This window comes from Betta splendens, chromosome 1, assembly GCF_900634795.4.
Source record: "Betta splendens chromosome 1, fBetSpl5.4, whole genome shotgun sequence".
In the NCBI taxonomy this organism is placed as follows: domain Eukaryota; kingdom Metazoa; phylum Chordata; class Actinopteri; order Anabantiformes; family Osphronemidae; genus Betta; species Betta splendens.
In genome coordinates, this window is record NC_040881.3 from 230,397 (window position 1) to 301,672 (window position 71,276).

Sequence of the window (71,276 nt, forward strand, 5' to 3'; positions counted from 1 at the left end):
GAACTGTCTGGAACCTTGAGGACTCAGATCAGAAACTTGTTTTCCCTCACGTTGAGACATTTTACCTTTCAGGCCTCATAAGCCTTACCTACGGAACGATGCAGCACATGAGAAAGATGATGATGATGATGATGCAACCTGCACAAGTGCTGTACAGCTGAGTCCATGTCGATTTCAGAGAAATGATTGTCTTCTGTCTCTTCCAGAGTAAATGACCCGACACTGCAGCCAGCACCTGTTCTTGAAGCTCCTCACCTTTAGGTGGATCTGTCACCTGTCCAGGATCAGCCTGTCCATCAATATCTGGATCATAAAGGACTGACCTCTCATATGTCTGCCCCTCATTAGGAGGGACCTCCACATTCCAAAGCCCAGGACCAAGGTTCTGTCAAAAAGCATTAGCCAGAAACCTCCACCACTGCACACACCTGGCACCCTGGGTGAGCTCTGTTCAGAACCTGGCAGGTTTATTTAGAATGTCTGGCCTTTCTTCTAAAGGGATTTATCATGATCCATAAGCTTCTGTATGTCAGTAAACAGATTCAGTTTCGAAAAAGCCCTTTAAAATGTCCACTCTCTTAGACCTTCAGTCTAACAGTCAGATCTGTATGTACAGTAAGCTTTGTGCAGTTACAGTAACTGTTATAAGTCTGTCAGATTGTTTGAACTGATTTGTTTTGACTTCAGTTGTTACTTACTCTTCTGGCCTCCTTCTGTCTCTTCTGCAGAGTACTGCTGGTCCTCTGATGGCCACGCAGCAGCAACACCTACTGTCCACAGCAGGAACGACGCCATACATCCTCATGTAAGACAGATGTAATGTATCACTTCTAAATTTGAATGGTTAATAAGTCAAAGCAAAATTCAATTAGACCTAAAGGTCATGATTTCAGTTCTATTTAGAATATTTGCATGACAATAATTCACAACACAATCCTCCCAAAGCAACAGAACTCAAAAATATAAAACAGGACAGGTTCTTTTATTGATGTTGCAATTTGTTGTTTGCTTGTTTGTCAAAAACTGGTCGGTAATACCCCCACCCCATCCCCAACATTCCACGTAAGTCCTCCCCACATCGCAGACAACATCCAGATGTTTTGTTTCAGGGATATCAAGTTGGACCTTTGAGTACTGAACCCACCAACTCGTTTACAGGCCAGAACAGTTCCCCCATCTCTTCAGTCTGGATTAATGTTGTCAGTTATCGCGGTTGGGGTTCTGCACCGGCAGGAACCGGTGTTAATTCATTGTCATAACAGCTAATTCTTAAATGTAAATAACTTTGATGCCCAACAATTGCAATTAACAGACAGGAACCAACATGTGTGTGTGTCTAAGGTAACTCCTTTCAACTTTATCCTATCAGGGGTCTCCACTGCAAATTAATCGTATGATAGATTTGGCAAGTTTTTATGCCGAATGCTCTTCCTGACGCAACCCCTCTCTGAGGGGATTCCACTGCACCATGGCTGGGGCCTTTATGTGTTATGTATGTATTAATGGTTAAAGCTAAACATTTGAATAAAGGTGACAACAGAAGCACCATGGTGCAGGCATCTTTCTCTGGGTCCTGTAGAATATCTGATCTAAACCTCCTGGTGGTTGTGTCTCTGTCAGATGGAACCTTGTTTCTCCAAAGTGTTTAACGGCTGTCCTCTCGAGACTCACTTCCCTGCCTCCTGGATCAACCCTCACACCAGAGGTAACCTTCTCTGGCCCTGACCCCACTGACCTTCCACAAGATACCTAAGCTGATTTGTTCCTTTCACACTGATGGTATTTCCAGTGTTTCCAAGTGTTCACTGTAATTTCATATTTTAGATTAAAAATGTAATATATAATTTAATAATATGTTGTTGTTGTAATAATATGTTTGTAGGCAATTATGACTTCCTTTAAAACAATATTATATAAACACAATGTTTGTGTCACACTACTTTTTCAAAGAAATACGTTTCTGAACAAAAAGTACTTAAAGTGAATGGTGTGAATGAGTTACTGTACACTGACTTGAAATGACTAAAAATTACATATTTGCATCAAATGCAGTGTTGCAGTTATTTATTAATCATGTAAGAATGATAGTTGGAGAAACAGATCAATGTGAAATCAATGTAGTGGCCTGGTAGCTCAGTAGATAGAGCATTAGCCTGGGATGTAGAAGACTGTAGGTTGCAGAATGCAGAGTCCACAAACAGGATCCTGGCATACAATGTGCAAGGAAGATGCCAGGTGCCTCAGAATGTAGTGCAGTCCCAGGTTTACTGCATCGTCAGCCGACCTGTTTTTCCATGTTTGTAGGCAATTATGACTTCCTTTAAAACAATATTATATGAACACATAAACAATGAAATTGTTTATGAACAAAAAGTGCTTAAAGTGAATGGTGTGAATGAGTGACACTAACTTGAAATTACTAAAAGTACATATTTGCATTAAATTTAATTGTTTTACTAAATAAATTGTTTATTATAATGCAGATAGTGTTTTGTAGCTTTGAGCTGTATCTGTGTTCAGGAAACACACAGCTATTAATACCGAGACTTTTAATCTGGGTAAATTGTTTTGAATGAGGGACCACACCTGATTGGTTAACTACTGAGTTTCAATTATTGTCAGTTACATTACTAATAAATGCCATATAAAAACAGAATGTTCATGTCATGATCCCGTCGGCCCTGAAGAGCTTGTGCTAGTTCCCATCGGCCCTGCAGAGGTCGTGCTAGTTCGCCTCGGCCCTGAAGGGGTCGTTCCAGTTCCCGTTGGCCCTGAAGAGGTCGTTCCAGTTCCCATTGGCTCCACGGAGGACGCCGTTCGAGTTCCTGTCGGCTCCATGGAGGACGCCAATCCTGTTCCTGTCGGCTCCACGGAGGACGCCGTTCCTGTTCCTGTCGACCTCCAGGAGGAGGTTGTTCCTGTTCTTGCCGACCTCCAAGAGGAGGTTGCGCCTGCCGCAGTTGCCTGCCGACCTCCAGGAGGAGGGTCCGCGCTTTGGTTACTGTCTGCCTCCAGGAGGAGGTTCCGGGCTTCAGGAACACGAGCCAAGGGACCCTCCTGGTGGTCCGGCCACGTCCGCCTCTACACCTGGTGGTCTGGCACAGGTCACGTCCGCAGATGCAGCTCCTGGTGGTTCGGCCACATCCGCCTCTACACCTTGTGGTCTGGCACGGGTCACGTCTGCATCGGCTCCTGGTGGCCCGGCACTGGCCACGTCTGCATCGGTTCCTGGTGGCCCGGCACCGGCCACGTTCATCTCAACTCCTGGTGGCCCGGCACCACGCCCACGCCGGCATCCGTTCCTGGTGGTCCCGTCCAGACCACGTTCATCTCTGCTCCTGGTGGTCCGGCACTGGCCACGCTCATCTCTGCTCCTGGTGGTCCGGCTCCGGCCACACTCATCTCTGCTTCTGGTGGTCCGACGTCGATCACGCCTGCATCGGTTCATGGTGGTCCAGCCACGTTCGTCTCAGCTCCTGTTGGTCCAGCGTCAGCTGCGTCCATCCCGGCTCCTCGTATGGTTCCACGTCCGTTCCGGTCTCGTCTTCCGGTCAGGTGGCCTCGCCCTCGGTTCTCCCTGCCGCTTGGGTGGCGCTTCCTTCTTTCGGCGCCGCCCACCTCGGCTCTGCCGTCGTCACGGCCGCTCACCTGAGGAACGCCCCCTCCTGCCGCAGCGATGGCTTGGTCTCTGTCGTCGCCGTCCGCCTCGACCCTGGGATCCCCGGAGCATCTTCGTCGGGAGGAGGCTGGACTCGGCTCCGTCCTACCGGACTCGCCAGCCGTCGTGGAGAACTCCCTGCTACCCCACCCCCCCCAGAGGAGGGGGTTTCTGAGTCTCGTAGAGACCAAGCCTAGGAAAGTACTTTGTTGGACTCTCTGCTTCCTGGGGTACCATGGATTCATATGGACTTTGTTTCTGTGTCGACCCTCCTCGGGTCCTCCCTCCGCCCATCCTGCTTGTGTGCCCAGGTGGGGAGGGATTCGGTCCCTCCTCCTGAGACCACCCTCCCGCCCGCCCTGGCTGGGGGGGGCCTCCGTGGGCGCCATGGTAGAACGCCCTAGGAGGAGGGGTACTGTCATGATCTAGGTTTTCGTTTCAGTTTATTTTGAAAGGACTGTCAGGACTTGTCATCCATGTTGTCATGTTTTGGTTCTAGTGCCTGTTTATAACTTTTGTGGACTTCCTGTTTTCACCCAGAGCGCACTTCAGTTCAGCTCCGGTTCATTAAGCACACCTGCCAGTTGTTAGCAATCAAACCCGGTATTTAAGCACCACCTCTCACCCCAGCACCTTGCCAGATCGTTGTTCACTCACCTGCTCAGCTTTCCAGCATTCTTACCCCGTTACCTTGCCGTGCCTTTGATCCTGTTTTGTCCAATCCAACTGGACCTGAACCAGGAACCTGTCCTGACCTTTACTTTAAAGGGACAGAGTACTGAAAGCTTCCTAATGTTCAGAGCCGTTAGCTTAGCTGGTGCTTCAGCTGGTGTTTGAGCGCTACACTCTGAACCTGAATGAGCTGCATGAGAACTGCATGGAGCAGGTGAGTTCTGGTTCTGGTTCAGTTTAGCCTCTGGGTCAGTTGTCGAAATCTGCAAATGCCTTTTCTCTTTCGAACCTGGGCTAAACCCAGAAGGTGTCAGCCCCCACAGCCCCAGACAAGCTCTAGAAACTTTCAGTGATTTTTACTATCTGTTTCTCGTTTCCTGAAGCTGATCTGTGATTTTAGACTTTAGCATCATCAGCCACTAATGTTAAGTAATGTTTGAGCCTCACGGCAGTTATCAGCCTGCCTCTGACTTCACTGTGTGTGTTTAGCTGTTTCATTGCCGGTATACCTGGCGTCTATGTGATCAACAACACTCTGATCTCCATCTCAGATCAGTCTCCCCTCAACTTATTGTACCTTCAACCACCTGTCGTCCTTTCTTCTTCGCCTGTCATAGTTTTCTTACCTGTCCCACCTGCTGTAGAGCCCTTGTGTAAACTCTCAAACAGCAAATAAATAATTTTATATAATACTAATTAGCTCTGGTTTGAACTTCCAGACAAAACTAATCATTACAGGAACCGACAGCATCTGTGTTGCTGTTATAGAAACAACTGGATTCCATCAAAACATAAGCTCTCAATGCATCACCTGCCTGAGTGCATCCTGCCTCAGTGAGTTCAACACACAAATCTGGTAATACATGGAACACACTAAACACACGTAAGGCCCTGTAGTGTAAAAGCTGGGCTTTGTGTGTAGGCATTGAAGAGAAACAAACCTACACCACCTACATTTATCTCACAGTTGTATTTAAATGTGTGTCACAACAAGCTAACTATAAACATTAGTAATGATTGTTATTATTCATCACCTAATGATCTCTAACTGCATGTGTACACATCCTTGTGCAGCGTCTCCACATAGGCTGGGATAGAATAGAATGAACTTTATTGATCCCACAATGGGGAAATTCAATCCGCAGCTACTCTGGCAGCGCCGTCCGTCAGGAGAAGCAATCTGTACCAGGTCACATTTGTGTTGTGTGTTCCAGAAGGTTTTCCTTTTCCAATAGGATTCCTGACACGAAGAGCTGCTTAAAAAGCTGTGTGGTTGAGTCATCATGGCTGATTCTCCTCATACTTGAATTGAATTGAATTCCTGTTGTTTTAAGTTATGTTTCGCCTTCGTCGGGTGTTAGTCAGTTGTAAGCAGGTGGGGAAACATTTATATTACTAACATTACTGAGCTGCTGGACTAAGTGGTTGACTGAAGGGTGGGTCCAGAGGCCTCAAACCCCTCTCTCTCCCTGCCCATAGTCAGAAACCCCTACACAGGACATAAGGACATTGGTTCATGCTGGTGAGGGTTAGACAAACTTTACCACAATGTAAAGAACTCTGAGAACCCACCCAGTGAAATCTTATGTTCCCCTGCTTTCGGCAGAATGTGAACTTCCAACCTCAATGTCCTTTGGAGGTTTTGGAGCTGCTGGTTGTCCCAGACTAGCCCTACCCTTTAATCTGTGTCGGCCTTAGCAGAGGAACTGACCCACACCAGCCTGTCATTTTCCAGACGCTGGATCCTAACTCCTCCTGCTCTGCCCCACCTGACTCAGGTACACATCCCTCCTACACAGGTGGTCTGTTGTACCTTTAGCAGCTGACAGAAACCCTTTAGAGCTGTGTGATCCACATCACCCAGGTGGAGAGAGACACCATCCTGGTTTTCCTGGACCATAAGTAAAACTAGATGATTTGTCTGTTTGATCTAAACCATATATGAAAACTGAGCTGAACCTTATTTGTGCAGGTTGTATAAAGATTGTAAAACCTTAGGGGAAACTGAAGTCCAGCAAGAAGCAATTAGCTGAGCTCAGCCTTCAACTTTCAGATTGAGTCTATTGGTAAAATGCCTTAAATGCATTTAAAGCACAATAAATGTCCTTTGAACCCATTAAAATGCCCTGTTCAGACTGATTCTAAACCAACAACCTTGAACCATGTTATGTGTGTTAATGTGTGTACTTATCTCTGAGCTGACTCTGTTTTGGACCCTGTTTGGACTTTAGTTTGTCTGCAGGACAGTGTTTCGGCCTTCTGGAGACACAGCATGCAGGGGCGAAGCTTCAGATCTAATGAGGTAACTGTTAGAAAGGCTGTCTGAGGCTCCTTCTAAACCCTAACCCTACACACTTTGGTTTACTTTTGCAACAGACTTATTCCTTAGCTAATCACCAGGAATTATTATCAGGTCAGTTGCTCAAAAACAGAGATACCCAGAAAAGAACATCTAAGCACAATTCATAATAAACAGGAAACCTACATTATTAGTGGAGGTGGAGGATCATTATCTTCTGTATATAAAAAAACAATGGGATCTCTGAATAAGAAGAAGTTTCCAGTCAAGGTGTTGATGGACAAAGTTCAGAAAAGCTCACACAAACGAAGCAAACAGACACGGGAAACCACATCACCCTGGCCATCAGAGGTAATGTTTCATCTGAGGCAGTGTGCTGAGATGGGAGTTTTAATAAGAAACTATAAGATAAATGACAAATCTGCAGCGGGGGCCTTAAGTGGGAACAAGAAAATATAGTGTTGCAGTTATTTATAAATCATGCAAGAATGATGGTTGGAGAAACAGATCAATGTGAAATCAATGTTGTGGCCTGGTAGCTCAGTAGGAAGAGCATCAGCCCGGGATGTAGAAGACCCTAGGTTGCAGAATGCAGAGTCCACAAACAGGATCCTGGCATATGTGCCAGGGAGATGCCAGGTGCCTCAGGATGTAGTGCAGTCCCAGGTTTACTGCATCGTCAGCCGACCTTTTTTTTGTTGTAGGTGAACTGCAGGGAGTCTAGCAGGGGGTCTGTGATATCCTTCAGATGCTTCAGCACCAGCCTCTCAAACGTCTTCATGACTCAAACGTTAGGGCGACAGGCCTGTAGTTATTCAGGCTGGTGATAGTGGGGTTCTTTGGCAGGGGCACGATGGGTGGACTGGTCTGAAGCAATTGGACACTGTAAAACACCTGCAGAGAATGGTTGAAGATCTGGATGAAGATCTTTGCCAGCTGGTCAGCACAGACTCTGAGGCACATTGGGGAAACACCATCAGGTCCGGGGGTCTATTTGGCTTCCTGCCTCTGAAGGAGTCGGGAGGGTGTGAGTGATGGGGGGTGTGGGTGAGCCTATTATATGTCCGGTAGGTTTGAGGGGGTTCCTTTCAAAAACGGTCTGCCAGACGTTTGCTAGCCTCAGGGTGTGGGGATGGTTTCTTGTAGTTAGTGATGTGCTGCAGGCCTCTCCAGACTACAGACGCAGGGTTCTTTGCGTAGCTAGGTTGTAGGCTGTTCTGCAGCTTCTTACCATATATCTCTTTTTGGCTGCCTTCACCTCCTTTGTTAGCTTGTTTCTGGCCTGCCTGTAGAGGGACCGGTCACCACTTTCATTTCATTTAGTTTCGATTCGATTCAATTTGATTCGATTTTATTTTATTTATATGGCGCAAAATGACAACAAGGTTTGTCAGGTTCTGGCTCTGTTTTTAGTTTTATTTTGAAGGCACTTTTTTGTTCTGTCTTATCATCATGTTTTGGGGTTCCAGTTTCCACTTCCTGTCTTTATTTTGGTAGTCTCCTCGGTTTTCTGTTTTGGTTCCAGCTTTACTTCCGGTCCTCATTAGTCACACCTGCTCCGTATTAGTAATCACCCACAGTATACTTAAGCACCATCAGTCCCAGAACAACTTGCCAGATCGTTGATTACTGATTCTCACGTTCCAGCATTTCCTAGCTCTGTGTATCCTGTTATTGACCTAGTTCCGTACTTCTGACCATCGTTCTCGCCTAATCCTTACCGACCTTGTAAGTCTTCGCTCCGTTATTGAACACTGCCTGTTTTAAGACCTGTCTAAGCCTGCCGATTTGGATTCTGAGATCTGAGCCTTTCCCGTATTGACACCTGCCTGTTTACCGGACCCGAGTAGGCTACTTCCCTTGTGTGCGGAAAGACTGTTAACCTGTGTATGACCCGGACTGCCTTGTGACTGTCGTTTCTGGAATAAACCCACCTTTTCCACCATCCGCATCGTGTCCTGGCGCTGTGCATTTGGGTCCTTATATGCCGTTCGCTGACAAGGTTATCTCAAGGCACTTTACAAGGTAGGCTTTAAGACCTTACACAACTAAATCCAACAAATCCCACATACAGCAAAGCCTTTAATTACAATTTGACAGCAACAGTGGAGAGGAAAAAAATCGATCTCTAATGAGGTAGAAACCTCCAGCAGAAACCATCTGGTGTGAACCATGCCTTGTTGTTGTTGAATGTGCATACAGTTTTTCAGTTTAAATCAAAATTTTAGCTTATGAGTCCACTAATGTCACCTGGATGAAATCTGCAGTAATCGGAGTAGTACAAGAAGATGACTGAGAGACTGGCGGCGTTGGATGTCTCTTGCTGTGGCCTCAAAAACCCCCCAGTCAGTAGAGTCCAAGCAGCCCTGCAGCTTCAGTTTGGACTCCTTTGTCCACCTTTTCACCAACCTGACCACAAGTGTACAGGTTTTAGATTTAGATTAGGGCGTCTGGATGTTTCCTTTCCTCGTCCATTATATGGTCAGGGCAGCTGATCTGTTAAAGTCCTTGTTTTTTGTGTTGAGGAGCAGAAGCTCATCCATCTTATTTACCAGGGAGTGCACGTTAGCCAGGTGTATTGACAGGAGTGGTGTGCGCGAGCCCCGCTGTCTTAGTCTGACGAGCACACCCGCACGCTTCCCTCATCTGTGCTTCCTGAAGATCCGATGCTGCTGCGCCTCCGAGAAGACCACAGTGAAACTTTCCGAGTCTGTAAAAGTCGTGGGAAAAGGTTCCAGGAGATGAATGTTCTGTGCTGAGGAGTGCCTCTCTTAAATAGGTTATCCATTAGGAGGCCGTGAGTGGCTACATAAAATAAATTAAAAACACCAAAAAAGTAGAGGGTCCTGAACAGCAGAGAGTCGTGCCTGCCATGTGCGGCGCCATCTTGATTCATACATAATTATTTGTATTAATTATCTGACCACCTGAGTGGGAATAACCTGTACGAAGATTTTCAGTCAGGATTTAGAAAATATCATAGCACAGAAACAGCTCTGGTTAGTCACAAATGACCTTCTATTAGCTTCGGACAATGGTCTAGTTTTCTGTCTTTGTCCTGTTAGATCTTAGTGCTGCATTTGATACAATTGATCATAACATTCTATTACAGACAATAGAACATAGAATCGGGAATAAAGGAACAGCATTGGGATAGTTTAAATCATATTTTTTGAACAGATTCCAGTTTGTTCATGTTAATGACGAATTCTCCACGTGCACAGGATTAGCTATGGAGTACCACAGGGTTCTGTGCTTCGTCCAATTCTGTTTAGCCTATACATGTCTCCTCTAGCTGAGATTATCAGAAGCATTCTATTATTTTCACTGTTACGCAGATGATACTCAGCTATATATGTCCCTTGGAACCAAATGAAACAGATCAACTAGTCAAAATTCAGGGTGGTTTAAAAGACATCAAATCCTGGATGTCCCAAAACTTCCTTCAACTAAATTCAGATAAAACTGAAATTCTTATTGTTGGGCCTAAAAATCTGAGAGAGACACTATTGAGTCAGATAGCCACCCTGGATGGCATAAAATTAGCTTCAGATTCTACTGTGAGGAACCTTGGTGTCATGTTTGACCAGGATCTCTCTTTTACATCATACATTAAACAAATCTCCAGAACCACCTACTTCCATCTTAGAAATATAGTTAAAATCAGAAGCATCCTCTCTTAGAGCGATGCAGAGAAACTGATCCATGCATTTGTTACCTCTAGGCTGGACTACTGTAACTCCTTACTCATAGGATGTCCTAACAGCTCCTTAAAAAGCCTACAGCTTATTCAAAATGCTGCAGCCAGAGTTCTGACAGGACTTAGAAAGAGAGATCACATTTCTCCTACATTAGCTTCTCTGCACTGGCTGCCTGTAAAATGTAGAATAGAATTTAAAATTCTCCTACTCATCTACAAAGTACTCAATGATAAAGCTCGTTCTTATCTTAAAGACCTCATACAGGTAGTTCCTTATGCTCCCAGCAGAACGCTTCGTTCTCAGAGTGCTGGGCCACTTGTGGTTCCTAGAGTGTTTAAATGTAGAACGGGGGGCAGAGCTTTAGCTACCAAGCTCCTCTCCTTTGGAACCAGCTCCATCTTTAGGTTCGAGAAGCTGACACACTCTCCACCTTTAAGATTAGGCTTAAAACTTTCCTTTTTGATAAAGCTTATAGTTAGAGACGGTTACAGGTCACTGGCAATGATTGTTTGTCACAGGAACTATCTCTTAGTTAAGCTGCAAAGACTTAGACTGCTGGGGACTTAATCATACACTGAGATCCTCTGTTTCCCTTCTACCTCTTCTGTCCAAATAACCTCCCACCATTGGTCCCATGTTTGACTAACCTTGTCTCTTTTCTCCAGTAGTTGTGCTTCTCTCCCACGCGCTCTCTCTCTCTCCTCTCTCTCTCTTCTCTCTCTCTCTCTCTCTTCTCTCTCTCTCTCTCTCTCTTCTTTCTCTCTCTCTCTCTCTCTCTCTCTCTCTCTCTCTCTCTCTCTCTCTCTCTTCCACTCTGTCCTCACCTACAGGCATCATTGGACTCAAAGTTTGGTGTCTTTGATGGGCAGCTGCGGATCCAACCATCCTACCTGTATCCAGTCCCTGGTCCAACCGTCCTGCCTGTGCTCTGTTGTTGCTTGTTGTTGCTTGTTTTTGTTGCTGTGCTGTTCTCTCTCTCTATCCTCTCACCCCAACCGGTCGAGGCAGATGGCTGCCCACATCCAGCCTGGTTTCGGATGGAGGTTTCTTTTCCTCTCCACTGTTGCTGTCAAATTAAATGCTTGCTGTATGTGGGATTTGTTGGGTTTAGTTGTGTGAGGTCTTAAACCTTACTTTGTAAAGTCCCTTGAGATAACTTTGTTGTGATTTGGCGCTAATATAAATAAAACTGAATTGAATTGAATACATAATGGCAATAGCGTAGTTGGTGGGGAGTTAGTCCGTCTACCTCGGGCCCCTGCCATGGTCAATAAGTGTCCTTGGATAAGACACTGAACCCCAAGTTGCTCCTAATGTTTCAAGCTAGCGCTTTGCATGGCAGCTGCTGGCATCAGTGTGTGAATGGGCATGGGTGAATGAGAGGCTACTGTAAAGCGCTTTGATCCCGGAATCAATGTATAAATGCGCTATAATAAATGTGGACCATTTACCACAACATTATATAATGCTGTGGTAGAAATTTTCCATAAAGAAGCAGATGAGAGAGTTGTCCTTTTGTGCGATTTATTGAAATAATAAAGAACCCTGAACCGCCGCCTTACCGTGGTGGAGGAGTTTGTGTGATCGAATGACCCCGGAGGTATGTTGTCGGGGGCTTAAAGCCCCTGGTAGGGTCTCCCAAGGCAAACAGGTCCTGGCAACGGGCCAGACTAAGAGCGGTTCACAACCCCACCTATGAAAGGGAAACCAGCAAGGCCAGAGACGTCGCCCGGTATGGCGCAGCCGGGCCCCACCCTGGAGCCAGGCCCAGGGTTGGGGCTCGTATGCGAGCGCCTGGTGGCCCACGGGGCACGGCGGGCACAGCCCGAAAGAGCGACATGGGGCCGTCCTCAAGTGGACCCACCATCCGCAGGAGGAACCGTAGGGGGCCGGTGCAGAGTGGATTGGGCAGCAGTCGAAGGCGGGAGCCTAGGCGACCCAATCCCTGGATAACTAATCTGGCTATTGGGACAGGGAATGTCACGTCACTGGGGGGAAAGTAGCCTGAGCTTGTGCAGGAGGTCGAGCGGTACCCGGCTAGAAATAGTCGGGCTCACCTCCACACACAGCCTGGGCTCTGGAACCCAACTCCTGGAGAGGGACTGGACCCTTTTCTACTCTGGAGTTGCCTGCGGTGAGAGGCGGCGGGCTGGTGTGGGCTTGCTCATAGCTCCCCAGGTTAGTCGCCATGTGTTGGAGTTTTCCCCAGTGGACGAGAGGGTTGCTTCCCTGCGCCTTCGGGTGGGGGATAGGTCACTCACCGTCATTTGTGCTTACGGGCCAAATGGCCCATAAGCTAAACGGGCCAAGAGACAGACGTCTCTTCCTACAACTATCAGCCTCATAGATGAATTCTCAGGACTTTCAGAGTACTCTATTAACTGGACCAAATCTATAGTGCTACCACTTAACCTTAAGGTGACTAACATCTCCTCCACCACACTCCATTCAGGAAACATTAAATACTTGGGCATTGAATTGTCGTCTAGGCTATCAGAGCTTATTGATCTAAACTACAATCCATTATTAAAACAAATAGAAGCCAACCTCAAAAGATGGCAGTCCTTACCCATTTCACTTATGGGAAGAATTGCCACCATAAAAATGATGATCCTGCCAAAAATTAATTACATATTTTCAATGATTCCAACTCAGCCAGCCCAGGCGTGGTTTAAGACATTAGACTCCTACATCTCACAGTTTTTGTGGAAAAACCAAGCCACCACGAATTAGTTTTAAAAACTCTTCAAAAATCCAGACGCTGCGGCGGCCTAGAACTACCTAACTTCCACCACTATTTTCTTGCCAATAGACTGAACCATGTCCACAAATGGATAAACCCATGCCAGCAGACTCCTCCTGGATAGACATTGAACAAACATTTTGTGGAAATATTAAAGTTGCAGATCTGCCCTTTATCAGCACCAAAATCAAACATCATAGTTGTTACCAGAACATTAGCATAAAAGCATCTCTGCAAGCCTGGTGGGAGTTTCTTAAAATGAATGGGTCTTCGCTTACTCTTTGCCAAAACACACCTCTCTGGAACAATCCAGACATCATACAAAACAAAAAGGCAATACACTTTCCAACTTGGCATATCAAAGGGATAACACATCTGAAACATGTTTTCACAAGAGACAAGTTTACCTCTTTTGAAGAACTAGTGTCTCACTATGAAATCACTAGTGCCAATTTCTTAGAATACCAACAACTAAAGTCAATACTTAATGCAAAAAGTAAGAATACTGCCATCCACATGCAACCACCACCAGTAATAGAGCGATTTATTGATATATCAGGGAAAAGGACAGTATCCAAAATCTATATCTTAATTTCCAATGTAGACCAGACAGTGAGCCTTCCGATCTCTAAATGGGAAGCTGATCTCAATATCACCACTAATTACACGTTCTGGAATAACATATGTTCTAATTTATTCAGAATGACAAAAAATACAAATTTACAACTAATACAATACAAAATTCTTCATAGAACTCACTATACAGGACAAAGGATGTTCCAAATGGGTCTCACAAACTCAAATATTTGCCCTCACTGTACAGATAACACAGCAGATAGATTCCTACATGCATTCTGGTCATGCTCACCTGTGCAGCAATTTTGGCAAAGAGTATGTGAACACCTGTCAACCCAGTTAAGCTGTCCAATCCCAGCAGCCCCTGCACTTTGTCTTCTAGGAGATCTAAGTGGGCTTGATCTAGAGACAAACTCATCACACACACTTCTTTCTGCCCTCTGTGTCGCAAAGAAAATCATCCTCATGAACTGGAAAACTAAAAAAAAATTAAGCATTACTCAATACCTGAACAGCTTGTTAGATCATACCACCTTAGACACATTGTCTGCTTCATCAAATCAATGACCAAAAACTATACTCTGATTGATTCCATTTCCAGGTAAGGATGCGTGGGGCTCGGGTGCTGCGTCATGTCTGGCACAGTGGTGGGGGGGGTGACTGGTGGTTGGTGGTTGCCTGCCTGCCTAAGGAACCGGGACGGGTTGGTGGACTCAGGGCTGGCCGCATGGGTCCCCTGCGGTGGGGGTGTGGTGGCTGCTGGGACCGGCGGCCCTGTGCCGGGATGGGACCATTTTGAGGGTTGGCGTGTGCCTGTCTCCGGGGAGCTGGAGGCGGGCCTCCCTGCCGGTGTGCGGGGGCGGACCTGGGGGTGGAGACCTGGGTAACCTGCGTCCAGGGGACTCCCTCTGGGGGTGCCTGCCTGTGCCCGGAGGGGTGTCTCTCCCCTGGGGCGCTGCCCCTGCTCGGGTGGGGCGCTGCCTGCCCTAGCGGTCCGACGCCCTCTGGTAACTGCTCGGGCCTGTTGCAGGGGGGGTTGGCGGACTACTCAGGCTAGAACCTTCATTGGGCCCTGGGCGGAGGCTGGCCCTCAATGCAACAACCGCAGAGTATGTGTGTGGGTTTGAGTGTCACACTACACGGGGCGAGCATGGGCATACTTGAGCGAGAGAATGGGTAAGTGTGAAAGAAGGGTGAGGATGGCTCTGGCTGTGCTGCGTAGTGGCGCCTGGGCAGTAGTACTGCGGTCCCTGGGTCTCGGCTGTCCCTTCCTGGCTGGGGGTTGTGGGGGGTGGTGGGATAGGTAGCAGAGCCAGTCGGGAACCTGGCTCTGCGGACCCTGGTGCTCTGCTTCCCAACTACATTTCTCCGCATTCATCCACTTAGGTCTGCAAGGGGCGTACTGCTGATGGAGGGACCAGGGCTACTGGGAAGTGGTTCCGTCCCTTCCAAGTGGGATGCTCTGCAGTTTTAATTGCATTAGTCATACACACTTGTCCAGGAATCTGGGGGCTCCTTCCGGGGGGGCCAGTAGACTTCCCATTGATGGCTCTGTCTGCTGGACCCCCGGAGAATTGGGTATCTCCCAAAGTTCCTCATACTTAGCTACATACACATACATTTAGGGCCGGGGGTGGGCTCTTTCACTGGGGCCTGGGGCTCAGGCCAGTTGTGGCCTCGGCCACTGGCCCTGATGGAGAGATCACCACCCAGTTTTAACTGCAAAAAGACATTAGGGCGAGGGGGGGCACTGTCCGGGGGACACACCGTCAGCCAGCGGTTGTGCTCCTGGAGGTGTCACCCACCTTCAGTGCACTTTAGTTCCACACACTCACGTCCAAGCTGGGTTGCAGGGTTCTGGGGTACCTATTTCTACTGCCCTCTGCCTCCCCCGGGTTAGGGGGGTTGGTCGGGGCTCGGGAGGAGCTGCGGTCCCTGCCTGGGGCCACATGGACGGCAGGCCGGAGACCTACCCTCCCCACGAATGTGATCAAGCGAATGGTGTGGGTGGGAGAATGTATCTGAGAGTGCATTGGTTCACGTATGATTGACTAGTTTGTTGTGAGAGAGTCTATGGTGTGTGTGTGTGTTGATGTGATGATGTGTGTTGCACATGTGGATGGGTGTATGCGTCTGTGTTTGTGTGAGTTGGTATGCCTGTGGTGCGGTTGAAGTGTGGGGGGTCCGGTTTTTCGCCCGGGGTACGATGATCGTCTGCCTGGGTGGTCTCTTTTCTGCTGACCCCACCAATTGCTGGCCTTGTGCTGCAGGCCGCTGTAGCGCCAGGGGATGAGGTCGGGCCGATGGGGTAGGCCCCGCTCCGCCCGTGTGGGGGTGGTGGGCTGGGGGCGGGCCCCACTCTGGGCGCGGGGGGCATCTTCTGGCGGGCTCCCTACGGACCGTGGGTCCTCGGGCTCTACTCTTTCAGGCCGACCCTCCCGCCGGGGGGAGTGTTTGCCCCTGGTTCTCATGGGGCGGACAGCGTTGACCCCCGGTGGCCCACTCTGGCCTCGGGTGCTGTCTCTGTGGCTGCTGCAGCTCTGCCTGGGGGGCTCTGTGTGGGCGGCTTGGGTCGCAACACCTGCCCTCCTGGAACTGAAGGTGTGTGGGCTCCCTGGCTGCTAGGATTCCTTCCTCCGCTTGCTGGATGGGCGTAGTGGCGGAGCCCCTCACATCACCCTGGCCTCCACAAGTGGCATTGTTCATGCACCAACGTCTGCCTCACCCTTTGGGTGAATAATGATAAGCTACAGCCTTACTAACCTTGTAGTGGGACACTTTCCAAATCCAACTGTAAGTATTATTGATACTTATCACTACCGATATGAATAATGTGTGAATATGGAATTTGTGGTGTTGTATGTCATGACTTTTATTAAGTAGTATGGGATATGTTTAATAATGCACATATGTATGTATATTGTATGTATATGTTTGTATTAGTATGTGCACATACCTTAGCACTATTATTGGTATTAGTATTAATCTCCAAGGTAAACCACAGTACAAAAATTGTTTAGTTATGAATGTGTTAGCCTAAGGTACATCCATGCTTCTTATTTATTATTTTTTTGCTCCGATTGTTTACTTAACAGATTTGCTTGGTTTCAGCAGCTGGTTGCACCCCTTATCCCCCCTCCCCCCCACCCTCCCGCATACACACCCTAAGCAGAAACCTAACCTGTCCACCAACACAGCAACATCACACACATTTTGGATTAGCTAAATAAACCATTAAATAAACCATAAATCAGGAAGAGTATATATATTCTATATATACTCTTCTTGTTAAAGCAAAGCTGTCCATCACAATATGGCATTCAGCGTAATATATGCTGCTTGCTTAACTGCTGGACAGAACAAAAAAAAAAAAAAAAAAAAAAAAAAACATGGGACAATGATGGGAGGTTATGGGACAGAGGAGGTAGAAGGAAACAGAGGAGCTCAGTGTATAAATTAAGTTCCCCAGCAGTCTATGTCTATTGCAGCTTAACTAAGAGATGGTTCCTGTGACTAACAATAATTGCCAGTGACATGAACCATCTCTAACTATAAGCTTTATCAAAGAGGAAGGTTTTAAGCCTAATCTTAAAGGTGGAGAGTGTGTCAGCTTCTCGAACCGGAAGAGGGAGCTGGTTCCAGAGGAGAGGAGCTTGGTAGCTAAAAGCTCTGCCCCCTGTTCTACATTTAAACACTCTAGGAACCACAAGTAGCCCAGCGCTCTGAGAACGAAGTGTTCTGCTGGGAGCATAAGGAACTATCAGGTCTTTAAGATAAGAAGGAGCTTTATCATTGAGTACTTTGTGAGTAAGAGTATGTCCTACATTTTACAGGCAGCCAGTGCAGAGAAGCTAATGTAGGAGAAATGTGATCTCTCTTTCTAAGTCCTGTCAGAACTCTGGCTGCAGCATTTTGAATGAGCTGTAGGCTTTTTAAGGAGCTGTTAGGACATCCTATGAGTAAGGAGTTACAGTAGTCCAGCCTAGAGGTAACAAATGCATGGATCAGTTTCTCTGCATCGCTCTGAGAGAGGATGCTTCTGATTTTAACTATATTTCTAAGGTGGAAGTTGGCGGTTCTGGAGATTTGTTTAATGTATGATGTAAAAGAGAGATCCTGGTCAAACATGACACCAAGGTTCCTCACAGTAGAATCTGAAGCTAATGTTATGCCATCCAGGGTGGCTATCTGACTCAATAGTGTCTCTCTCAGATTTTTAGGCCCAACAATAAGAATCTCGGTTTTATCTGAGTTTAGTTGAAGGAAGTTTTGGGACATCCAGGATTTGATGTCTTTTAAACAACCCTGAATTTTGACTAGTTGATCTGTTTCATTTGGTTCCAAGGACATATATAGCTGAGTATCATCTGCGTAAAAATTAAAATTAATAGAATGCTTTCTAATAATCTCACCTAGAGGAGACATGTATAGGCTAAACAGAATTGGACCCAGCACAGAACCCTGTGGAACTCCATAGCTAATCCTTGTGCGTGTGGAGAATTTATCATTAACATGAACAAACTGGAATCTGTTCAACAAATAGGATTTAAACCATCCCAATGCTGTTCCATTAATCCCGATTCTATGTTCTAGTGTCTGTAATAGAATGTTATGATCAATTGTATCAAATGCAGCACTAAGATCTAACAGGACAAGGACAGAAACTAGACCATTGTCCGAAGCTAATAGAAGATCATTAGTGACTCTAACCAGAGCTGTTTCTGTGCTATGATGTTTTCTAAATCCTGACTGAAAATCTTCATACAGGTTATTCCCATTAAGGTGGTCAGATAATTGTTTAGCCACGATTTTTTCCAGAATCTTGGAAATAAAGGGTAAATTTGAAATGGGCCTATAGTTGGCTAGTTGTCCAGGGTCAAGGGTTGGTTTTTTCAATAGAGGTTTGACCACAGCCACCTTAAAAGCCTGTGGTACATAGCCTAGTTGTAAAGATTGGTTGATTTGATTTAATATGGATGAGCTGATTAAAGGTAGAACTTCTTTGAGTAATCTGGTTGGGATTGGATCTAAAAGACAAGTGGACGACTTGGAAGAGTTAATTATTGAGGTTAACTCCATCTGAGTTATGGGGAGGAAGCTGTCCAGGTAAGACAGAGGATTTGGTATATTTAAAGTTGATGGATCTAGACAGTGCTTTCTGTCATTTGGAAGAAGTCGCTGCTGAATGTTTTTTCTAATGATGATAATTTTATTAGTAAAGTAGTTCATAAAGTCATTGCTGCTGAGATTTAAGGGGATAGTAGACTCAACACAGCTATGACTCTTGTCAGCCTGGCTACAGTGCTGAAAAGAAACCTGGGGTTGTTTTTGTTTTCCTCAATTAGGGAGGAATAATATGTTTTTCTAGCAGCACAAAGTGCTTTTTTATATTTCATTAGACTGTCCTTCCATGCAATGCAGTTTACATTTATTTTGTTGGAACGCCACTGTCTTTCTAGTTGTCTAGTCCTTTGCTTTAGGCTGCGGATGTCTGAGTTATACCACGGAGCTAGCCTCTTCTGATTTACTGTCTTCTTCTTCAGAGGAGCCACTGTCTCTAACATTGTACGTAGAGAAGCTGCAGCATCATCTACAAGACAGTCAACCTGTTCATAAGGATTAAGGTGACTGTTCTCTGTGTATCTACAAGACATTGAGGCAAAAGATGATGGAATCATCTGCTTGAATCTGGCAACAGCGTTGTCAGATAAACATCTGCTATAGTAACATTTCTTTCCAGCTGTTATAGGGTCAGTTGTGCTAAATTCAAAAGTTAATAAGAAATGGTCAGATAACAGAGGGTTTTGGGGAAGAACTATTAAATTATCAATTTCAACCCCATATGTCAGGACAAGATCTAGGGTGTGGTTAAAACGATGAGTGGGTTCATTTACCGGCTGTGTAAAACCAATAGTGTCTATTAAGGAGTTAAAAGCAGTGCTGAGACAGTTGCTGTCAACATCTACATGAATGTTAAAGTCTCCCACTACAATGACTTTATCTGTGCTAAGAACTAAGTCAGATAAGAATTCAGAGAATTCAGTTAAGAACTCTGAATATGGAGCTGGAGGACGGTAAACAATACAAAACACAACTGGTTTCTGAGTTTTAGAGTCTGGGTGAGAAAGGCTCAGAGTGAGGCTCTCAAATGAGATAACTATGTTTAGGTTTAGGAGTAATTAATAAATCTGATTTATAAACTGCTGCTACTCCTCCACCTCTACCTGTACATGTTGGAACATGATAGTTGATGTGACTCATTGGAGTCGACTCATTTAAAGTAACATATTCATCCTGCTGCAGCCAGGTTTCAGTGAGACAGAACAGATCTATGTGATGGTCACTTATCAAGTCATTTATTAAAAAGGATTTAGATGAGAGAGATCTGATATTTAATAAACCACACTTTATTAGCTTACTGTTACTTTGTTCTGTAAGAGGAACTGTTTTGATGTTTATTAAATTCTGGTAAGTCACTCCTCTTTGATTTGTGTGTGACTTGTATAGTTTAGGTGGTCGAGAAGCAGACACAGTCTCTATGCGATAATTAAGACTAAGAGTGGGTGGCGGCTGTAGAGAACATGCAGAGAGGCGTGTAAGACTGCGACTCTGCGTCCTGGGCTCCACTCTGAGTTGTCACGGAGTGGGGAGGCTAAGCAACATGGCCATGTTACTAGAGAGCAGAGAGGCTCCGTTCAACGTGGGATGGACGCCGTCTCTTCTAATCAGCCCAGGTTTTCCCCAAAAAGTGCTCCAATTAGCCACAAAGCCCACATCGTTTGCAGGACACCACCTAGACAACCAGCGGTGGAGCGATGACAGCCGGCTTGTCATCGCTGGTCACATTGGGGAGGAGTCCAGAGAAAACTACGGAGTCCGACATTGTTTTGGCGAACAAACACACCGACTCAATGTTAGTTTTAGTGACTTCCGATTGGCGTAACCGGGCGTCATTAGCTCCTGCGTGTATTACGATCTTAGCGTACTTACGCTTATCCTTAGACAGGAGCTTAAGATAAGACTCAATGTCGCCCGCTCTGGCCCCAGGCAAACACCTAACTATGATCGCTGGATTCTCTAACTTCACGTTTCGGACTATGGAGTCTACAAAGTCTATCATCATTGGATGATAGACTTTGTAGCCGTTTCACCTGACCTTCGGCCATATGTTTTGGACACTCGGGTGAAGAGAGGGGCTGAGCTGTCAACTGATCACCACCTGGTGGTGAGTAGGATCCGCTGGCAGAGAAGGAGGCTGGAACGATTTGGCAGGCCCAAACGTATTGTGAGGGTCTGTTGGGAACGCCTGGCTGAACCCTCTGTCAGACGGACCTTTAACTCACACCTCCGGGAGAGCTTCGACCAGATTCCGAGGGAGGTGAGAGACATAGAGTCCGAGTGGACCATGTTCTCCGTCTCCATCGTCAACGCGGCCGTTCGGAGCTGTGGACGCAGGGTCTCCGGTGCCTGTCGTGGTGGTAATCCCCGAACCCGGTGGTGGACGCCGGATCTCCTCAACCCCTCCGTCATGCCTTCTGCTGAGGAAGCAGAGGCAGGGGACTCAGAGGCGGACTCGCCCATCACCCAGGCTGAGGTCACCGAAGTAGTTAGTAAGCTCCTCGGTGGCAGAGCAGCGGGGGTGGATGAGATCCGTCCTGAGTACCTCAAGTCTCTGGAGGTTGTGGGGCTGTCTTGGGTGACACGCCTCTGCAACATCGCGTGGAGGAGGGGGACAGTTCCTCTGGACTGGACAACCGGGGTGGTTGTCCCTCTTTACAAAAAGTGGGACAGGAGAGTGTGTTCCAACTATAGGGGGATCACACTTCTCAGCCTCCCTGGCAAAGTCTATGCCAGGGTACTGGAGAGGAGAATTCGGCCGATAGTCGAACCTCGGATACAGGAGGAACAATGTGGTTTTCGGCCTGGTGGTGGAACGCTGGACCAGCTTTATACCCTCAGCAGGGTGCTTGAGGGTTTGTGGGAGTTTGCCCAACCAGTCTAAATGTGCTTTGTGGATCTGGAGAAGGCATTCGACCGCGTCCCTCATGACATCCTGTGGGGGGTGCTCCGGGAGTATGGAGTCCAGGGCCCTTTGCTAAGGGCTGTTCGGTCTCTGTACAACCGGAGCCGGAGCTTGGTTCGCATTGCCAGCAATAAGTCAGACCTGTTCCCGGTGCATGTTGGACTTCGGGAGGGCTGCCCTTTGTCCCCGGTTCTGTTCATTATTTTTATGGACAGAATTTCTAGGCGCAGCCAGGGGCCGGAGGGGGTCTGGTTTGGGGACCACAGGATAGCATCTCTGCTTTTTGCAGATGATGTTGTCCTGTTGGCTTCATCAGGCCAGGACCTCCAGCGTGCGCTGGTGCGGTTTGCAGCTGAGTGTGAAGCGGCTGGGATGAGAATCAGTTCCTCCAAATCTGAGGCCATGGTTCTCGACCGGAAAAAGGTGGTTTGCTCTCTCCAGGTTGGAGAAGAGTTCCTGCCCCAAGTGGAGGAGTTTAAGTATCTTGGGGTCTTGTTCACTAGTGAGGGAATGAAGGAGCGTGAGTTTGACAGACGGATCGGTGCGGCTGCTGCAGCAATGCGGTCGGTGTATCGGTCCGTCATGGTGAAGAGGGAGCTGAGCCGAAAGGCAAAGCTCTCAATTTACCGGTCAATCTATGTTCCTACCCTCACCTATGGTCATGAGCTTTGAGTCATGACCGAAAGGGCAAGGTCACGGATACAAGCGGCTGGCTGGGCGCTCCCTTAGAGATAAGGTGAGGAGCTCTGTCACCCGGAAGGAGCTTGGAGTAGAGTCGCTGCTCCTCCACATCGAGAGGAGCCAGTTGAGGTGGCTCGGGCATCTGGTTCGGATGCCTCCTGGACGCCTCCCTGGGGAGGTGTTCCGGGCATGTACCACCGGTAGGAGGCCCCGAGGAAGACCCAGGACTTGCTGGAGAGACTACGTCTCTCGGCTGGCCTGGGAACGTCTTGGGGTCCTACCGGAAGAGCTGGAGGAAGTGTCCGGGGAGAGGGAAGTCTGAAACTCTCTGCTTAGACTGCTGCTCCCGAGACCCGGCCCCGGATAGGCGGATGAAAATGGATGGATGGATAAAGAAACTAAAAATAATGGGGAAAGCAAATAAAAAGCATGGATGTTGATCGTGCACATCAACAAACCAAAAACCAGCTGGGGACATCAGTGCACACACCATGATGTATTAATATGAGAAAACATCATACAAACATCATCTCTCGCCACATGGCAGCAGCTGCATAACCCTTATGCATACAATTCAATTCAATTTTATTTATATAGCGCCAAATCAGTTATTTCAAGGCACTTTACAAAGTAAGGTTTAAAACCTCACACAACTCCATCCATTTTCTAAACCGCTTACTCCCTAATGCGGGGTCACGGGGGTGCTGGAGCCTAACCCAGCCGGCTATGGGCGAGAGGCAGGGTACACCCTGGACGGGTCGCCAATCCATCGTAGGGCAAAACATAGACAGACAACCATTCACACACACACCTACGGGCAATGGAGAGAGTCCAATCAACCTAATGCACGTCTTTGGACTGTGGGAGGAAGCCGGAGAACCCGGAGAGAACCTACGCAAACACGGGGAGAACGTGCAAACTCCACACAGAAAGGCACCAGGGCCGCCTCCGGGAATCGAACCCAGAATCTTCTTGCTGTGAGGCGACAGTGCTACCCACGGCACTGCCCTAACCTCACACAACTAAACCCAAAAAATCCCACATACAGCAAGCATTTAATTGACAGCAACAGTGGAGAGGAAATACTCCCTCTCTAACGAGGAAGAAACCTCCAGCAGAACCAGACTGGATGTGGGCGGCCATCTGCCTCGACCGGTTGGGGTGAGAGGATAGAGAGAGAGAAAAGCACAGCAACAGCAACAAGAAACAACAAGCAACAACAGAGCACAGGCAGGATGGTAGGACCGGGGACTGGATGCAGGCAGGATGGTTGGATCTGCAGCTGCACATCACAGACACCAAACTTTGAGTCCAATGATACCTATAGGTGAGGACAGAGAGAGAGAGAGAGAGAGAGAGAGAGAGAGAGAGAGGAGAGAAGCACAACTACTGGAGAGAAAGAGACAAGGTTAGTTAAACATGGGACAATGATGGGAGGTTATTGGACAGAGGAGGTAGAAGGAAACAGAGGAGCTCAGTGTATAAATTAAGTCCCCCAGCAGTCTATGTCTATTGCAGCTTAACTAAGAGATGGTTCCTGTGACTAACAATAATTGCCAGTGACCTGAACCATCTCTAACTATAAGCTTTATCAAAAAGGAAGGTTTTAAGCCTAATCTTAAAGGTGGAGAGTGTGTCAGCTTCTCGAACCTGAAGATGGACCTGGTTCCAGAGGAGAGGAGCTTGGTAGCTAAAAGCTCTGCCCCCTGTTCTACATTTAAACACTCTAGGAACCACAAGTAGCCCAGTGCTCTGAGAACGAAGTGTTCTGCTGGGAGCATAAGGAACTATGAGGTCTTTAAAATAAGAAGGAGCTTTATCATTGAGTACTTTGTAGGTGAGTAGGAGAATTTTAAATTCTATCCTACATTTTACAGGCAGCCAGTGCAGAGAAGCTAATGTAGGAGAAATGTGATCTCTCTTTCTAAGTCCTGTCAGAACTTTGGCTGCAGCATTTTGAATAAGCTGTAGGCTTTTTAAGGAGCTGTTAGGACATCCTTTGAGTAAGGAGTTACATTAGTCCAGCCTAGAGGTAACAAATGCATGGATCAGTTTCTCTGCATCGCTCTGAGAGAGGATGCTTCTGATTTTAACTATATTTCTAAGGTGGAAGTAGGTGGTTCTGGAGATTTTTTTAATGTATGATGTAAAAGAGAGATCCTGCATGTGGAGAATTCATCATTAACATGAATAAACTGGAATCTGTTCAACAAATAGGATTTAAACCATCCCAATGCTGTTCCTTTAATCCCGATTCTATGTTCTAGTGTCTGTAATAGAATGTTAAGATCAATTGTATCAAATGCAGCACTAAGATCTAACAGCACAAGGACAGAAACTAGACCATTGTCCGAAGCTAATAGAAGATCATTAGTGACTCTAACCAGAGCTGTTTCTGTGCTATGATGTTTTCTAAATCCTGACTGAAAATCTTCGTACAGGTTATTCCCACTCAGGTGGTCATATAATTGTTTAGCCACGATTTTTTCCAGAATCTTGGAAATAAAGGGTAAATTTGAAATGGGCCTATAGTTGGCTAGTTGTCCAGGGTCAAGGGTTGGTTTTTTCAATAGAGGTTTGACCACAGCCACCTTAAAAGCCTGTGGTACATAGCCTAGTTGTAAAGATTGGTTGATTTGATTTGATATGGACGAGCTGATTAAAGGTAGAACTTCTTTGAGTAATCTGGTTGGGATTGGATCTAAAAGACACGTGGACGACTTGGAAGAGTTAATTATTGAGGTTAACGCCATATGAGTTATGGGGAAGAAGCTGTCTAGGTAAGACAGAGGATTTAATACATTTAAAGTTGATGGATCTAGACAGTGCTTTCTGTCATTTGGAAGAAGTCGCTGCTGAATGTTTTTTCTAATGATGATAATTTTATTAGTAAAGTAGTTCATAAAGTCATTGCTGCTGAGATTTAAGGGGATAGTAGACTCAATACAGCTATGACTCTTTGTCAGCCTGGCTACAGTGCTGAAAAGAAACCTGGGGTTGTTTTTGTTTTCCTCATGTAGGGAGGAATAATGTTTTTCTAGCAGCACAAAGTGCTTTTTTATATTTCATTAGACTGTCCTTCCATGCAATGCAGTTTACATTTATTTTGTTGGAACGCCACTGTCTTTCTAGTTGTCTAGTCCTTTGCTTTAGGCTGCGGATCTCTGAGTTATACCACGGAACTATGTTTAGGTTTAGGAGTAATTAATAAATCTGATTTATAAATTGCTGCTACTCCTCCACCTCTACCTGTACTTCTTGGAACATGATAGTTTATGTGACTCATTGGAGTCGACTCATTTAAAGTAACATATTGTAGCGATCCGGGGGGGGGGGGGGGGGTGGGGTGTACATAGTTTGGTTGACTGTTCCAACCAAACTATGTACACCCCCCTGTGGCTGTGGCTCTTTTATTTTGAAGCGCAGATTGTTGCGTGACATCAGGTGTGCTTCCGGGAAAAAAGGGACCCGGGAGAAAGAGGCGGGAGTTTTTGTTCTGTGTAGTTCCGGGGGAGCTTAAAGACTGTGGTGAGACCTGTTGCGACCCCGCTGTTTTTATAAGAAAATAAAAAGAAGTGCTGTTCACACCGAGGCTCGTAACATTGGTGTCAGAAGTGGGATCTTTAACCTGTCTTGTTAGACTAGAAAGAGGAACCATGGAAGGAGAACTGCGGGAGCTGGAGCGAGCTGTGCTGGAAAGCAGCTTGCTTCTGAATAACCTGATGCGGGAGAGGCCAACGCGGGGCGGCCGCGATCCAGACGCCCCCGATGGCTCCAGCGTCCCCAGGTTTCCTCTGCATAAAACGAGCAAAGCCCGCGGTGATGAACAACCGTCACGAACAGAGACAGTCCCGCTGACAGCGCTGCACCGAGCCCGACACCCAAAATACCGGTCAAGCTCCCGAGGTTCAACGGGCTGACTCCCCTGGAGCCCTACCTCGCTCAGGTCCAGCTGTGGTTGGAGCGGCAAAGACACGGCGACGCAGTTGGCCCTGGCTCTGGAGGGTCCCGCTCTGCAGGTGCTAATTGATGTCGCACCGGAGCAACGGCAGGAGTTACCGGTGATCACCGCGGCGCTGGAGAGACGCTTCGGACAGCGGACATCGACAGAACAGGCTCGCGAGCAGTTAGCCGTTCGTCGTCGCAGTGAGGGGGAGAGTCTGGGGACGTTCGCCGCCGATCTACAACTCCACTTGCGGCGCGGCTACCCATCATTTCCTCAGGAAGAGCTGAGTTTGCACGCTTTCCTGCGGGGACTCACGCCGGAGCGGCTCCGCCGGCACGTCCGCCTCTCCATGCCTAGCTCCCTGGAAGAGGCGTTTCGCGAAGCGGAGCGGGCCGAGCAGGTACTGAGCCCAAGACCATCACAGGCTCCTGGACCAGCCATCGCTAGTGAGGGCAGCCGAGTGCAGCGGTGAGACGGAGGCGTCAGAGGAGAACGTCAGCCGAGCCCAATCAGCTGCCGTTCCGGCGCGTCGACCTCGCCGGGAGGACAGCGGCTGTTTCCGTTGTGGTGAACTGGGACATTTTGCTCATGACTGCCCCGCCCCCTCACCGAAAGCTAAGGCCGGGTCACCGTCGGGAAACGGGAGCAGAGTGAGGTGGTGAGGGGACACTCACTCCAATCACACACACCCCTCTCCGGGAACTTTCACACAGTGGGTCGCTGCGGATTTATTAAAGGACTATATGTGGACTGTGTTATAGAGGGTCAGCAATGTTGGGCCCTGGTGGATACAGGGTCTACCATCTGCTTGCTGCGACGGGGGTTTCTCCCGGGGACAACCGGTCCACTCCCGGAGGGGTGGACCCCCACTACAACAGAATTAGTGACTGTTACTGGGGAAAAGACTGTGATGCCAGGAAAACGGGCGCTGCAGGTCACTGTGAAGGAGCTAGAGGTGAGACATGAGTTTTGGCTTGCTGACATCCGCGACGAGTGCATGTAGTATATTTATGTATCATATCATATATTATTATATAGGTAGTGAACAATCTGTTCGGGTCAGGTTAAGATGCAGTGACTGTTCCTCAACCCTTGCAGTTTGGCAGGGTCGTTGTCTGGGGAGCATCTGGGATAGACTCCAGGAAACAGACATTTACATTTACTTTTAGCAGTAAAATTGATCATTGCTTATGAGAGAAGTACAGAGAGTAGATGGGTTTGTGTGAGGTGGGGTGAAAGAGTTTGCGTAAACTGGGTTCGCAGAATCCGTGTTCGCAGAATCTGTTGTTGTTAACAATGATTATCCAAGCTGTTCCTAAGGAAATATTCAAAATGTCACGCCGACCTGGGAAAGGAACTGGGAGGTTGATGGTAGGCCAGATGCAGCTGGAGCTGGACAGATAACACGGCCCAGCGCCAGGACTTTCCAAGTAGCCGAGAAAAACATCTACACGTCCTTATTTGGACATGTGGAAAGATTTTAGGTGGTGGTTAAAAGCAGGCCTTCACAGACTGGGGTTTTCAGAGCGCTTCGCAGAGGGTCCGCTGGTAGCACACAGCGGACCTTTTCCGACCTCTCGGTTCTCTCTGCAGAGGAACAAGCAGGTGAATTCGGTCTCTGCCTCTCTTGCTATTACTCTTTTGTAATCATTATCTGATTGATTTAATTTGTCATGTATAATAAATTTGTATGCTATTGATTTAAACTTCAAAGTTGAGTTCTTGTGAAATCTCTGTCGTGGTTGAAGAAAAGAGAAAATACACGACAGAAATTGGCGTCACTCCAAGCAGGCAGGAAAACCGGGTCTGAAGCCGACAGGTGCCCGACTGCACCCAGCCCGAGACGACTCGTCACTGGTGGCCACAGGTGAGATGCGCTTAAAGCTCTTATATGACGATTCTCTGTGTTGGGGGCAGTGTGGGCAAATGTTGGTTATATTAGAAGATTCTAAATTCTGATTCGGCTATTTCTAGAAAACAATCTGTGTGGGAATAAGCAGAGAGAGGCAGTGGAGAATTTGCTTGTATAATTTGCTGTATATAAATATAACTAAGCAACTGCTTTATTTGTGTGCTGTACTTTGCTTTCATTGTGGGGAAATAGAAAATGACATGGCCTATTGACCTCTAAATGTTGACTTACATGTTAACTCTTTGACAGACGACGTTGGGAGATTCTAAATAAAGGGCTTAAATAGTCTGTATGTGTCTAAAATAAATTTAAGGCTGTGTAAGTACGGTAACTGACGTTGGAAGTGCAGGCCCAAGAAAAAGAACCCAAATTGGCAACATATACTAAACAACTTTTTGTAAGTTGGACACTCTCTACTTACCATTTTATAGTTCGGGACAGAAAAATATTTATTCAAGTGGTTCTTAAATTAAGGTGAGGATTAGTAACAGCGTCAGATTACGGTGCGGCCTCAGTGCAATCAGTTTAGTGAACCAAAAAGCCGACTTTTACTCACCAAATTAGACCAAATTTATATATATATATATATATATATATATATATATATATATATATATATATATATATATATATATATATATATATATATATATATATATATATATATATATATATATATATGCTTATATATTTAAGGCACTGTAGGTTTATGTGCGTATGAGGAGACCTACATTAAGCTTGGGACTGATCAATCCAAGTGTAGATTTTCGTAGATTAGATGAGTTGTGAGGCCTGAGAGACATAGGGAAATCAGTAAAAGCGCTTTCTGTGATATGCATATGAAGTGTGCTGGCAATAATGTATGAAGTTTAATCAAGTGTGTATTTGTGTATATACGTATGTGAAGTTAAACGGCGTAATAGTTGCTTGTTGCTGATTTAAATTTGAGTAGGCTGGGTTGACAGCAGCTCCTCTACTCCTCCGGTGCAGAAGGAGTGTGTGTGTGTGTGAGGGAGAGAGGAAAAGAGAGCAGGAGGGCGGGGGAGTGAGTGTGTGTGTGTGTGGACTAGACAGAGATCCCCGCTCCTCATACGTGTGTTTTCAGATAGTTGGGGGGAGCCGTTGGCTTGGTGCCAGGTGGCGACGAAGTTTTAATTTTTGTGGTAGTTTAATACTTTAACATTTTTGATTGTCCTATATTGTGTTCACTTTTCTTTGTACTTTTATAATCATTTTGACGTAATCTGAGTGTTTTAGTGCATTTTTTGTGACGACGTGTCTGCACTGTGGTTGGGAGTGGTCAAGCTGATCACGGAGTGTAAGACCGCGGCTGCTTTGTTTATTAAAATAATAAAAAAGGGGGGAGTTGAGGCGCGGTCTCTGAATTGGGTGTGGAGGCGTCAGCTGTGTGCCTCTTCTGTTGTCTACGCTCCCGAGAGAGAGTGTGTGTTTTCCTGCTCAGAGCACTAGGCTCAGTGTGTGTGTCGTACTGGTCAGAGCATTAGGCTCGGGTGTGTGTGTGTGTGAGTGTGCATTGGAGAGACATAGACACATAGTTGGCAGACTGCACTAAAGCCTTAGTTTTGTTCCTATTATTACTATTAGTGTAATGGACAGCAGCTAAACTTCAAAACGTATACTACGTCGGTTGAAGAGGAAGGAATTTTACTGTAACGCTAACGCTTCTAAATTGGCTCAGAGCCGTCAGCCGTGTGCTTCTCTAAGAGCAGAATCAGACTGGAAGTACAAAGACAAACAGAGTACTTACGAGCCTCCATCCGTCTGAGGCTCCGCCTCACCCCTCCCCTGAGTTTTCACCAACTTTTCAGATCAGATGTATGTATGTATAGACTAATAGTGCCGGGTTAGTATTAGGTGAGAATAAATGTTAGTAATACAGTAGGTGAGAATAGAACCACAGGGATATGCGATATACATGCTAGTGTACTAGTAGTGGTCTGCAGCGTGCTGGTTATACTTTCTGTCAGTGTGTATTGGTGGGATTTAGCTTCTATTTTTTCATTTTCAGTTTCCATTTTTGTCTGGTTCTAGGTTAACTAGGCTATTTGGGCAAAGTTAATAAACATTCCTCCATTTATATCAAAGGTCTTTCTGCTCACGCGTCTGTAGCACCTGCATTCTCATGAGCAAGACCACCATTTGTGACCTAATGTGGGTTAGGCACAGCATGTGACATCACTATCACGTTAAATCAAGTGTTTCAATTATGCTGATTTTGTGTAAACCTAGTAATATAAACAAAGCACATGATCAGCTCCAATAAGACGCTTATAATTTTTCTTCAGCAGTTGCTCTGAAGCGGGCGTTTCTGCAGTGGTTTGGTTTATCTTTGCATCAGACTTACTCTTTTATTCAGAATAAATCAAAACTCATCAGCTCAACAGTCACTAGGAATGATTATCGGTTGCTTAAAACAGAGGTAAAACCAAGATACCCAGAAAGGAAGAGCGTCTAATTACAATTTAACTGGTTAATATTTATGTTGCTTTTCACTAACTATGGGTTGTAAAGACAGGGAACTTACTTCAGTTATGAACACTGATTGAGATTAGTTCAGTTACCAGTATAATTAGGTGTAATTAGGGGTTGAAATCATATCTTCAGTAAAGGTACATATTTAATAATGAGATCTGTGGATGGGAACATGTCTCCAGTCAAGGTGTTGATGAAGGAAATTCAGAAATGCTCAGACAAATGGAGCAAGCAGACACATGAATCCACGTCGCCCTGGCCTTCAGAGGGGACATTTGATCTGAGGCAGTGTGCAGAGATGCAGGGTTTTATAAAAACCTATAAGATAAAAGACAAATCTGTAAAGCGAGGCCTTAAACGGGAAAAAGAAAATGTAGTGTTGCAATTGTTTATTAACTGTGCAAAAATGATGGGCAAAAAGACGACTCAATGTGGTGATAATCAGTTTGATCAGATCTCTATAACTAAGTCTCTTTCAGATGCATCCCAGATGAATGCAGAAGAAACAAAACCTTTACAGACGAAGAAGCCAGTTCACCCTGTAGCTGATCTAGAAGGGAAAGACAGGGCCGTGAAAAGGCTTGAGTTGTTAGAACTGCCCGACATTTATTTAAAAACAGAGAAAATCTCAATTGGAAAGTCCTGCAGTGAAAGTGATCTGCGTGACAGAGCAGTTAGATCACTGTGGGCTGAGTCAGATGAGGAATCAGTGTGTGTGGGTGACGAACGGGTAAATGAGGTTTCTGATGGACTTCCTCTGCTGATCAAAAGGGCAGAGTGTCAAAATCTGCCCTGGCCTTCAAAACCGGAACAGAATGATCTGACTGACACTGTGGGACTTTGCAACTTGTCACTAGAACAAATAACTGAGCATGTGATTCATGCTGTTGAGCTGCGTCAGAAGCAGGCAAAGGAGGCAGTGAAAGAAGCAACACGCCAGCAGCAGCGAACAGAGGGGAGAAAAGAGAGAGGAGGATGGTCTCTGCTCAACCAGCCAGCGTGCCTCAGACCCCACCTACACCACCAGGCATGGCCACACCTCAGGTGATGTACGTTCTACCAGGAGGGTGGACAAGACGACCTCCTATGAGGAGAGGAGGGTTCCCTGCAGACAAAGGCAGAGGAACGGGGCAGCCACAGAGGAGGCGTGAGATGCTACTGCTGTGGGAAGACTGGTCACGTAAGAAGCCATTGCTTTGCTTGGCTACGAGGCTTACGAGGAGTGCCGAGACCAAAGGGGTCTGCTGATCAATGTGGAGGCCCCTCAGCTGGTTACTAGAGAGGACCAGACACCTGCAGGATTCATGAACTTTGTTGATGGGCTCCATCAAAAGCCAGAAAGCCAGATGCCTCTGAATCTGTGACTTCACCTTGATGCACACTTTAGTACTTTGAGACTCAGACAAATATCTAAAATTTGGAAACAAAATAAACAAGTCGGCTGGTGAGAATGACTTAGTCCTTAAACCTGCCAACAGAGACAAAAATTAAAAATATGCCAATTTTACTAGCCAAGGGAAAGACAAAGGTATAGAGAATATTTCAAGATAAAGTTCCCAATTCAATCACTCTGCTGACAAATGCTCCACCTGATGCTCAGTGGGTGACGGTGTTAAAAACAATGTGAATTGAAGTATGTGGATGAAGGGACTGTGTGCACCAGACTTTGAGACATGCCTCATTTCATCTCTCCAACTAACACTAACTGTAGACAGTTGTCTCATTATATTGGTAAAGACTCATTCTCATTATTGAGGTAAGGAAGTTTCACTAGACAAGCCTTAATACTGTAGGAAGTGCCTCCCACATACCATAAAGTGAGTGAAGTATCTGAGGAGGTCAATCAGCTAAAAAGGGAATGAGGAGAGTGTACATGTTTCCCTCATACAGTAAACAGCAGTTTGATCCCTACAGTATGTAAGCTAGTATAACGCATCATGCTCTCATGTGTTACAGAAAACATTAAACTTCAAGGTGACTAAAACCAGGTGTGCCTTCCATTGCTACTGTGCCAGTTCTCCAATAGATAGAAAAAACAAACCATTCAGAACCTGCAAGGTGTAACTGTTGCAACAATGCTTAGCCTTCTATAGTACTGTATTGTGATGCTATGGATTGTGGCGCTGCAAGCAGCTACAGTTCACTACACTACATTTAGGATTTGCACAGTACGTCTACTGTTTAAGTGGGGCTGCAGTTTTAATGATCGCCTTGACATGTTTTGATGAGGTTCCACTTAGTTCTTATCATCACTATCATTAATATATTCCAACAGAGCAGAAGACACATTTAGCAAATGTGTAAACCAGGTCTCAGTTCATTTTTTCTTTCCATTCTTTTGCTAAACAGTTGACATAGATGTCATCAGTCTGCAGGCCTTAAACAAGTGTTACAGGGCTGTGGTGTTTTTTACGGCATAGAAGGAGGAGGTCTGGGGAAGAGACTGAGCAGCAACAGTGACGGTGCTTTATCCTCCAAGAGGTTTGACTGTATGTGGGTTTATATGGACTTTCTTTAATAGCTTACAATACTTCAGTTATCGTCCACAGCTACTTTGTTATCACTACAAATTCTGACAGTCACAGGGGAATTATAATTAGATGTAACAATAATTGTGGGGTTGTTTGAATTTCTAGGGTATAGCTTTGTGTTTCCAACAGTTAACTAGGTTGTGTTATGTCCATGTGTCATTTCTGATAGTTTGTGAGGATTCAGCTTATTTAGTCTTTACGTTAATTTTGTCATAAAGTCACTTAATGCATGCATCCGCAATGCGTCTTGAATTTAAAAAGGTTGCCTACAACGCAATGATTCTGTGTTCATAATGAGATTAGTTTGTGTTAATGTTGTAGTTATTAAGGTCTAAACATTCTTGTTCCTTCTATTGACATCATCCTTAATTTCACTCAGTTTTATTCAGGGTTTGATGATATAGTCCCCGGTAAGGATAAATACGTAGGATAAATAAGTGTAGGAAATTACTTTTAGGGTTTTGCTAGTGTTCTTTTATCCATCCATCTTAATTTAATGATTTAATCGGCTTCAAATTCAATGGACAGTTATCTGTCTATTGAGGGGGGAAAAATGTATTGTAAAAAATTGTTTTGATTATTGCTTTATGACGGTCCCTAGTAACTTCATGACGGTCCCTAGTAACTGGGGAACTTCTGTGTGGCATCTGCTGTGAGAATGGACTATTCTGTTTCTGTTGTGTTTTATCCCAAGTTGGTGAACTTAATCCATGGGAGAAAGGTTGTGGTCGAGTTGGCACAAAATTTGATTTGGTATATACTGTAAATAGCTTACGCTACAGAGGAATATGATCTCACAGCGGGACTCATTGTGGAGTGATAGGAAAAGTGACAGGAGCAGGGTATGTCAGGAAGGAAAGGAGTTAAGGGAAGTCGAAGAGTGAATGAAAAGGGAAGTGTAAATGTGATAATGACAATAGAGGGATGAAAAAGTACTGTGAACATTGCATTTTAGTGTGTAGCTTGTAAAAATATGCCGAACGCATAGACTAACATTGCATGAAGCTTTGCTTGACAAAACAGTGTTTAATGCATCAACCAAGTTTCTATGTGAAACAGATGATTAATATACGCAGGAAAGCTGTGTTGTTCCATTGCAGGAAAGAAGAGGACAAAGAAGATCAAACTCTGGATCACTGATGGACCCTGAGTGACACTGCTGACTTATTTAGTAGAACAAGGTCACAGGCTAGCCTTTCTAAATTATAGTTCTCATAGAGCAAGAGGTTTCTCTCTTAGCTCACGTGCACGACAAAAACCCTGAGCTCATGACATGACTGACTGATACTGTATATGCTCTGCGGACTGACTATGACACATGTCGATGATGTTTCTTGTTGTTGATTTTATATAATGAGGGTTTAACAATTTTCATTCTGCATCTCAGTGTGTTGTTGTACACAGGAAGCTCACATTAACAACTTCAGCCCTTCTCTCTACACAGAGCAGCAGTGAAGAAACTGTGTCAGCGTAAACATCTCGCTTAAACTAATTTTCTTTCCTAACCAACTTCTCTCCTACTCTTAACCTCCATCCACAGGTTACTTCAGTATCAGAGGAGGGTGTGTCTTATGATCTGCTACAACTGTGGGTTTTTATATTCTCTGATCTTTTGATTTCTACAGTGACGACCTGGAACAAAAAGCAAACTATATGTTCTGTTCAGCCTAACCCTAACCCTAGCTCTGTAGGATGGTTTATGCTGCACTATAGTGCAGATCTTTCTGCCTCTCAGCTATCAGCTCTCAGGTCACAGCTGGAGCACCAGTCTGAGGGGGACAGAGGATGGTGCAGCAGAAGTGTGCTGGAGCCCTGAACGGTCCAGAAATGAGGGACTCTGTGTTCAACGTGAAGGCAAGCTGGGCCAACTGGGTCGCTAGCGGAAAGGCAGGGCATCAGATGAGGTTCCTAGGACAACGCAGAGGGTGCAGTGCCACAGCTTCCAGTACAATTGTGACGGACGAAGGAGGAGTCGATGGAGCCGAAGGAGCTGATGGAGAGTCCAATTATTCCACTTCCAGCTACACTCCTCAAACAATCCTCACCCACCTAATATTGTGGGGCTGCGCTGACCAACACGGCTATAGGGGGTGGGCGGAGCGCCGCCCATAGCTGCATCGTTGATATACACTGATGTTTGAATTTGCCCGTGCATGAGCTGAATTGCAGATGCTGGATGACGTGGGATCACAGACCTTCATGATTGACTGTGGTTGGTGTGGAGTCTGTGAAGAATCTGTTGTGATAAAGAGAGAAGAGAGAGAGCTTAGGTGTTCTATTCACCACAGATTTTGTGAATCTTTAACTTTGCTGTGTCATCTTAATGTTGAAGTTCATGTCTATTTAATATAATGCAGCATGATGAGTCAAAGAGGAGCTTTCTTGGCCGCTCGCTTTCAAGATTGATGGGCATTAAAATGCCCATGAGGAGGGGATTTGTAGTATATTTATGTATCATATCATATATTATTATATAGGTAGTGAACAATCTGTTCGGGTCAGGTTAAGATGCAGTGACTGTTCCTCAACCCTTGCAGTTTGGCAGGGTCGTTGTCTGGGGAGCATCTGGGATAGACTCCAGGAAACAGACATTTACATTTACTTTTAGCAGTAAAATTGATCATTGCTTATGAGAGAAGTACAGAGAGTAGATGGGTTCGTGTGAGGTGGGGTGAAAGAGTTTGCGTAAACTGGGTTCGCAGAATCCGTGTTCGCAGAATCTGTTGTTGTTAACAATGATTATCCAAGCTGTTCCTAAGGAAATATTCAAAATGTCACGCCGACCTGGGAAAGGAACTGGGAGGTTGATGGTGGGCCAGATGCAGCTGGAGCTGGACAGATAACACGGCCCAGCGCCAGGACTTTCCAAGTAGCCGAGAAAAACATCTACACGTCCTTATTTGGACATGTGGAAAGATTTTAGGTGGTGGTTAAAAGCAGGCCTTCACAGGCTGGGGTTTTCAGAGCGCTTCGCAGAGGGTCCGCTGGTAGCACACAGCGGACCTTTTCCGACCTCTCGGTTCTCTCTGCAGGGGAACAAGCAGGTGAATTCGGTCTCTGCCTCTCTTGCTATTACTCTTTTGTAATCATTATCTGATTGATTTAATTTGTCATGTATAATAAATTTGTATGCTATTGATTTAAACTTCAAAGTTGAGTTCTTGTGAAATCTCTGTCGTGGTTGAAGAAAAGAGAAAATACACGACATGCATCATCGGCCTAGACCTGCTAACCCGCTGGGGTGCATGTGTTGATGTGTCGGGGCTAGCCCTATGCTTTGGCACGGAGACCGTGCCACTTCAGTCGGGCCGGGGAAGGAGCGTCAAACCCAGGGGACGCCGGGCTCGTCGGCGCACTGAGGCCAACGCACTCAAATCGTCACCTCCATTAGCCAGCATCCCGACAACAGAGACCGCCAATGCTGTGAGGGAGCTGGGTCAGCGTAGCGGCGCACATCTGGGAGAGCAGCAGAGAAAGCAGTTACAGCATTTGTTAGCGGAGTTTGTGGATATTTTCGCTGCACGTGATGAAGATTGCAACAGAACAGGGCTGGTGCAACACCACATCAACACCGGTGAGGCACAGCCCATCCGCCTGCGACCCCACCGGCTGCCTCTTTCCAAACGCCAAGCAGCAGCAGAGCTGATTACCGGAATGGCCAAAAACGGCATCATCGAGCCGTCGGACGGCCCCTGGGCTGCCCCGGTGGTGATGGTGAGGAAGAAAGGGGGTAGCTGGCGACTCTGTGTGGACTACAGACGCCTTGACGCCGTCACCCTAAAAGACTCTTACCCACTACCTCGCATCGATGACGCTCTGGATCATGTGGCGGGGTCGTGCTGGTTCAGTTCTCTAGACCTGAGGAGCGGTTACTGGCAAGTGGAGCTGGCCCCGGAGGATCGAGCCAAAACGGCTTTTACCATCGGCCAGGGACTGTGGCAGTTCCGAGTCATGCCATTTGGACTGTGTAATGCCCCTGCCACCTTTGACCCCCGCCTCATGGAGAGGGTACTGAAGGACATTCCCCGGAGCCGCTGTGTGGTGTATCTGGACGATTTGTTAGTGCACGCCAGAGACTTTGAGGGTGCGCTTGTAAACCTGCGGGAGGTCTTCACCGTCATCCGCCAGGCTAGGCTCCAGCTGAACCCAGCAAAGTGCAATCTGCTGGCCAGAGAAACGGTGTTCCTGGGTCATGTGGTCAGCGCACGTGGGGTGTCCACAGACCAGGCCAAGGTATCGGCTGTCCGGGACTGGCCAACGCCCACCACCGCTAGTGAACTGAGGAGTTTCCTGGGGCTAGCCTCCTATTACCGGAGGTTCGTTCGGGGCTTCGCCACTATCGCCAGCCCACTACATCGACTGACGGAGAAGGGCAAGCGGTTCGAGTGGTCTAGCGCCTGCGCCACTGCCTTCCAGCAACTGAAGGCGGCCTTGGTTGATGCTCCGGTCCTGGCCCTCCCTGACCCCCAGCAGCCTTTCATCCTTGACACCGATGCCAGCAATTTGGGGGTCGGGGCCGTCCTCTCTCAAGGGGGGGAGGCAGGTGAGAGAGCGGTGGCTTTCTACAGCTGCAGTCTGAACCGAGCAGAGCGCAACTACTGTGTGACCAGGCGGGAGTTGCTGGCAGTGGTCCTGGCTGTGCGGCACTACAGACCCTACCTGCTTGGCAATCGGTTCACCCTGTGCACTGACCATGCCTCTCTCACTTGGCTGCTCAACTTCCGGCAACCTGAGGGTCAGGTGGCAAGGTGGCTGGAGGTGTTGCAGGAGTATGATTTCGAGATCCAACATCGACCGGGGCGACAGCACAGCAACGCCGATGCCCTCTCCAGGCGACCCTGCGCTGCGGAGGAGTGTCGCCACTGCCAGCGTCAGGAAGAGAGGGAGCGGGCACCCGAGGCAGCCGCCGCCCGCCTTGGAGGCGACAGCGCAGAGGCAGAGCAATTGTTCACCGAGGAACAGTTACGCCATCACCAAGGGGCCGACCCTGTGCTAGTAATGGCGAGAGCCTGGCTGGAAGCTCGGCAGCGCCCAGACTGGACAGCAGTGTCTGCAGAGGAGCCTGAGGTAAAGGTCCTCTATTCTCAAAGTGGTAACTTGGAGCTGCACGGCGGAGTGCTGTACCGATGGTGGCGAGCGCCAGGCCAAGGATCGGACAAACTACAGCTTCTGGTTCCTCGCGCCCTGCGGCCCGAGGTCCTCCAACTGGTCCATGGAACGGCAGGGGCTGGTCACTATGGCAACACCAAAACGATTCGCCGTCTGTGGCAGAGGTTCTACTGGCCTGGCTGTCGTCAGGATGTGGAGCTCCACGTCCACTGCTTTGACACCTGCACTGCTCAGAAAGGACCCTGTCAGCGCTCCAAGGGTCCGCTGCAGCAGTACTTGGTGGGGGCCCCGATGGAGAGGGTCGGGGTGGACATTTTAGGGCCATTTCCCCTCTCGGAGTCCCGTAACCGCTACGTACTTGTTGCAATGGATTATTTCACTAAGTGGCCAGAGGCGTATGCGGTGCCGGACCAGAGTGCCATCACATCAGCACAGAAACTGGTGGACGAGATGTTCACCAGGTTTGGGGTTCCCGCAGAGCTCCAAAGTGACCAGGGGCGTAACTTTGAGAGCCGGCTGTTTGGTGAGGTGTGCCAGCGAATGGGAGTGAGGAAAACGCGGACCACTCCACTGCACCCACAGAGCGACGGGCTGGTGGAGCGCTTGAACCGAACCCTGGCCACCCAGCTTGCCATTTTGACCAGCCATCACCAGCGAGATTGGGACCAGCACCTGCCTCTGGTCCTATGGTCATACAGGACTGCTGTACAGGAGTCCAGCCAGTGCACACCTGCTGCACTGATGTTTGGCAGGGAGCTCCGCACCCCAGTCGACTTGGTCTTTGGACCACCGCCAGAACCGGAGATAGCTGGCGGCCCGGAGATGGACTATTACAGGCGCCTGAGAGAGAGACTCAGACTGGTGCACGATTTGACTCGACACGCACAGAAGGACGCTGGGGTCAAACAAAAAAGAGCATATGACGCTCGCTGTCAGGGGCACACATTTACACCTGGGGACAAAGTGTGGGTGTATTGCCCGGTGAGGAAGGGGGGGATCTTACCAAACCTCTGCAACCACTGGCAAGGGCCGGGGGAAGTGTTGGAGCGGCTCTCAGAGGTGGTTTTTCGGGTCCAGATGCCTGGGCGGAAGCGGAGGGTGGTGTTGCACCGGGATCGGCTGGCACCTACCGCTTGCCCCGGCGGGAGATGATGACGAGGGTGAGGACGACCCTCCACCTGTCATTTCTAGTGACAGAGACACTAATGGACTTAGGACAATTTTTGACACTGGGGGTGGGGATCGGGGGAGGCCGGTGCGGCAACGGCGCCGGCCTGATCATTTAAGGGACTTTGTCACCGGGTCTGAGGTTAGTGGGGACACCTAAACCTCTTGGCGGGGGGCTGTGTAGCGATCCAGGGGGGGGGGGGGGGGGGGGGTACATAGTTTGGTTGACTGTTCCAGTTCGTATTGTGTTATGTGGCTCTTTTATTTTGAAGCGCAGATTGTTGCGTGACGTCAGGTGTGCTTCCGGGAAAAAAGGGACCCGGGAGAAAGGGGCGGGAGTTTTTGTTCTGTGTAGTTCCGGGGGAGCTTAAAGACTGTGGTGAGACCTGTTGTGACCCCGCTGTTGTTATAAGAAAATAAAAAGAAGTGCTGTTCACACCGAGGCTCGTAACAATATTCATCCTGCTGCAGCCAGGTTTCAGTGAGACAGAACAGATCTATGTAATGGTCACTTATCAAGTCATTTATTAAAAAGGATTTAGATGAGAGAGATCTGATATTTAATAAACCACACTTTATTAGCTTACTGTTACTTTGTTCCGTAAGAGGAACTGTTTTGATGTTTATTAAATTCTGGTAAGTCACTCCTCTTTGATTTGTTTGTGACTTGTATAGTTTAGGTGGTCGAGAAGCAGACACAGTCTCTATGCAATAACTAAGACTAAGAGTGGGTCGCGGCTGTAGAGAACGTGCAGAGAGGCGTGTAAGACTGCGACTCTGCGTCCTGGGCTCCACTCTGAGTTGTCACGGAGTGGGGAGGCTAAGCAACATGGCCATGTTACTAGAAAGCAGAGAGGCTCCGTTCAACGTGGGATGGACGCCGTCTCTTCTAATCAGCCCAGGTTTTCCCCAAGAAATGCTCCAATTAGCCACAAAGCCCACATCGTTTGCAGGACACCACCTAGACAACCAGCGGTGGAGCGATGACAGCCGGCTATACATGTCATCGCTGGTCACATTGGGGAGGGGTCCAGAGAAAACTACAGAGTCCGACATTGTTTTGGTGGTGAACCGTGGGCGCCTGCCTAAAGCTACGTTTCTTACGAGCCGTGACCCAGTCGTTACCCAGCTGCCTGGGACCTGCCGGGGGACTGGTAGCAGCTAAGCTAGGAGGCTCCGCACCGGCTAAAGGGACCTGGCTAGCTGGCCTGTTTTCTAAAGAGCGAAGCCGAGACTCTAAGTCTAACAACCTCGCCTCCAACCCTGCAACTAGCGTACACCTATTACAGATACCATTACCATCACTAAAGGAGGCAGAGGATAAGCTAAACATAAGACACACCGAGCACCGAACAGAGCGAGAGGGAGAGGAAAAGGGGGAAGTCATAGCAGGAAAGTAAGCTAGGAGAAAACACTTAGATAACAGTGTAAATTAGCAGGACGTTTAATGAAAGGAAAAGATGCTTGAGTGTTACAAGCTTTGTTTGCAACTTTTAGCAGTCGCTATCAGATATAAAACGATAATATTTAGAAAACAGCGGAGAGTAACGCTGTACACACACAGCGGCAGCAAACCCCAGTAACCGGAAGTGACGCGATACGCTTACCGTCAGTCAGCCAACCACCAGAGCTCAGCTCAAACCCTATACAGATACAAGGAAATGAACGATTTCTGATTTCTGACATTCATTTATTTGTCACCTGATTGTTATGGGAAAAATTGTCTCTTCCTTATTTCTATGCATTTCTATGCAGTTATTATACGAGTTATGACTTATGTTCTGCAATTAATATCTTATGTTTTGTCTTACTGTATGCATTTGACATTTCACCTAGATTGTTCAATGGTTGTCTCTGCCTGATAGACTCTCAACTCTAGCTCCCAAACCCAAGGTCGGGGAGTTGTGTCTCTGTCTGTTGAGACTTGGTGCTCCTTTCTCACAGATAGTTGGACGTCAGCGATGCAGGTGTGAGAAAGTAAAAATCTTCACACACACTGCGACAGGGAGGAGATGGTGCATGTAATTTGATTGGGTTAGAAAGACATTCCACCCTAGTCGGACAGAGAAGCTAAAAGGCAGAAGCAACTTGAGGATCGTGGGCTCTTTGCATCACACCTTCGTGGTGTGTGCACTGATCTCCCCAGCTGGTTTTTGGTTTGTTGATGTGCACGATCAACATCCATGCTTTTTATTTGCTTTCCCCATTATTTTTATTTTCTTTATTATTTCAATAAATCGCACAAAAGGACAACTCTCTCATCTACTTCTTTATGGAAAATTTCCACCACAGAAATTGGCGTCACGAACAGGATCCCGCTGCAGGTCGTCTGGACGATGTGACCAGGGACGATAGTCCTGAGGACTAGGGTCGCTCAGCCTCCAAACCTCTACAGACATTCAGAGCTGGGAGGACTGCTCACCCGTCTGGATCGCCTCTGACGAGATCCACGAACTCAGATTCAAACTCAAATCCTAATTTGGCTCGGCTCGGTGAGAGAGATTCCTTTTGATTTGGGAAAAAACAAAAAGATTGGAACTTTTATTTTTAATTTAGCTGAAACATTTCAATTGGTTGAAAAAAAAAGGAAAGAAATCTTCTGTTTGGTTGAAACACTAAATTTGATTAGGAAAATTAATTAGATCGAGAAAAAAGAAAAAAAAATCCCAATAATACATGTTCTTAATTAGGAAGTCTGCTCTGGGTGGTGAGACGTCGGTTGCTAAGGGTTGGCTCGTGGAACCGAGCTTCCGTCTGTACTGAGGATACAGACCAGTGTGCAGATCTGAGCGCAGTCCAAAGGGTGTGGACAAGGAAATAAAAGACGGCTTCTGAAATACGGAGCGCGTTTGCAGGGGGAAGTGGTTTTGAGATACGAGGGACCCGGGTCTTAGAGGGGCCTGACGGTGAGGGACCACTTCCGAGAACCCTGTCGCTGATCTGAGCGGTTCCCTTTCTACGGAGACGTCCGTGGAAGAGAAATTTCGAAAAAAGGTTCCGGCCGGAACACAAAAAAGTCTAAGGCAGAAAACCGCTGGGACTCTGAAAGATGGGTTCGGGGCGATCTAAGTCTCCACCACCAGACTGCAGCATTACAAAAGTAAAAGTAATTAAAAGTAAAAAGTTAATATGGTTATTAGTGCGTTTCATGTTTCCATGAGTGGGAAACTGGTTATGGGTTCAAAAGGAGAATCGCTTTGTGTAAGGACATACGCACCTTAAAAGAAAAATTAGAGACAAAAGAAAATACTTGAAAAAGCAAAACTATCAAAACTAAAGCCCTAAAAGAAACAAGAGAGATGAGAGTAACAGGAAAAAAGGAGATAACAACTCTGGGGAAGAATTGTTTGCATACACCACACACACATCATGTTAAGAGCAAATGCTCCCATTGTTTCTGCTCTTTGTCCTAATGCAGAACCGAGCGCGATGAGGGTAAATCCGGATCTGGACTCCTTTCCCACCATCAGCAGAAGAACCGAAGGAGAAGAAGCGCCTGTCCAACAACCAGAACAGGGTGGAAGCTCTGACACCACAGCAGCTGGAGGACACAGACCACAGCATGGACGCCTCAGCGACTCTCACAACGTCTGCAGCCATCACGTTCTGGGCTCATCAGATGAACCAGCTACTACAAGCCCTGCACCAGCATGAAAGGACTGTGTCTGAAGCTTCTGAAGCCGTGAAAGTGTCATACACGCGTGTGTGTCTGACAGACACCTGCTTATGACAATCAGCAAAGGAAAACAAGGACAGAGCAACAGCAGAGAAGACGTGCTCTGACACAGACACTGGTTGAAACAACAGGAGAGGCTTCAGACGTGATCGGCCCAATAGAGCTGCATGCGAGGATCCAGGAAAGGTCTGTCATCGAGGAACAACTGTCCCATCGAAAGGCTTCACCCACTGGCGCTCACATCAGACTGATGGTTGGAGAAGGAGGAAGGTGACGGTTCCTTTTCACGTGACGTACAAGACGGTACCGCAAACACACACACACACACATTCATACACGCAATGAAGAAACACGCTTACAGCTGATACACGCTCAAATTCATGTTCATGCTTATCTGCTCGCAATGAAGAATCGCTTTTTGCTCAAAAAAAAATCCCAGAGTGATTTTCAAATTATGACAAACAGCTAAATGACAACTGCTGCATGACTTTACAGTCTGATGGGTTTAAACTATTTTAACTTGCAACAAATTCAGTAATAAAATCCTTCATGTTTCTAAAAATACTTGTGCACAATATAGGTTTGTCTGGCCAGACTATAGAAAAACAAAATCAGACTATAGAAAAACAAAACAGACTGTAGAAAAACAAAACAGACTGTAGAAAAAAACAAAAAAACAGACTATAGGAAGACTGAGACTGACTGAAACAGACTATTAATGACTATTAAAGGGAAGACGACTATTAGAGAGAAGTAATAATAATTACTGTACGTACCAGACTATTAAAGAAAACTTACTGTTTCACTGTCTTGTGCAACATCTGCAGCAAGACACCTTAACATTCATTTTTGCTTTCAAACTTGTGCCCAGTTAAATTTTTAGGAAGAGATCTCATGTAGTTTAGATATTTGATTGATTTCCACTCCAGACGGAGTGCAGGTTACATCTACAGACATTCTAAATAATCCTTCTTTTGTTGGTGTTAACTTCATCTCAGCTGTGCTCTTATCATTGGCTGCTGAGGGGGGGGCTGTAACTGAGGCCCTCACACAGGCTGCATCACAGTTTGTTTATGATTTCACACACACACACAAACTGACCTCAACTTCCCTCTTTTGGGATGAACACAGGTCTGCGCTTGCGATTTCTTTTACTAACGAACAAAAAGATTTTTGATGTTTATTCTACAGCTCCACACGTCCCTCTGTGAAAACATGATGGAGACAGATGCAGGACGTGGGTCCTTTCGTGAACAGATGTGAACGGGGTGGAGACTGGTGAACGACTTCTGACCCCATGTGACGTATTCACCTACTTTGCATACTTTAAAAAAAAAAACTTTTTTTTATTCTGCCTGTCATGCACAACAAACAGTGAACCCCCACATTCTAATGACACACTACATGTTTTTATTTTCATTTTTCAGAGGACGCTCTGACCCAACACTCAGCCTTACAGGAAGCCCTGCTTCCCTGTGGCTCACACACAGACATGATGTAGGTTTGATCAGAGGATGTGAACCAGTGGTCATCACACCTAAATCTGACCACAGACCATGTAAACAACAACACCCTCTTAAAGGAAGCTATAGATGGCGTTACTGCAGACACCACTAAGCTACTGAAACATTGGATGCTACAGGCCACAAAGAGAGCCTGTCTAAATTACAGTTTGTTCAGACAAAGGTTATTTTCTGGGTCATTGTAATTACAGCTGATGGCAAATCCATCTCACCCAACTGAGTTAAAGCAATTTGAAACCTGCCTAAACCGTGCACGTAAAAACAGCTGATGTTTTTTCTAGGTCTTTGTTCTTATTGTAGGACCTTCAGTCCTAACTTTACCTTCTCTGAGGTCCCACTCAGGGTTCTGATGCAGACGTCTTCATCGTCCACTTCTTGTCTCACGTGGACGCTTGAGGCTGAACAACGTTCACCGACCTCATGCTTGCTCTTCAGTCGACTCCTACTTTGGGTCTTCCTGATCTGACCCTACGCGACCTTTCACTCAAACAGTGGATGAGAAATCAGGTTGTACGACTTCTGTTCTTTTGTCCTCATACTGTGTCTTTGATTCTTTTGAAAAACATCACATCTTTCCACAGCTCGACGGCTTAGATACAACACCACCTTACTCAACATGCTGAACGTTACTATCAAGACGTCGTCTTGAAGTCTGGCACTTTGCTAAGACACTACTCTGCTCAGGCTGCAGAGTTGATTGTGTTGACTGAAGCTATTAAACTAGCAGAAGGAGAGTCTGTTACCATCTACACAGACTCACAGACGCTCTGTGGAAGCATGGGAAGCTTTGAAGTCTGATTGCAAACCTATCTTACATCATGATAAGGTTCTGCTTTGCTGGACGCTGTCCTGCTGCCTACAGCTAATGCTGTTTGTAACTGTCCAACATCAGTGACGACTTTGTTTCTGCCGACATGCAGCTGCAGACGCTGCTGCGAAGGTCGCTGCCCAACAACCCCTCCCTCTCCTGATCCTTGTTTCCTCTCCTGATCCTTGTTTCCTCTCTCCAACTCTCTCTATCCTTTCCTTCCTCTCTCCCTGTGCTTTAAACATTTTGTACCTCACAGGAACGCAGACTCTGGCTGACGAATGGTTCCACCTGTAGCCATGGAGTCTGGTTTGGGCCTGATGGAAGCAGTGCCGCCCAAACACTTTTTCCCCACAATTCAGATTTCCCAACAGGTGAAAACAGGCGACAGGACCACTACACCATCCAACCAGGGCACGGGCGATCGTTAAGGAGTTCAGGAGGAAGCACTGGACCTCCAAACGGTGGCGAGGCCCCTTCCAGGTCCTTCTGACGACCCACACGGCTGTAAAGATCGCAGAGAGAGCGACTTGGACCAACTCCATCCAGGAAGGTCCCGGATCCGACAGACGACCCTCCATCTACACCACACGGAGAAAACCACCACTGACATAAAGAACTGAGAAGGACGACCCTCGCTGTGCTCACACACGCACTGAGGCGAGGCTGCGTTGACCATTCAGCTAAAGGTGTGAGCCAAGCGCCGCCTGAAGCTGCGCCGGTGAATCACACTATCAGACCATACATCTACACACACGCTCCTGAGAAAACACACACACGAGCAGCCTTGAGTTGCCGACGCTGGACGACGTGTAGACTCTTCACATCATGGGAGTGACAGTGACTCAGACGACATTGGGAGGAAACCTGGCGGTGATAACGAACCCCAAATGTCTCTGTGATCAGCTGATCACAACCTGAAGAACTCCAACGAACTGACAATACTTCAACACACAGGTTGGAAACAATCTAACGCTACTGTTCAACAGGAAGAAGCAGATTGTTACAAGACATCAATTGTAACCTTGTTTTGTTAAACTTCATTTTATGTTACATGGATTGTTGTCTTTATCATATGATGTTTCTATGTAACTTTACACACTACTTTTGAATGAGAAAATTTCACATAATTCACAACACTGAGTTTAAATATCCTAAAGTTGATTTGGTGTTTAATTTGCTCACAATCACTTATTCACTGCTACAATTAGTTTTTATCCTTTATCTACAGATGACAGAGGTTATGAGACAAAACGCATCATCATTCTGGTTAAATCCCTGAATCTCCTATTCGCTCTAGACGCAAATGTACAATTAAAGATCCGAAAGCATGAAATCTATCTTAAGATTATATGATACAGAACCCCACCGGAAACCTATGGCTATCATACATTAATTATCTTTATTACATTACAATTGAATGGCCGTAGACACGTTGTTAGCAGAGAAAAAAGGCGGTTGTGTTATGTTTGGAGACGCATATTGTACTTACATCCTGAATAACACTGATTCTAATGGTATTGTGGCGAAGGCGCTACACGGCCTTCAGAATCTCAGCTAACTCTGGTATAGGTTCTTCCTCTTGGAATTGGCTAGACGAAATGTCTGGAAAATGGAAATCTGTTCTCATGTCTGCAGCTGTTTCCTTTATCATTGTGATGGCTGTGATTCTCTTGTTTGGTTTTTACGTTATCCCACTGGTTAGAGGTCTCATCATGCGTGCGACCTCAGCAACACTCTCGTATGAGATGACACAATGCACTATGTTCAAAAACCCCAACTCTAACTCACTTAATGACTTTGACGATGGTATTGGCTTATTTTCTTCACATGCCAATACAGAGGTTATTCTTGTTTAACTACCCACCAAAAACAGCTCCCAACCTTTTGTCCCTTAGTTACTTCCATTTTATGTGAAGGTGTATTTTGAATCTTGATGAGTTAATACCCTTATTGTTTCATTTGCAAGGATCTTTTATTATTACAGAATGTGATGTTGACAATTTTTATTCCTTCATGGTTTGATTAATGTGTAATCAAAAGGGGGGAGTGTTATGGGAAAAATTGTCTCTTCCTTATTTCTATGCATTTCTATGCAGTTATTATACGAGTTATGACTTATGTTCTGCAATTAATATCTTATGTTTTGTCTTACTGTATGCATTTGACATTTCACCTAGATTGTTCAATGGTTGTCTCTGCCTGATAGACTCTCAACTCTAGCTCCCAAACCCAAGGTCGGGGAGTTGTGTCTCTGTCTGTTGAGACTTGGTGCTCCTTTCTCACAGATAGTTGGACGTCAGCGATGCAGGTGTGAGAAAGTAAAAATCTTCACACACACTGCGACAGGGAGGAGATGGTGCATGTAATTTGATTGGGTTAGAAAGACATTCCACCCTAGTCGGACAGAGAAGCTAAACGGCAGAAGCAACTTGAGGATCGTGGGCTCTTTGCATCACACCTTCGTGGTGTGTGCACTGATCTCCCCAGCTGGTTTTTGGTTTGTTGATGTGCACGATCAACATCCATGCTTTTTATTTGCTTTCCCCATTATTTTTATTTTCTTTATTATTTCAATAAATCGCACAAAAGGACAACTCTCTCATCTACTTCTTTATGGAAAATTTCCACCACACTGATGCCCGACTTACTGTACATCATTCATTGAAGGAGTCATAAGTAATTAGTGGTCTTTCTTCTTGTTCTTTCTTGTAGATCTAGAATTCTTGTAGATTCTTGTAGATGTGTTGAGTGTTATTGTGTATATAATTTAAATTGTGTTTGTAAATCAATTATTATATTAATATGTTGATTTGGTGTTATACTCTGCCACAAAATAATAAAATAAAACTATCAATAACACCACCAACAACAACAATGACAAAGACAACAATGTCAATAATGTCACGTTTTGGACAATTAATGCACCATGTAAATATTTTAGGGAATTTGTATGTTACTTTTTGCTTTAAAAGTCTCAGTAATTGCCAAAAAAAGTTTTACTTTCTCTTCTCTTTCTCACTACCAGCCATCATGTGAAAGGCAGCTTGGGCTGTCGGTTTAGCTCATCGTTCTCGTTCATCCTTCACAGCTTAGGCTGTGTAGCGAACAGCAAGCACTATATTTCTTTTGTGATTCGTTAATTCGGATCCTTCAGAAGTGCATTTGTTCATTTGTCACATGACAGTTAGGCTGTGCAGGCTTTGTGAAGAGCAGCAAGTGCTACAGTTCTTTTGAGATTTGTTCGTTTGTTTATTTATTCGTTCATTTGTCACATGACCGCTACCAATCAACTCGTGCTGTTAAACAACAATGGCAGGGATGATGCAAGACATAAGTCACTTTATTGTGGTGTGTATTTGCTTTCCTAGGTTTTCACATGCTTTTAATTGCTTATGGCATTTTGTGTATTCTAACTTGTTCCCTGAAGCAAACCATATCGTGGGCTCTTTGCATCACTCCCTACACCAGTGGTGTGTGCACTGATCTCCCCGGCTTGTGTTTGGTTTGTTGATGTGCATGATCAACATCCATGCTTTTGATTTGCTTTCCCCATTATTTTTATTTTTTCTTTACTTTTATAATAAATATCACAAAAGACAACACTCTCATCTGCCTCTTTATGGGAAATTTCCACCACAGTTTTGGCGTCTACGAACAGGATTCGCTGCAGGTCGTCTGGACGGTGTGACCGGGGACGATAGTCCTGAGGACTAGGGTCGCTCAGCCTCCAAACCTCTACAGACATTCAGAGCTGGGAGGACTGCTCACCCGGCTGGATCGCCTCTGATGAGATCCACAAACTCAAATCTTAACTTGGCTTGATCCGGTGAAAAAAAAATCTTTTATTTGGTTGAAACACTAAATTTGATGAGGAAAATTGATTAGATCAAAATAATATTAATCCCAATAATACCGTTTCTTAATTAGGTCAAAGTCTGCTCTGGGTGGTGAGACGTCTGTTGCTAAGGGTTGGCTCGTGGAACCGAGCTTTCGTCAGTACTGAGGGTACAGACATGTTTTTTTTTTTTAATCTGTGCGTGGTCCACATTTGGGGGACTGAGTATAGACGGGACGAGTGACCCGGGTCTTAGAGGGGCCTAACATTGAGGAAATACTTTGGGAAAGACTCTGTCGCCAGATCAGGTTGGTTCCCTTTTTATGGAGACGTCCGATAAAAAGGCATTTTGGGAAGGTTCCAGCCGGAACACACAAAAAATTCGAAGGCAGGAAACCGTCAAACTCTGAAAGATGGGTTCGGGGCAATCTGAGCCTTCACCACCAGACAGCAACCTTGCAAAATTAAAAGTAAAAATTAAATATGGTTATTAGTGCGTTTCATGTTTCCATGAGTGGGAAAGTGGTTATGGGTTCAAAAGGAGAATCACTTAGTGTAAAGGACATACGCACCTTGAAAGAAAAATTAGAGACAAAAGATGAGATTTGGAAAAAAGCAAAACTATTGAAGCTAAACCCCTAAAAGAAACAAAAGAGAAATGAGAGTAACGAAAAAAAAAGAGATAACAACTCTGGGGAAGAATTGTTTGCACTGTGCCACTACACACACACACACACACACACACACACACACACACACATATCATGCCAAGAGCAAATGCTCCCATTGTTTCTGCTCTCTATCCTAATGCAGAACTGAGCACGATGAGGGTAAATGAAAGGACTGTGTCTGAAGCTTCAGAACCCGTGAAACTGTCATACATGCGTGTATCTGACACAGACACCTGCATATGACAATCAGCACAGGAAAACAAGGAAAGACAAACAGCAGAGTGAGCTCCATCTAAGAAGATGTTCTCTGACACAAACACTGGTTGAAACAACAGAAGAGGCTTCAGATGTGATTGGCCCAACAGAACAACTGTCCCTGCTACATCAGGTTTCACCCACTCTAGCGCTTACATCAGACTGATGGTTGGGGAAGGAGGACAGTGATGGTTCCTTTTCAGGTGACGTAGAAGACGGTACCGCAAATACACACACATTTCCATGCATGCAATGAAGAAACACGCTTACAGCTGATACACGCTCAAATTCATGTTCATGCTTATCTGCTTATTGCAATGAAGAATTGCTTTTTGCTCAAAATATCCCACAGAGTGATTTTAAAATGATAACAAACAGCTAAATGACAACTGCTGCATGACTTTGCAGTCTAATGGGTTTAAACAATTTCAATTTGCAACAAATTCAGTAATAAAATCCTCCATGTTTCTAAAAAGATTTGTGCACACTATAGGTTTGTCTGGCCAGACTGTAGGAAAACAAAAGAGACTGCAGAAGAAAAGAATAAAAAAGACTATAGGAAAACAAAAACAGACTATAGAAGAAAAGAACAAACCAGACTGTAGGAAGACTGAAACAGACTATTAATGACTATTAGAGAGAAGTAATAATAATTACTGTACGTACCAGACTATTAAGGAAAAACTTATTCTTTCACTGTCTTGTGCAACATCTTACAGCAAGACACTTAAACATTCATTTTTGCTTTCAAACTTATACCCAGTTAAATTATTAGGACGAGATCTTGTGTAGTTTAGGTATTTGACTGATTTCCACTCCAGACGGAGTGCAGGTTACATCTACAGACATTCTAAATAATCCCTCTTTTGTTGGTGTTAACTTCAGCTCAGCTGTGCTCTTGTCATTCGCTGCGGAGGGGGGGGGGGCTGTAACTGAGGCCCTCACACAGGCTGCATTACAGCTTGTTTCCCATGTAATACGACCTCCAGAGGTGCATCTGACCTGTCATGTACAGCACATTTGTCTTCTGGTCCTGATAATGAGTTTGAAGAGTTATGATTTTACACACACACACACAAACTGACCTTAACTTCCCTCTTTTGGGATGAACACAGGTCTGCGCTTGCGATTTCTTTTACTAACAAACAAAAAGATTTTTATTTTACAGTTCCACACGTCCCTCTGTGAAACCATGATGAGACAGTGTGGTGGAAATTTTCCATAAAGAGGCAGATGAGAGAGTTGTCCTTTTGTGCGATTTATTGAAATAAAAAGAAAATAAAAATAATGGAAAGCAAATAAAAAACATGGATGTTGATCGTGCACATCAACAAACCAAAAACCAGCTGGGGAGATCAGTGCACACACCACGAAGGTGTGATGCAAAGAGCCCACGATCCTCAAGTTGCTTCTGCCTTTTAACCCCTTTCTCTGGCTCTGGTGGAATGTCTCTCTGCACCAATAGAATTTTTTGTGCCACCTTACTGTATCTCGCTGTGAGTGAGAATGCAAACATTCTCACTTCTGCATCATCATGTCTTGTTATCCAAAGGAAGGAACACCGAGCTTCCAAAACAAGATGCATTGGCTTCAACAGCCTTAGGTCTGGTGGGGAGTCAGATAGGAAGGAACCAGAGTCCGGGTGTAAAAGACAAACATATATCATAAATTATTAGTCAGTCAAATGGAACATCAGATGTTTAGACTTGATGTACAACAGGGCACAAGAGATCAGTTGTTTGTGTACAGTATGTCTATTGCAGCTTAACTAAGAGATGGTTCCTGTGACAAACAATCATTGCCAGTGACCTGAACCATCTCTAACTATAAGCTTTATCAAAAAGGAAGGTTTTAAGCCTAATCTTAAAGGTGGAGAGTGTGTCAGCTTCTCGAACCTAAAGATGGAGCTGGTTCCAGAGGAGATGAGCTTGGTAGCTAAAAGCTCGGCCCCCTGTTCTACATTTAAACACTCTAGGAACCACAAGTAGCCCAGCGCTCTGAGAACGAAGTGTTCTGCTGGGAGCATAAGAAACTATAAGGTCTTTAAGATAAGAAGGAGCTTTATCATTGAGCACTTTGTAGGTGAGTAGGAGGATTTTGAATTCTATCCTACATTTTACAGGCAGCCAGTGCAGAGAAGCCAATTTAGGCGAAATGTGATCTCTCTTTCCCATCAGAACTGGGGCTGCAGCATTTTGAACAAGCTGTAGGCTTTTTAAGGAGCCGTTAGGACATCCTATGAGTAAGCAGTTACAGTAGTCCAGCCTAAAGGTAACAAATGCATGGATCAGTTTCTCTGCATCGCTCTGAGAGGATGTTTCTGATTTTAGCTATATTTCTAAGATGAAAGGCAGCTTTCTTAAGGCATAGACCTTACCATGTCTCAACAGGGGGGATGGTATGGATAAATAAACAAATACTATACTACTAATGGATTACAGGGGGGATGGTACGGATAAATCAACAAATACTATACCACTTATGGATTTACAAGCTATTCTAAAAAAAGATGCATCACGTGTGCTAAACATACGTAAGGCTCAGGGAAATATTTAACAAATGAGAGAGAAGAACATTCCCTAAAACAGAAAACCAATATTTACATATGCATGCAGCTAGTTAATATGTGCATATTAAGTCAAGGTAAAAAGTATTGTTTTAAAATTATTGATCCTTTTTCCAAATGGGTAGAAGTGTTCACCACAACCTCTAATGATGCACTAGCAGTAGCAAAAATACTAGTACAATATAGAATACATCGATTTAGAATACCAGACAGGATTTACAGTGATATTGGACCACATTTTGTAAATCAAGTCACCTCCTTTATTGCCAACCAATAAATATAGATTTAAAAAAACACTGTGCCTACCACCCTCAAAGTGTGGGGTTGGTAGAAAGAACTATTGGCACAATTAAAAGTAAACTGAGAAAGACAATCTCTGAAACCAATATGGATTGGTTTCTTGCCTCAATCTAGTTAAACTTCGTATCAGAATCACACCTAACTAGACTGGTTTGTCACCTTTTGAAATAGTGTAGGCAAGAGAGTATAAAACATCTCAGTTACCTAATATACCAACAAACTTACAAGTAGAAGGGGACATAGTTGATTATATGCCAAAAGTGTCAAAACATCATCAGAAATGCTCTTCCAAAAATGTTTCTTAAGATGTGCCTTGTCCACAGGAGAAGGCACATCTGACCCCCTAAGTTTCTCACTTACGGTAGGGGGGCATTCTCATAAGGATATACAAAGAGAGGACACTGTCCAGTCGTGGGAGTTGTACTGTTGATTGATGCTGAACCACTCCCTGACCTCATCAAAAATGAAGAGAGACCTCCAGATCAGCATCACACTAATTTGTGGTATGGTTACATGAAGTTTCTTGCCAAACAGAGCACTCATACCTTTACTAAGTATGGCTATTATGTGTGTGAAAACATGGCAAAGTCTGACGTAAACCCTGATGTACAAATTCAGTCAGTAGACCCACAGAAAGAGCGATTATATCCAGATACTTTATCTTCACTGGTGTCACCTGCTGTTTTCTATGTCTCTTTCCGAGGTCAAACCAGAGGACGAGGACAAAGCAGAGGAGTAATCCCAAACCCTCCACCATATCATGGTTGTACTTATACATGGCTTCTGAGTGCTAACTTCTGTACGAATATTTTTTTGATCACATTACTTTACGGGTGGCACGGGTTTATTGTAACCTCGTTAGCTCTGCTTATCAAGAACAGAGTACCTTTTTGTAGCATCTCTGTTCTTGATGCTTGCTCTGTGCAGACAGTGCATTGTGACCATGCACCGCTCCAGGGTATATAAGTAAGCTGTTCTCTTTTCTCTCCTTGAGTGAGAGGAAGTGGCCTTTTATGTAAACTGCTCACTCCTGCACAAGTAAAAATCCTAAAAGGTCTCAACTGATCGTGCCTCCTGTCTTTATTTAAGGTATAACTACAGAGGGATTCAATTTTTCCCAACAGTGATGAGTAATGAAGAACAGCTGGAGAAATCACATCGCTGAAACATAAAGCTACACAGAATTAGACAAACACGAACTAAACCGGAAGTAGTCAAAATAAAACAGGAAAATAGACAAGATGTTGGATCCGTGACACTGAGCTTCATGATCAGACGGAACCTAAGCAGATCTAAGTCCCACAGAATTATTTCTCAATATTTCTATGTTTTCCGTTGTAAAGATATGACTCTTTTATTCTGCAGAATCTGTTGAATGCTTGTGAATTTTGAAACTTTTGTTTGTTTGTTTGTTTGTTTGTTTGTTTGTTTGTTTGTTTGTTTGTTTGTTTGTTTGTTTGTTTCATACTCTTTTCCCTTTTTTTATTACACTCTTTCATTTTTTTCTCACTCTTTTACTGTGATTGGCAGTTTTTTGTCTGAATATTAGGTTCTGTGTGATGAACATGCTCTTTAATATAGGCAACATTTAGCATTCTGACTTGTAAATACTGTAAAATAAAATCTTTTTTACTCCGATCTTAGTCCAGAAACTGTTATTTAGACTAGAGCTGTAACTAACTATTATTTTGTTAATCGGTTAAGAGGACAATTCTTTTTTTGGTACGATGTATTGGATGAAATCTGAACAATCTATCTAAATTAAATTGAATTGCATTGAACTATGTTTCATTTTGATTTTAAAATCTTAAATAAAAAACGTTATTTCAATTTTCACCAGTTAAAATTCCAAATAAACTTCACATCACATCACTTCCTCATTCTGCCGGTTCTACTGTTTTCTTCGCCATTTCATTATGTTGCTATTATGCTTTATTATAATGTTAGAGGACATGTTGTTGCCCTGATGAAAGGCCCTGAACAGTCATGTATAGATACATCATCCGTGTCTGAAAAACCCATAAAACCACTGCACCTGGTTCCGTCACGATGACGTAATTGGCTGCTGACAGGAAGTAGTGCTCTAAGGATTTCGCGGCTCTTATTGTGTAACATTCGAAGCTCACTTTACACAGGAAGCAGAGAAGATAAACAACACTTGATACACCTAGCGTACGAGACTGCCAGAACCAGGTGAGACCCACAGACCAGAGATGAATTTGATAAGTCACCGTTCTTAGCTGACCTGCACCCGATGTAAACGCCCATGCTAACGTAGCTTACCAGGCTTGACGTTGTAAACATTAAGGCTAAGCTAAATGCAGCTATTGGCCCAGCTATCGGCTGAATTCGGTCCAAGTCGGGTGGTTGTAGTTACTGGAGTTGGTCCCCCCCCCGCTCCCACTAGTTGGCCTTTATTCCAAACCGCTCGTTAGAGGGTCAGAGGCCTTTTTGGATTCATTTGCACGCGTTTGTGCGGTGACCTACTTTCTCAGCCTAGCGATTCCCAATAGAAACCCGAAGCGGTTTACAGGGTGGAAACGGCCTTATTAGTGTCGCTACAGAATTTGAACTTTGTACGACGGTTCGGTATATGTAGTAATACTAAAGTCATAACTATAATAATTCGTTCAGAATTTTATTTTGTTCTTTGTTTTGGAAACATATCCGGTTTATAAAATAACAGCCTATTATCGGAAAAGGGAGTTTTCAAGACAAACGAATGAAAATGTTCGAAGCCCGTCAGTGTTTGACTGGTTGCTCAGTTTAATTAAACTGCGAATTAGAATTTAGTAGAGTCACTGGAGCCTGCAAACATTTTTTTAATTTCTGAGGAACAGAATATTAGCCTCGTACAAACACTGGTCTAATGGTCATTTTAACTGATTGAATTGTGCTTTAATTCTATTTAATGTGGAGCTAAATTGGGCCCATATGTCTTGAAAGAGAAATAAAACAATATAAAACTGAAAGCTTAAAGTGTATGCAAAACTTTTCAATTCAAATATATTTACAGCTTCAGGTTTCAAGTCCTAATGTTTCGCTTTAAAAAAACATCCGACATCTCAGTCCAGAAAAGTGCAGTCCTAGGAACAGCAAGGATACTGCGCAGAACCCTCAAGCTTCCTGGCCTCTGGTAGAGGACCCGAGCTTGGAAAGTGGATGAGACCACCCGCGGAGGGTGAGAATAGAGTGTGTATATATACTATACTATCTGCGCAGTATCCTTGCTGTTCTTAGGACTGCACTGACACACAGACACAACGGTAGCTTGTGCATTACAGACACACACACACACACACTCTCTCTCTATTCTGACGTTCCAAGCTCGGGTCCTCTACCAGAGGCCAGGGAGCTTGAGGGTTCTGCGCAGTGTCCTTGCTGTTCCTAGGACTGCACTTTTCTGGACTGAGATTTCGGATGTATTTCCAGGGATCTGTTGTAGCCACTCCTCCAGTTTGGGGGTCACTGCCCCCACTGCTGAGTAAGTAATATATTCGACGTTTTATTGTTTTAGCTGCGCTTTGAGGTTTGACTAAAGTTACGAGCTGCTGCCTGTTGTGTTTTGAATGGGGTCGTTAGCTTACATTGCTAACGGTAGCTTGTGCATTAGTTTAACTAATTTAACTAGAAAAAAAGTAATTTCTCAAGAACTTACGTGGGAGAGCTTCTGCCGCAATTATGCCAAACGCTGATTAAGCTGCTGACGTCACAAAGTTGACTACAACGAAACGATGAAAACGAAAAAACGTTGACAAAGATTAAATGATGACAGTGACTAAAAAGATGACGATTATAAAGGTGTCCAGGGTGAAACGATGACATTATTAAAAGATGACAATGATTCAAAAGTTGACCAAGGCAAAAACATGTCAAAGATTAAAAAGTTGACCAAGGTGCATTGTTGATAATCATGAAAAAGCTGACTAGCTTGTTAATTTGAAAGGATTTGTATTTGAAGTATTTGTAGGTAATTGCTTAAATGTCTACTAATTTAAGTCATAATTAACCAGTCAGAACCAAAAATCTTGCCAATTAACATTGTTCCTGGAGCTTTCAACAGGCATTGGCCCACAGTTACCTATTTACTATGTTCTGTTGCTACAAGTTGTTCTTTCCACTTTCTCTCTGCTGTCTCCTGGTGCTGCTTAATGGGATATGGTGGCTTTTCTGTATTGTTGTGTTTTTAGTCCTCTGTAAGGTCCTAGACTATAAACGTTTTACTTTGTAATGGAATTGAAATTGAACATTGGTCTTAACATTTTCATTTTCTTTTACAGATTAGATTAGTAATCAATAATCCAAAGGGGCATCATCTCTTCCAGTCATGGCTCTGATTTCTTTGGAAGACCTTGAGGGATTGGATGATGAGCAGCTGGATGATGAAATCACCGATAACCCTGAACCAATGGATGAAGATGACAGACTCCTGAGTCACTGGCAGGCAGTGGCCAGCACGCATCAGGTGTCAGTACCTCCAGGTGACTGACAGCAGTACCTCCTTAGCACCATGGTCCAACCAGAGCTGCGTACTAGCACCTGTTGAAGAGCAGCTTTTTAAAACTTTTAACTAAATGCATTATCTTTGATTCTGTGTTTCATTGGTTGTTTCAATAATAAAAACTATACTCGAATTTACTGTAATAGTAATTGAGTCAACATGAGACACGACAGAGACATCAGACATAAATGGATCACAAAGGACGGTTTGTGTTTAGGGGATAGAACAGGACAGGAAGTGGTAGAAGTGGAGGTTTCCCCACATACATACAGGACACAAAGGTTAGACTCAAAACTCAAACAGTACTTTTGTGTTAAACACAGAACCCATCAGTTGTATTTAAGGAAACCTCGCCCTTCATCTTTCTGTGTTAATTGATTGATGTTTCTTTTGTTTTTGTGTTACAGAAATGACTGGACCCATACAGGAAATGACCCGAAACAGCCAGCAAAGGGAGCCAATCCCCTTTGCTCCCATCACTCGTCATGAAAAGGTAGATGGGCCACAACAGATGGGGTCTGAGTCTGAGCACAGTGTCTGTGTGTTTTAGTACTCAGACCTAGGATGAAAATAACCAACATCTGCTTTAAGATTCACTTATAGAAATATAAAGGATCTTGTGACACGGCTCAGTTCTTGTGGAGATTGTGTGATTATTGTGTTCTGATGTTGGGCCTGAAGAGTTTTGCTCGTACTCACATGGACAAGGAACCATGTGAGAGACAGGCTAAACACGTAACACCGGTCCTTGGAGTCTCTTCCTGTTTCTCCACAGATGGGGGAGGTCCTGTATGAGGAGAGGTTGTATCCAGCTGGACATTGGGCCTCTGTGACCAGAGGAGATGATTTGTACGAACAGAGCATCTCGATGGGCTTCATGAAGCTAATGCGCTTCATCTGCAAAGAAAACTCAGCGGGTGAGACCCTACTTACTTACTTACTACACATCTGTAACACATATGGCGTACTCTGATCCTGTGAGTAATGAGGACTTGTTGATTGAGTGCAGGCAGGTACCTTGGGATGACGGTGCCAGTGGTTAGCACCATCCACATGATGGAGGACGGAAGCACATTTGACAAGGAAGTCCAGACTTCGTTTTTCCTGCCCACAGCGTTTCAGTCCACCCCCCCCCAACCCTTTGACTCTGACATCACCATCGTCCACAGAGAACCCATCCGAGTGGTTGCCAGGTGAGTGAATTCTCTTCATACTCGAGTTGAGCATCAAGTTTTAGGCCAGACTGATCTCAGGAATCATGCTACTAAGTTATCCCCTGACACCTCTCCCAAAGCCCAACAATGTCCATATTAGTAATGATCTATTTTTGCTAAGCACTGTGATTGACTCTGCCCTCTGATTGGCTGTCAGGCCATTTTTTGGTACAACCACAGAAGTCACAGTGGGTCATCAGATTTCTCTGCTGTGGGAGATCCTGGGCGTCAACGACGAGCTGCGCAGAGATGACTACATGGTGGCTGTATACGAGAACCCTGGGGTCCCTCGCCGCAGGAATGAGATCTGGTTCATCAGACGCAGCCTTTAAACACTGTGCTCTGCTCCTTTTAACATTTAGTAGCTTCCCACTGATTAATTTCTCTGTGTAGATATGTGGTTTATTTGTGGATGGACCTGGTTTTATCTGTATGGAGACAGCAAATCAATCACTCACTCACTCAGTCGCTCACTCAGTCGCTCACTTCTGTTTAGATCGCAGCATGCTAATCAGTACACATTGTTCCCTGTGTTTATGCTAAGCTAGTTGCCAGTCTTCATGCTGGGTTAACCAGATGCAGAGCAGCATTAGAGACTCAGTGGCCAGTTTAATAGGGACCCCTATCTAAGACCCCCTGGTTCGTATGAGCAGGTTGCATTAGTGTAGTAGTGGCAGCTTCCTGTTGTTCTGTCAGAGACACTAATTAATGCTAATTAAGTTCAGGGTCCTCACATTGAACATTCAACCCTGAACGAACTGTAGTTACCATAGGTACACTCAGTTTAGACTCGATAATAAAACCAATCAGAATATGTAGTTTTTTATGATTTTGTACAAAAACATAATTAGTGTTTGTTTAACTTTTAATCTGAAACTAGTTCAGTGAAAAAGATTTCACCTAGGGGAATATTTCATCTGTCCATTTTTCTAAGAGACCGAGACAAACTGCTCGCTTAAAGGAGTTTCACAGATCTGAAGTCAGTTGTTAAGCCTCCATGTCTCTGACGGGGGGTTAGATCCTGCTCAATCGGATCTGTATGTCTCCTCCTGTTGACTGGAATCTATGGAGCTGTCCTTTTAAATTTGATGCTCTGACTCTCTCTCTCTTAATGACAGAAGAATGAATCTGAAGGCATTGTTAGTTTTAAATGAAAAGAATCTGGCCGAGCCTCTGACTGCAAGTGCATTTTCTTCCAGCGTTTTACATCCAGAGAGACTTTTAGTCTTTCTGGACCTTTACCCATTTGCCCTTAACAGATAAACTGGCTGCCTTTAAACTCCCTGGACAATTGTCCTGTTTCTCTATCCGCACACATACGTAGGGAGAAACACAATAACCCTAAAAACAAAACACTTCTAACATTAAATAGATGATTTTCTGGTTTGTGACAATCTAAATAATTTATTGATGGTCTCATTGCTTTTTCTGGGCCAGCAATGTTTTTTTTTTCTCCGAAAAAGCACGAAAGCTGATCGGTGGGGAAGCTGCACTAGAACCAGTCATGGCCCAGGGCTGATCCCAGATCTAAAGGCAGATTTTCTTGTAAATATTTGCAAATTCACACGTGTCATCACAACTGATTGAACGATGTGCTGATGAGCCCAAGGTCCAGAGTTAACTGGAACACCACTCATGTGTATAGCACCTGCTTGACCTAATACTAGACACTGGTAACAACTATTACCAATGTAGATAATTAGCCTGCTATCATCAGATGGTTTGACACTACCAGCAAGGAAAACAATACAGAATTTAAAGATAATTGAGATAACAATTTTGTAAATTAAATGAATGTTTTATTTTTTGTGCGCCCATGTGTGAAGGACCTAATTAGAAAACTGTTACCATTGTAATGTTGTTTTAAATATTAAATTGTCTTTAATTGACCAAACTGCAAATCTGTTAGTGATTTTTTTTTCTGTGTAAAAATTAAATAAAGTCAGATGTAAAGTACTAAACATCTCCCATCATTTGTCTGATGGGTTTGATCAGTTTAATTAGTGAACAGACAGACCCAGGGGCTTTAGCACAAAAGTAGAATTAATAAAGCTGGGATAAAAGAGGAAGCGCGGCTTGACCTAGTTTAATCGGCATGTCCTGGCTTAATCCTTTGCACGTTTGCTGAGTCAGGATGAGAAACCGCAGCTAGATCAAGCCAGGTGTAGATAGTTGGGATAACTGAGCGCTCATGGCATTCTTAAAAAGACCACAAGATCGATCACAGAATTATGGATGCACGATGGAGAAAAGCCGTGCAGCGTACTTCTCACAAGCAGAGCAACAGCTGCTAATGGAAGCCTACGATGAGGATGTACTTCCTGAGGAGGCTCAGGTGCTTTAACGTCTGCAGCTCCATGCTGAGGATGTTCTAGGAGACTGTGGTGGCCAGTGTTTTACGCTGTGGTCTGCTGGGGCAGCAACATGAATATAGAGATCCTTCCTCCCGGTGCCATCAGTCTGTACAACTCCTCTGTCTGTAAGGGTTGATCTTCATCTGGGCAATAATATGTATAATAAAACTTTAGCTAGTAATTAGATGTAATTAGACAACAGTAATTAGACTAGATGTGAGTGTGTGTAGATGTGTTAGCATTCTTATTTTTAATCTCCCTACCTTCTTGTGTGTACCTCCATCTGTGACAGCGATGATGAAAGTGTGTTAAAATAATTTCCCTCTGGGATTAATAAAGGTTTTTGAATCTTGAATGACTTCATTTGTAAAAAGGGAAATACAGCTCCAAATTACTAATACTACTGTCATAATTAAAATTGTTCTGTTTGTCTAAGAACAAACGTGTGTGGCCAAAAATGGTACATCTAACAATTCTTGCCCAGCAAGAGAAAGTGACCTCTTCATACAAGGTACATTATTGCCATACTACACATGAAAAATAAGACCATTTACACTTCATGTGGACTGTCCAACCTTGCTTGAACTGCAGATCAGGGAGAAGAAGAGAAAGCTGGAAAAAATGGACCTCGATGTGCAGATAAAGCGCTGGAGAAAACTGGATTTTAAAATCCAGACATTAGAATGAGACGTATGTGATCTCAGTTCACACTAACCATGACTATAACACAGTGCATTTACTCATAGTTATTGTTTTCTCTCCAAAGCTCCAAGCTGAAAAGTGACCACAATGCAATAAATGAATGAAACCTGAAACTGCTCTGTCTTTCTTATGGATGTCTTGTACACTAGTGAATATACTTATTGATTCAATATAGTGAAACTAAAGTTTGGGGATGTAATCAGACACTGTGTGCTAGTAGTTCACACAAAATGGAGAATACACATGAATGAGTGACACATTATCCTTTATTCAAGGACAGGCTACATCAAAACAATTAACTGAAATAATTCATTATGTATTGTTCTAAGTCTACCTTTTCGTTCATCTGTAAAAATGGCTAAATTTTCCCAGTCAATATCATTAACAACTCTTGGGGCTCTCTTTTCTCAGGCTGGCGATATTATGCAGCACAGTACAGGCCACAGTCACATCACAGCCCTGTCTGTGGAGACTTTCAGGTGGTGCAGGCACTGGAAGCCTGATTTCAGGAGCACAAAGGTCATTGGATCCGAGCCTTGTTCTGGCGTGGGGATGGTTATAGGCCTGTTGTGCTGGGGTAGGGGATCTGCCAGGCATGTCAGCAGGAATGTGTCACAGGCAGAGCCTTTGTCACCTAGCAGCACACCAGAGAACTCACCTGTGAATACAAAATCATTCTTAGAACTAGCTGGGAAAGTTTTCTGACACACTTGTGATGTTTGCTTAAGCGAACCAGACATTTTGGTGGTGGACTAAGAACAGAGGAAAGCCGTAGTGGTAGATGTGGCAATACCAAGCGATGGCAACATCAGGAAAAAGGAACATGAGAAACTAGAGAAATACCAAGGGCTCAGAGAAGAACTGGAGAAGGCTTGGAAGGTGAAGGCCACAGTGGTGCCTGTGGTGATCGGAGCACTGGGGGCAGTGACCCCCAAACTGGAGGAGTGGCTACAACAGATCCCTGGAAAAACATCCGACATCTCAGTCCAGAAAAGTGCAGTCCTAGGAACAGCAAGGATACTAATTTATACACTGAGCTCCTCTGTTTCCTTCTACCTCTTCTGTCCAATAACCTCCCATCATTTTTCTATGTTCAACTAACTTTGTCTCCTTCTCTCCAGTAGTTGCGCTTCTCTCCCTCTCTCTCCTTACCTACAGGTATCATTGGACTCAAAGTTTGGTGTCTGTGGTGGGCAGCTGCGGATCCAACCATCCTGCCTGTGCTCTGTTGTTGCATGTTGTTGTTGCTGCGCTTTTCTCTCTCTATCCCCTCACCCCAACCGGTGGAGGCAGATGGCCGCCCACATCCAGCCTGGTTCTGCTGGAGGTTTCTTCCTCGTTAGAGAGGGAGTTTTTCCTCTCCACTGTTGCTGTCAAATTAAATGCTTGCTGTATGTGGGATTTGTTGGGTATAGTTGTGTGAGATCTTAAACCTTACTTTGTAAAGTGCCTTGAGATAACTTTGTTGTGATTTGGCGCTATATAAATTGAATTGAACTTTACTTGGCTTAATTTAACCTGCTTTAATACAACTGAGGTAGGGCTAAATTCAGCCAGGATAACTGGAATATCCTAGCTTAATCTCTTTTCTTACTTTTTGCAACTTCCCCCTGGTCAGGTCCAACCAAAACAAAGCAACTCATAAGAACTTTATTTACAAAAATCTGCAACCATTACAGTTATTTTCTCCTTAAAAGTCAAATAAGTAAAAACAATTTAAAACAAAAAAAGGAAATAGCAGTAAACGAAGGGGCGAGGCTCCACAGTGATGTCATCCAGGTGAGCTCAGATCAGATCAGCGACTGCAGACAGAACAAACACTGGGATCAAATTCAAATGAAGACAAATATTTCTAGAAGTTGCACTAAGGCTGTTTTTTTCTAGCGTTTGTGCCTAATCTGATGTTTCTTACCGTTCATGGGCATCTCGTCGATCTGGGTTGAGTAGTACTGCTCAATGTCTCGAAGGATCCTAATGTCATCGTTCTTCACAAAATTTATGGCCACACCTTTACGGCCATAACGTCCAGACCTCCCAATCCTGGAGCAGAAAGTCAAAGGTTAAAGGGGTGGGGGCACTATAAAGTCATAGAGCAATAGCTCAGCAGAAGACATTAATTACATTAAAAATAAAGCCAAATCAAATTAGAAAGCTTTAAGATGTATTTCTTTTAAAAGGTTAAGTTATCACCTCTTTAGGTGTTGACCAAATAGAGTTATGACATCCCACTTCCACCATCTAATGTTTCCATTATTACTACACAGCCTCACTGGTCAGTAGCCTGTTGAGGCCAACAGCCAGCTCAGGTTTGGTTTAGTTCCTTCATACCATGGTATGAATGACAATGACAAATGAACAATTGCTGTGAGGCACTGTCAAACTGCGCTTTTATAATTTACCTGTGGATGTAAAGCTCTCTGTTGTTGGGCAGGTCGTAGTTGATGATGAGAGAAACTTGAGGGACATCTAAACCTCGGGCCCAAACATCGGTGGAGATCAACACACGACTGAAAAAAGAAAACATGGATCACGATGACATTTGGTTGATTCCTGGACAACATTAATGATCCGACTTTGACTTTGGTTGACGTTCATTGATTAGGCTACCTGGACACGTGCCATGACAACCTCACCAACTAATTTTAAACATTCCACACCAAACTAACCTGCCCATTAAACCACAACCCATTGTCCTTGTCCGAGTTACCTGGCTCCTGATCTGAATTCCTTCATGATGGACTCTCTCTCTTTCTGAGGCATGTCTCCGTGCATCGACGACACTGTAAAATTGGCCTCTCTCATCTTCTCTGTCAGCCAGTCAACCTGAAACATAGATACCACCTGACCCAAAAGCCTTTGCTGCAGGAAGCCAAGGCAACTACTGGACACAGACAGCGCAATGGTTGCTTGCTATGCCATATGAATCTGAAAAATAAAAGCTGTCCTGTGTGTCTGAGTCAGTGTGGTTGTGCATCAAACCTTTCTCTTTGTGTTGCAGAAAATCACAGCCTGTGTGATGGTCAGTGTGTCGTACAGGTCACACAGAGTGTCAAACTTCCACTCCTCCCGCTCTACAGCCACAAAGAACTGTTTGATGCCCTCCAGAGTCAACTCGTCACTACAGACACACATGTTTACACAGTTGAATTCACTATTCAGTCCTAAATATGACCTATTTCACTTTAGTGTTAATTCTTGTCAGGTTTGTTTGTTTTTGGGGGGGGGTTGCGAGAATTTTAAAATTCCAATTCCTAAATGCCTAAAACATTTAAAACAATGTAAAAAACCTTAAATGTTTAAACTGTGTTTTAAGTGGACAACCAGTGCAGCAGCATCAACTCTTGTGATCACAAATGTTCCTGGTTCTACTCAAGGGGTATTAGCTTTGTTTTAGGACCAAAAAATTACCGATTCTTTCCATGTCAAGTACATTCTTATTTGGAACCAAGTGTATTGACGAGTAACCCAAACTGACAATGGACTCTTCCTAAACGTTTTCAGAGTGAGTTCTATACTTTTCTTGTACTGTACTGACCGTTTGACTAGGATACGAATTGGGTCTGTCATGAACTTGTTGGTCATCTCCAGGATCTCGTGCGGCAGCGTGGCACTAATCAAAACCACCTGTGTGGCTGGGGGCAGGTAGCGGTACACATCATAGATCTGTTCCTTAAAACCTGAACAGAGACATGATGATGTGAATGTTATGTCCAATAGTTTCTATCAAACAGTCAAGTCAAATAAAAACCAAGCTTTAAACTGAATCAGGAGACAAAGTCTCTTCCACATTTCAATCCAGTGTCACTTTTTGTAAAAATCACATCTAAATTGGCAGATGAAATTAGAATTGAAATTAGATCAAATTACTCTGAATACAGCAACATAGCGTTCAGAGACATGATAAACTGAATCAAGTACAAAAACAAATATGGTGCATGTTCTTATTTCATTTATAAAGCGAGAGCCCATCTGAAGCCTCAGATAGATTCATTCTTCGATACATTTTCACAATAAAATTCTCAATGATTATGTCATTATGATTATATCATTATGTTTGAAAGGTAGAAGTGACAGCCGTTAAAGGCAGGCAAAATTCAAGTCAGATTGCCACAGCAGAAAGACTGTTTTAGTTGCTCATGCTCACCTTTGTTTAACATTTCGTCAGCTTCATCCAGAACCAGCATTTTGATGGCTCTGGTTCTCAGACTCCTGCGACGAATCATATCTGCAGAGGAACCACAAACATTCGTTGCCTATTGGCTTTTTGAGTCAGATGCTAACCAATCAGAAATAAGACGTCATATTCAACTCAGACTTTAGGATTTTTTTTTAAAAGAAGAGAAGGTATGGCCTGTTAGACCATACCATTGGTGAAGTCAACTCACCAAACACCCGTCCAGGTGTGCCAGCCACCACGTGCTGCCCGTAGTCCAGCTTCCTGATGTCCTCCCCCACATTGGTCCCCCCAATGCAGGCATGACATTGCACGTTCATGTAGTCTCCCAGAGCCAGCAGCACCTGAATGACAAAGAGCCAATAAGACACCAAACTACTCTCACCTGGGCTAACATGACTGGCTGCTTCGAATTAATGACCAAAAGCAGTTACCTTCTGAATCTGTCCAGCCAGTTCTCTGGTTGGAGCGAGAATCAGAGCCTGGGTCTCTCTCACCTGCAGGCAGCAAACACAACAATTTATTCGATTCTGGTTTAAAAGATGATGATTAGGGTGAGTGGGCACATATAATTGCAGCTGTCACTACATACAGAAACGTTACAATCCCCAAACCACTTATTCTCCTAAGGGTTAGTAATTAGTGCGAGTAGATTAGTAGAGAGGTGGGGTACACCTGCACGAGTTCTGGAGGTTTACTAAATTGTATTCTGGGTTTACATAAGCTACCTCAACCTCTCTCTGTGCTGCAACTATTCTAAATGCAAATGTGACGTCAGCCTGAATTAACAGAAATTTTCAGGTAAAATTAATATTAATCAAGCCTGTGACCTGCTTGGAAAGAAACTTGCCTGGATGTCGAGACACTGCAGTACTGACACACAAAAGGTGGCGGTCTTTCCTGTTCCAGACTGAGACCTGAACAGACCAAACACCAACGGTTACAAAACCCTGAACAATGAAACAACCATACATCTGAGGTCAGTTGATCTTACTGAGCAATGACGTCTCTGCCTTTGATGATCTGTTTAATGGCTCTCTGTTGGATGGCGGACGGCTTCTCAAAACCTGGGGAGGAGGAAAGCAGCAAAGTTCAACATCTGTTTCCAACAGCTAAGCTGCTTTATCCAACATAGTCCAAATCTGCAGATCTTCTCAAAATATAAAACGACTCATCTTTTAGTAACACTTAACTCATCCATCATACATACATATATTTAGCGTTCACTGTGAAAGGGACTGAACCGACGGAGCTCTGCTCAGGGTTTAGGTCTTCTCTACTGTACGTGTGGTTTAGATGAGAAGTTTGTTTCTTTAAAATGACTCAGATCTAACACTCAAACAGTAAAGTGAACGAATCATTGAGTCATTTGGTCATTTCATTCATTCAGAGCAGGCAACACTGTGGGCGTTGTAAAAAAAAAAAATGGTTTGCTTCAGCAGACAAGTTATAATACACAAAATGCCACAAGCATTTCAAACCAGCATGAGTCACTTGATAGCGGTCACGTGAGAAATAAACGAACAAACAATCTGTAAGGATTCGAATGAACAAATCTCAAAAAAAACGGAGTGATGTAGCTCACTGCAGAGGCTATGTAGCCCATCTGTCAAGTGACAATTGAACGAACGATCCATCAGTATGAACGAATCATAAATGAACTGGAGAGCTTGCTGCTCACTAGAGCCTGAACTGTAAGCGATAAATGCAACTGTGCTGCCTTTCACATGACGGCTGGTAGAGAACAAGTGAAGGTAAAACTTATTTTGACAATTAATGAGACTTTTAAAGCAAAGTAACATACAAGGTCGCTAAAATGTTTAGATTGTGCATTCATTGTGTCCAAAACGTGACATTATTATTGTTGTTATTAATATTGTTATATTTTATTTTGTGGCAGATTATAACACCAAATCAGCATTTTGATACAATTTTAGAAAGCATAGATTTACAAACAGAATTCAGATTATATACACAATAACACTACACACAGCACTTCACACAAGAATCAAAGACCACTGATTAATTATGATTCAATGAATATATAATCCATGTCGGGCATCAGGTGACAAATAAATGAACTTCAGATATCAGAAAATTAATTTCCTTGTTTATCAGTCCACACAGACCCATAGCTGATCTACAGCTGTCATGTAACAAAAGAACGATCCATAAGGGCCGTACGAACGAAGCGCGAACAAACTGGAGTGCTCCCTACCGAGCCTGGTTATCACGTGAAAAAAGAACGAATCCTTGAGGAAGGACGCTCAGTTGTGCGAGTCGTGAACAAATCATTTCGGTTTCCTGTTCTGCTGACTGAGCTTAGGCAGCTGCTGCGATGTGGAAAAAGAAGGTACTGCATGAACGAATCGTTCAGAGGACTCGTTCCTCTCGAGTCATATAAGGGATTAGTTCACGAACGACACATCACTAGTTTACAGCTTGTTGCTGGTTCCTAAAAACAGCAGCGCAGGAGCTGAACGCCCAATTCAAAATTTACTGCTGACGAAAATGTAAGAGTAATAGTTTTATCGTGAACAGTGGTGATTGAAGGGGTTGTGTGCGTTTGATGTTTAAAATGCGCAAATACCAAAAACTGCGCAGTGATTAAATGTAGCCATTCTGAACAAAACTTGAGGTAATTACGGTAAAACTTTAACTATACGTCAATAATAACCTTACTTGTGCTGATTCGCGACGTTGTACTTAATCCAACTGAATTCGTCTTTTCCAAAAACACTCCGTAATGACCGGCTAACTTTAGCATTCTGTGCTAACTCCGCAATGAAGGCCGCGCCGTACCACGACCTACCGTAGGCATAGATTCCGCGAAGCAGGTCCTCCCGAAGCCCCATGGTGTCGAAGGTTGGGGTGACGTCCACCTCCTCACTGGTCTCAAACTCCACCTTGGTCATATCTTCCTCCTTTAGAAGTCGTTTCCTACCTTGAGCACCGGCAGAAGCCATCTTCCTCTATGCTTTAAATTTGCCTGAAATTCACCGAGACTCGGCTTTAACAACTGTTCGTGCTGCTCCGCGCTTTAGTGCTAACAGATAACCGCTAACACCGGGAAAGAAAGAGAGCCGCGTGAGTCGCGCTGATGACGTGTTCAGTGAGCGACGCTGGTGCTGACGTCACGCACTAGAGTCGTATCACGCGCATCAATTAACACATTTGGCAGGTTGTAGAAAGTCACGGAGTCTATCAGTTTTCTGCAACAAAAAAAGTTTTTTCTGGTGACACAGAACGGGTTGTATCTAACATAAGCTGTTGTGGCAGTTTGAGTATAAGGGCTTAGGCTCTGCTTGTTGCTGCTGCACCCAATAGCACACTTTCCAATGTTAGATTGGAAAGTGTGCAAATTGAGCAATTTTTATAATATTTTATAAAATTAAAATAAAATAAAAAAACATTCAGAGCACAGATCAGTAGATCAGCTTTGGGAAGTGACTGTGACTGTGGGACTGTGAAAAAAGAACTCGTCAGCTGTGAACAAGAAGGCTCAGACCAGTATGTACTTCCAGAAGAGGCTCAGGTCCTTTAATGTCTGCAGCTCCATGCTAAGGATGTTCTACGAGACCCCCCCCCCCCCCCCCCTCTGGAAGGGTCCACCTGTAATAAAATTTTAGCTCCAGTAGAAATTTTCACGTGAATGTGTGTGCATGTTTATATGTGCTAACATTTTTTTGCCCCTACTTCCTTCTCTGTACCTCTACCTGTGACAATAATCAAAGATGTGCAAAACAATTTTCCTCTGGGATGAATAAAGTTTTTTGAATCTTGAATTTCCTTTTCTCATTTGGACTGCTACCATGTCCACAACAAATCATCCGCCTTCACCTGACTTCATACTGGTCATACTTCATATCTTCTACTCTGGCACCAGTCAACCTCATCTCATCTTTGGTCGTCCTCTTGCCTGACGGCTGCATCTCCAACTACCAGCAATAGACAATGAATTTCGATTTTATATTTTCATAACCATCAGAATATTTTAGGCGAGTTGAGGCTCTAGATCAGGGGTGCTCACTATGTTGATCGCGATCTACCAGTCCATCACAAAGGGGGTGTGGGTAGATCACATGCCATTAAATAAAAACAGACGTCAGCCTATCATCTATCCTTACTATGAAATTTGTCACTTGATTGACATAAAGGGCGGCCACATCTGATGTTTTCTAGCACATTGATCACCATGCCAAGGCATCCAGTCCCAAAAAAGGGTACAAAAATCAGTGGAAGTCCGTCAGCTGGACTAAGTAAAAAGCCAAAAAAACTATTTACGTACAGTATACACACTCTATTCTCACCCTCCGCGGGTGGTCTCATCCACTTTCCAAGCTCGGGTCCTCTACCAGAGGCCAGGGAGCTTGAGGGTTCTGCGCAGTATCCTTGCTGTTCCTAGGACTGCACTTTTTTGGACTGAGATTTCGGATGTTTTTCCAGGGATCTGTCGTAGCCACTCCTCCAGTTTGGGGGTCACAGCCCCTAGTGCTCCGATCACCACAGGCACCACTGTGGCCTTCACCTTCCAAGCCTTCTCCAGTTCTTCTCTGAGCCCTTGGTATTTCTCTAGTTTCTCATGTTCCTTTTTCCTGATGTTGCCATCGCTTGGTATTGCCACATCCACCACTACGGCTTTCCTCTGCTCTTTATCCACCACCACAATGTCTGGTTGGTTCGCCATTACCATTCTGTCAGTCTGGATCTGGAAGTCCCACAGGATCTTGGCTCGCTCGTTCTCTACCACCTTGGGAGGTGTTTCCCACTTTGACCTTGGGGTTTCCACTCCATACTCCGTGCAGATGTTCCTGTATACTATGCCAGCCACTTGGTTATGGCGTTCCATGTATGCTTTGCCTGCCAGCATCTTACACCCTGCAGTTATGTGCTGGACCGTCTCTGGGGCCTCTTTGCACAGTCTACACCTTGGGTCTTGTCTGGTGTGGTAGATCTGGGCCTCTATGGCTCTGGTGCTCAGGGCCTGCTCCTGTGCAGCCAGGATGAGTGCCTCTGTGCTGTCCTTCAGCCCAGCCCTTTCAAGCCATTGGTAGGATTTGTTGAGATCAGCCACTTCAGTTGTGTTCCGGTGGTACATCCCGTGCAAGGGCTTGTCCTCCCATGATGGTCCCTCTTCCAGCATCTCATCCTCTGTTCTCCACTGCCTGAGACATTCACTCAGC

The 71,276-nt window shown here is 44.9% G+C and overlaps 2 protein-coding genes and 2 long non-coding RNA genes across 9 annotated transcripts; 3 read left to right on the forward strand and 1 right to left on the reverse strand.

The window, feature by feature from the left end:
* The first annotated feature begins 394 nt into the window (after window positions 1-394).
* Window positions 395-2,389, forward strand: LOC129604692 (uncharacterized). The gene is made up of 3 exons (XR_008695785.1): window positions 395-440; window positions 729-805; window positions 1,621-2,389. It is a non-coding gene; the product is annotated as an uncharacterized LOC129604692 (long non-coding RNA).
* A 23,926-nt stretch (window positions 2,390-26,315) lies between these two features.
* On the forward strand, window positions 26,316-48,115 carry LOC129604420 (uncharacterized). Of its 3 annotated transcripts, none has more exons than XR_008695259.1 (3): window positions 26,316-27,254; window positions 42,930-44,486; window positions 44,615-48,115. It is a non-coding gene; the product is annotated as an uncharacterized LOC129604420 (long non-coding RNA). The 3 variants fall into 3 exon arrangements; XR_008695258.1 differs by lacking the exon at window positions 26,316-27,254 and adding an exon at window positions 39,822-42,003; XR_008695257.1 differs by lacking the exon at window positions 26,316-27,254 and having other exon boundaries at window positions 39,751-44,486.
* A 7,068-nt stretch (window positions 48,116-55,183) lies between these two features.
* soul4 (heme-binding protein soul4) lies at window positions 55,184-60,764 on the forward strand. 4 transcript variants are annotated; one of them, XM_055510629.1, is made up of 6 exons: window positions 55,184-55,341; window positions 57,429-57,629; window positions 58,057-58,142; window positions 58,404-58,566; window positions 58,659-58,842; window positions 59,021-60,764. In XM_055510629.1, the coding sequence occupies exons 2-6, from the start codon at window positions 57,476-57,478 to the stop codon at window positions 59,193-59,195; spliced, it is 762 nt and encodes a 253-aa protein (XP_055366604.1). In that variant the 5' UTR covers window positions 55,184-55,341; window positions 57,429-57,475; the 3' UTR covers window positions 59,196-60,764. The 4 variants fall into 4 exon arrangements, with proteins under 4 accessions (XP_055366604.1, XP_029010549.1, XP_055366609.1 ...); XM_029154716.3 differs by having other exon boundaries at window positions 58,425-58,566; XM_055510631.1 differs by lacking the exon at window positions 55,184-55,341 and adding an exon at window positions 56,476-56,632.
* A 2,789-nt stretch (window positions 60,765-63,553) lies between these two features.
* Window positions 63,554-69,181, reverse strand: eif4a3 (eukaryotic translation initiation factor 4A3). The gene is made up of 12 exons (XM_029154503.3): window positions 68,906-69,181; window positions 67,088-67,160; window positions 66,944-67,010; window positions 66,528-66,590; window positions 66,305-66,437; window positions 66,064-66,144; window positions 65,455-65,596; window positions 64,899-65,037; window positions 64,627-64,742; window positions 64,319-64,426; window positions 63,832-63,959; window positions 63,554-63,721 (listed from the first exon to the last, which is right to left on the reverse strand). Exons 1-12 carry the CDS (start codon window positions 69,057-69,059, stop codon window positions 63,705-63,707), a joined length of 1,221 nt encoding a protein of 406 aa, XP_029010336.1. The 5' UTR covers window positions 69,060-69,181; the 3' UTR covers window positions 63,554-63,704.
* Between the last annotated feature and the right edge of the window lie 2,095 nt (window positions 69,182-71,276).

Bases quoted from the DNA above. Each gene is read 5' to 3' on its own strand.
- eif4a3 (XM_029154503.3), bottom strand. From the start codon at position 69,059: ATGGCTTCTGCCGGTGCTCAAGGTAGGAAACGACTTCTAAAGGAGGAA. The intron at 67,011-67,087 runs GTAAGATCAACT...TGGTCTGTTCAG, and splicing joins GGCAGAGACGTCATTGCTCA to GTCTCAGTCTGGAACAGGAA. The intron at 64,743-64,898 runs GTTTGATGCACA...TCTATGTTTCAG, and splicing joins TCTGCAACACAAAGAGAAAG to GTTGACTGGCTGACAGAGAA.
- soul4 (XM_055510629.1), top strand. From the start codon at position 57,476: ATGGCTCTGATTTCTTTGGAAGACCTTGAGGGATTGGATGATGAGCAG. The intron at 58,567-58,658 runs GTGAGACCCTAC...GATTGAGTGCAG, and splicing joins CTGCAAAGAAAACTCAGCGG to GCAGGTACCTTGGGATGACG. The intron at 58,843-59,020 runs GTGAGTGAATTC...ATTGGCTGTCAG, and splicing joins CCCATCCGAGTGGTTGCCAG to GCCATTTTTTGGTACAACCA.